The following is a 65680-nucleotide window of genomic DNA, read 5'->3' on the forward strand; positions in this document are numbered from 1 at the left end:
AAAGAGGCGCCCCGCGCTCTGAGGGGCGGTGTCGGCCCTTGGGGTTGTCAGCAAGATCCTCAGGCTCCGTCAGAAACTATTTAACGCCGGAAAAGGGGTGCGCGGGAGCCGGCGAGATGAGCTTGGAATCCTTATTCCAGCACATTCTCTGCAGCGAGAACCAGGCCGAGCAGAGCCACCGCACGCTGTGAGATGTACGCTCGGACATAACCAGGTGCCGTGAAAAAATGAAGCAAGCAGCCGAGGAGTTGAATGAAGAGCAGGTCAAGTTGGATTCTAAGGTTCAGCAGTTTTCTGAAAAATCTTTCCTCTTACAGATTTTGAAAACTCATGAAAATGCTTTAGAAAGACAACGCAGTGAAATTACAAACCAAAGGAATATGCTTCTCCAAACCTTTAGCCATCCCAAAGTACCGAATACAATGGAGGTGGCTGGAAAAAGTCCATAGGAACCTACAGGAGGACAGCTAAACACAGAACGCTTTGGTTTTGTGAGCAGCAAATCATATTTAACTGTGGATGACAAAAGACTTTAAGTTGCCATGTTTAAGTCACCTTAAATAGTAGTGTTAAGTTTAGTGATAAGTGTATAAAAGAGGATAGACCGATAAGTATATAAGTATATTGGTACTGATAAGTGTATTGACCTCAATGAGCATGCTGATGAGTAGTGTGATATAAAACCCCCTGGTGTGTCCCCAGTGTGTGAATAATAAAGTTGGAAAAAGACAAAAAAAAATAAAGATTTGTTTATTTGAAAGGGAGAGTTATGGGGGCTGGCGCTGTGGCATAGCGGGTAAAGCCGCTGCCTGCAGTGCTGGCATCCCATATGGATGTCACTTCAAGTCCTGGCTGTTCCACTTCTGATCCAGCTCCCTGCTATGGCCTGAGAAAGCAGTAGAAGATGGCCCAAGTGTTTGGGCCCTGCACCCACGTGGGTGACCCTGAAGAAGCTCCTGGCTCCTGGCTTTGGATTGGCCCAGCTCTGGCCATTGCAGCAATTTGGAGAGTGAAGCAGAGGATGGAAGATTTCTCTCTCTCTCTCTCTCTCTCTCTCTCTCTCTCTGCCTCTCTGTAACTCTGCCTTTCAAATAAATAAATACATCTTTTTAAAAAATTATTAACCTCTTACCAACATTTTGGGTGCATAGCACCCGTGGCAGGCATAGGCACAGTGTTCAGCAGGATTCTAGAACTTTCTTATGTTCTGTAACTGAAGCCTAATTCTCTCTGGAACTCTGGTTTTCAAGATATATATATATATATATATATATATATATATATATATATATATATATATATATATAAAGGAATTTTAGTTTGGTGCAAGCATTTTAAATCTATGCACAGCTTTTCCTTCATATGCATTTTCCAGGAACTTTCTGAAGACTGGTTGCATAATCAGCTGTTGTGGATCCCAGCCAGGCTGCTCGGCTGTCAAACATTAGAAGTCGCTCCCCGGTGCAGCTGTGTGTGCACATCTGCCGTCCCCTCCCCCCTCCCCCTGCTGACGGAGGTGCTGCTGTCTGCTCCCAGAGAGCGGCCACACGTGGCAGACGTGCACTGTGTGTCTGTCTGCGCCTTACGGATCTCACTAACGTGAGCGGCGTCCTGCAGGTCCCCCACGTTGCTGCAGAGGCGGGGTTTCATCCTTCTTGAGGGTCGAACGCTGCCGCGCTGCGTTCTAGCTACGTTTTCTTTATGCGTTCATTCTCCAGTGAGTGCTCTGGTTCGCCCCCTGCCTTGGCTGTTGTGACTAACACTGCCTTAAACGTGGCCATGCAGCTGACTCTGACGTACGGACTCCGTCTCCCGGGGAAGTACACCCAGTACTGGCATAGCTGGATCAGAAGGTAGTTCTGTTTTTAGCTTTTTAAAATTTTATTTATTTATTTGAGAAAAGGAGAGAGAAAGAGAGGGAGCTCCCATCACTGGTTCACTCCCCCAGATGCCTCTGGCAGCTGGTACTGGGCTGGGTAAACCCGGGATCTGGGAACTCCATCCGGGTCTCCCACGTGGAGGCAGGAACCCTATTGGCTGAGCCGTCACCGCTGCCTCCCAGGGTCTGTGCTAGCAGGAAGCCGGAGTCAGGAGCCAGGGCTGGGCACTGAATCCAGGCGCTCTGATCCGGGACACGGGCCTCCTAACTGACACCTTAGCCACTAGGCCACGCACCTGCCACTCGCGGCTGCCTTCAGAGAAGCTCCCTGCTGTCTTCCGGAGCGGCTGTGCTAACTCCCACTCCCACCGGCCGGGTGGGCGGCCCCTTCCCTCTGCACCGTTGCAGCAGGCTTTCTGTTTCTAGCAGCTCTCAGATGAGGCCGCTGTGTTTCTACATGCGCTTCCCTGGTTATGATGTCGGGCATTCTTCGTGTGTATCTGGGCCACTTGTGTCTTCAGAGACTGTCTGCTCAGATCTTGCCCGTTTTGTGATTGACTTTTTTTCCTGTTGAGCTTTCTGAGCTCCTTGTATATTCGGGATACTAATTCCTTGTCACATAAATACTTTGCAAATTTTGTTCCTTCTCTCTGTCTCTCTCTCTCTCTCTCACTGTCCACTCTACCTGTCAAAAAAAAAGCAAATATTTTGTTCCATTCTCAAAGCCATTGGGTTCTGAGGGCTTTGATACTCTTTAGTGTCTGAGACAAGAACAAGGGTCCCCAAACATCACTTTAGTGGAGACAACACTTTTACAGTAGGTTGTAGCCCAAGTCCTTGGGCCTCTGTGCCCACACAGGAGACCCAGACGAAGCTCCTGGCTCCTGGCTTCAGAATGGCCCAGTTCCGGCCTTGTGGCCAGTTGGGGAGTGAACCAGCGAATGGAAGATCTCTCTCTCTCTCTCTCTCTCTCTCTCTCTCTCTTTCTCTCTCTCTCTGTCGCTCCCTCTCACTGTAACTTTACCTCTCAAATAAATAAATAAATAAATAATATCTTGATTATTGAGACGCAGAACCACTGAAGTCCAGATACCAAGCAGAAGGACTTAGCGGGGCTCCAGCGGCCGACCACCCGACTGCAGAAGCTGCACACTTCAGGTTTGCCCCCTTCCCTCGCCCTGTCCACGGTCTACAGACAGACGGCAGATGCCAAGGGGGAAGAAATCCAAACTCCAGGGTACTGTGTGTTTCATAACAAGCCACAAATCTCAGGTTACAAACATTGTCCGATATGTGTTGACAGCCCGTTTCTCACATGTTGGCTGTTTTCTACCGAGCAGTGTGGGGGAGGTATTGGGAAACCGCAGCTATGCCTGGTTTTGTAACAGGCACATGAGCCAACAATGCCTGTGTCGGATGTGGCTGTCCACGTGCGTGTTCTCTTGGGAAGAAGCTGAGAACGCTGACCCAGGGTTAAGTGGAACCGTGGGACTGTTTCTGATCGGGGGTGGGGAGAACTAAGGTGTGTGTGACCTGTGACCAGAGAGGTGTTTTTTAAGGAATGAATTGTTTTTTAATTTTATTGACTTTTCATTTGTTTCAAAGGTAGAGCAGCAGAGAGAGGCAGAGAGACAAAGAGAGAGAGATTGCCCGTCTACTAGTTCACTCCCCCAACTGCCTACAACAGCTAAAGTTGGGCCAGACCAAAGCTGTGGGCCCAGAACTCCATCCTGGTCTCCCACGTGGCTGGCAGGGACCCAAGAACTTGCGGCGTCACCTGCAGCCTCCCAGGTGCACTATCAGGGAGCTGTGCCTGAGGCTGAGGCAGGACTCGAACCCGGGACTGGGGTGTGGGACGCCTGTGTCTCAACCAGCTGGCCACTGGGCCACAGAGCTTACTCGCTGACATGAGACCTTTTGCCCCAGCTGAGGGGAGATTCAGGCCAAGATGGAACCTAAGTGAGCTCACCTATCAGAGTCCCCTGCCAACACGCTTTGGATCTGATGAATTCAGTTCCTGTGTTATACAAACTCCAGCCCACCCTGACCAGTACACCAGATACAGGAATGTATTGCTTTGTGTCGAATGTGCTGGACACTGGTAACGTTAGTATCCTCCGGGTAAGGAAACAGTGGGAGAATTTTCAGTTTACAATGCATTGTACCTTCTGGATCTTGGATCGTGCAAATGTACAAGCCTGTTCATGGAGAAAAAAATTTAAATCAGGTGGAAAAAGTGTCCAAGTCTGGTTCAGATTTTTTTAAGATTGTTTGAAAGCCAGAGCAGAGAGAGAGGGAGCGCTAGAAATAGAAAGAGAGAAGTCTTCCACCCGATGGTTTACTCCCCACATGGCCGCAACAGCCAGGGCTGGGCCAAGCTGGAGCCAGGAGCTTCTTCCAGGTCTCCCACATGGGTAGCAGGGGCCCAAGCACTTGAGCCACCTTTCACTGCTTTCCCAGGCACGTTAGCAGGGAGCTGGATCAGAAACAGAGAAGCCAGGACTCGAACCAGTTCCCATATGGGATGCTGACACTGCAGGCATCGGCTTTACTGGCTAAGCCACAGCACCGACCCTGCAGACTGAAGCCGAGTATGACCAGCACAATTCTGACACTGCACCTGAGACGGCTGAGCTGGGGACTCCCCACAGGTTGAGGGTTGCTTGGCCACAACCATGGTCTTTGTTGGTTGAGATAAAAATACCCAACATTGGGGCTGGCGCTGTGGTGTAGCAGGTTAAGAAGCCTCCACCTATGGCGCCGACATTCCATATGGGCCCAGTTCGAGTCCTGGCTGCTCCACTTCCAATCCAGTTCCCCGCTAATGGCCTGGAAGAGCAGTGGAAGATGGTCCAAGTGCTTGGGCCCCTGCCACCCATGTAGGAGATCCAGATGAAACTCTGACTTCAGATTGGCCCGGCCCTGGCCAGTGCAGCCATTTGGGGAGTGAACCAGCGGATGGAAGACCTTTCTCTCTCTCTATCTCTCCCTCCCACTGTCTGTAACTCTGTCTTTCAAATAAATAAATAAATCTTAAAAGAAAAAAAAAGGTGCTTGCATCCTGTCAGTGCCTGGGTTCCACACCAGGCTCCGCTTCTACTCGAGCTTCCTGCTAATGCCGGCGCTGAAGCAGCAGCGATGGCCCAAGCATTCAGCTCCCTCCACCCAGGAGACCTCGGCTGCCTTCCAGGCTCCCTGGCTCCCAGCTTGGCCCAGCCTGGGGCCATGTGGGCACTCGGGTGAACAGGCGGATGGGAGTGTTTCTCTCTCTCCCTCTCTCTCTCTCAAATAAATAAATAAAAGCTTAACAATTTTTTTAAATAAAGCAAATGTAGCTAATCGAGTTTGGGCTTGAGCAAGGAGCCACTTCAGGGGAGGATGCTCAAAGTTTCGGCTGACTGCTAGGAGCCGCGTGAGAGAAGAGCAAGAAGCAGACAACCTCAGACAGGAAGTCGAACTTCGCAGGAAGAGACCCGCCCTGGCTCGCTTGGAAAATGTACGTTTTCTTCAGCTCCAGGCTTCCAAACCTGTCAAATGGTCTCATATCAAGCAGTGGCTTCGAAGACCAATCAGGTGTGGATTTTAGCCTCATTTTTAGTGTCCCTGAACATCTAACGTGGCGTCTAGAGGGATCCTCTGATGATTCTTAAATGAATTTTCCCACAGCAGCCTCGCGCACCTGCAGTAGAACGATGAACTTTAGAGAGGAAAACTCAGCTGGAAAACAATACTGGGGGGGTTGTTTGGGCTCAAATACATAGAAAACCAACCGGATTTAAGAGAATTGTATCGGCAAAAGCTTTCCATCAGAGTGGACTAAAACTGAAGCTATTCAAGCATTTTGCTGTTGCTTAAAACATCTCTAGACACCCCCTCAGCTTTATTAAAAAAAAAAAAAGATTTAGTTATTTACTTGAAGTGTGGGGGCGGGGAGAGAGAGTTCTGGTTCACCCCCCAAAAGGCCACGATGGCTGGGACTGTGCCAAGCCGAAGCCAGGAGCCCAGAACTCCAGCCAGGGCTCCCCCCCTCATCCCAGGAGCTGGATCAGAAGTGGAGCAGCTGTGACTCCCACGAGTGTTCAGCTGTGGTTGGTGGATTGCAGGCGGCAGCTTAGCTCGCTACGCGGCACACACACGCACCTCCTCGTCCCCAGCTCTCTACAGATAAAACGCAGCTGAGAAAGGGGTTGAAGGTGTCTGTTTTCCAAAGCTTTCTCAGAAGTGGCTGAGCAGGGAACAGAAACTGGGCATCGTGAGAGTCCAGCCAAAGCAATGGAAAATAATAGATTGGAAGCCACACCCAGGGACCGGGGAAAAGACATAACTCGGGAACTTCCCCAGCCCCCAGAGTGACAGGCCTGGCAAGGTGTGCCCAGCTGGACTCCAGAATCACCCGGACCAGTGCCCTCTGGGTATTCCCCACCCTCCGCTCTCTGAATGGGACTGGCTCCTGGCTTTGGCCCAGCCCAGCCCTGGCCATTCTGAGCATCTGGGGAGAGAACCAGTAGATGGGGGAGCTCTCTCGCTCTCTCTCTCTCTCCCTCCCCCCTTCCTCTCCCTCCCTCCTTCCCTGAGACTTAATGAGAGAGGCCGGAAAAGATGGAGGAGCCACAGCCAGAGTGAGGACCGTCGGGGGTAGAGGCGTGCCGTGTGTCATTGTTCCCATTTCTCAGACGAGGAGAGCAAGTCCCAGAGGCGTTGGCTGCCAGCCCTGCAGTTGCACAGCTCCGAAAAGTAGCGCGGGTGGCGTGCGCCGGCTGGAGCCACGCCTGTCCCGCTCTCCCCTTCCTTCTCGCACCCCACAAGTACGGAGAGGTGTGACCTTCACGGCCCTGCTGTTTCGTAACTCGCCGCAGTTATCAAGTCCCAAGCACGTTCAGATTTGTGTTGACAGCTCAGGTTCTGCTGGGAGGGGCAGCAGGGAACCCCGCATCTCACAACAAACACACCAGCCTTGAACACTCATGTCTCCTGGAAGGAGGCACAAAGCCCTCAACGGCCACCACCTCCAGCGCACACCCTGAGATGCATAAATCTGGAAACCTTGGTCTCAGCACGGGAAGACCTGAAACGTCGCCATCTTATGCTCAGAATTTTCACATATGATCCTTGAAAAACTGCTCCAACTCATAACCAGAGATCGCAAGATGGGAAGCAAGTATAATAGGACCTTTCACTTATTTGATTCGATTATCCAAGCCACCCTCCCAGAGTTCCCGGATTTTCCTACCCCGAACAGCCACTCAAGCCCACCTCTGCCCCCAGGGAACAGGTGGGCCTCGGCTCCTCCCCCTCCTCCCCTCAGAGTTGGCCTTAGCAGGTGCACCCCGGATTTGACAGCATCGGAACTGGGCTTGGTGATTCCGCGTCTAGTCATTCTCCCATAGATGATGTGAATGTGTCCACGATGAGCGGGGGACCAGCTTCTCCGTGGCAGCTTTGTCTAAGAGTGACAGATCGGTAGCAACCCCCACGTCCATCCTCAGGTGACCGTCTAAGTAACTTGTGGCTCAGCCACAGGACGGGACGCTGGCTCGGGTAGGGATGACAGAAAGGTTAAGGGAAGGACTGGTTACAAACCGAGGGAGGCACTGGGGGAAGCTGCTGCGGGCTGGCAGAACGCCAGGAAGCTACCGCCTGTGCGGCTCTACTGCCTGCCCGCCCTGAGTGTGTTGGGGGTGGGGGGGCTCAGCTAGGAAGGTCAGGTGCACAGGGGAGCCTGGGGTGGGGGAGGGGCAAGTGTGCTCTCCCCTGGTGGTAGAAAGGAAGTGACTTTCTTTTTAAAATTAATTCATTCTTTTTTTTTTTTTTTTTGACAGGCAGAGTGGACAGTGAGAGAGAGAGACAGAGAGAAAGGTCTTCCTTTGCCGTTGGTTCACCCTCCAATGGCCGCCGCTGCTAGGGCGCTGCGGCCGGCGCACCGCGCTGATCTGATGGCAGGAGCCAGGTGCTTATCCTGGTCTCCCATGGGGTGCAGGGCCCAAGGACTTGGGCCATCCTCCACTGCACTCCCTGGCCACAGCAGAGAGCTGGCCTGGAAGAGGGGCAACCGGGACAGGATCAGTGCCCCGACCGGGACTAGAACCTGGTGTGCCGGCGCCGCAAGGCGGAGGATTAGCCTAGTGAGCCGCGGCACCGGCCAATTAATTCATTCTTAATTTGCTTTGTTTTTATGTATTTGAAAGGCAAAGAGAGAGTTTTTCCATCTGCTAGTTCACTTCCCCAAAGCCCACAACAGCCAGCATTGGGCCAGGCGGAAGCCGGGAGCCAGGAACTCCATGGGGTCTCCTCCATGGACGCCAGGGACCCAACTACTTAAGTCATCACCTGCTGATTCCCGCTCGGAAGTGGAGCTGACTCCCGCTCTCCAGCACGGGAGAGTGGTGCCTTGTTGCTGCTGCCCCAATGCCTGTCCTGGATGTACGTTTATGTCTTTATTTTCATTTTATTTGAAAGAGAGACAGAGGCAGGTGGAGACATAAAGTTATTTGCTATTTTTTAAATAATACAATCTACTACACACCAGGTAGGCCTCAGGCCATCAGCAACCCCTCCCACTGCTACGTGGATAAGGCCTGTTAGGGAGTGAACGAGGTATCATGAGAGCCTGAATCCAGCTGTCACAATCTCTCTCTCCCTTTAAGATTTATTTGCTTATTGATTTGAAAAGCAGAGTGCAGAAGGGTTGATTCATTCCCCAAATGACCACAACAGCTGGGGCTGGGCAGGCTGAAGCCAGGCTCCTGGAGCTCCATCTGGGTCCCCTCCCTGGGTTCAGGGGCCCAAGCTCTGAGGCCATCTTCTGCTGCTTCCGCAGGCACGTTAGCAGGGGGCTGGATGGGAAACAGAGCAGCCAGGACTCCAACCGGCTCTCTGATACGGGCTCTGGCATCACAAGCAGTGGTTTAACCCACTGCTGCCAACACCAGCCTGAGCTACCCCTGCTGCTTGGACTAAGATCCCCACCACTTGCAAGGGCAGAAGTCCCTGGATCCTTGGGGAGAAAGCCTTTTGCTGCGCTGTGACACCCTCCTCCGAGCCTGGGGCACTGACCCGGCCACAGCTGAAAACCTCCACTGATGACCTCGAAGGAATCAGCTGGCTCCGGTCAGAGTCACAGAAGCCTCAATATTTTGCCTGACAATTGGGAAACACACAGAGAAGTTGGGAGAACTGCACGAGGGGCTTTACGGTGCTTGCTTTACCGCGTGTGTGTCTGTCCATCCATTCTCTGCACCCGTCCGTCCACCTGCTTTTGGGGGCATTTCACAACTGGAAAACCTCAGTGCTCCCCATCCTGTCACAACCCAGCAAGCTGTGTTGCCCCTTGACACTTGCACCCCAAATTTGATTGTTATAATGACAACCTGAGAGCTTCATACTCAGGCATTCGGCACGCTCCCCCATCAGAGTGCCTGTGTTCGAGTCCCCGCGCTCGCTCCTGCTAATGCAGCGATGGCTCAAGTGGTTGGGTCCCTGCCACCCATGTGGGAGACCTGGATCGAGCTCCCGGCTCCTGGCTTCAGCCTGGCCCAGTCCCAGCTGTTGCAGGTATTTGGGGAGTGAACCAGCAGATAGGAGTGTTCTCTCTTGTTCACTCTCTCTCAAATCAATTACAAAAACAAGTAAGTATTTTTTTTAAAAAAAAAAGAAGGTGATATTTCTTCTCTCGGTAACCACAAATCCTTCTGAGACACAGCCAGGAGCAAGAAAGCTGGGACCAGCCGGTGCTGGGATTGTTTGGTTTGGAGTCTCTGCCGAAGGGCTTGATGTTGGCCACATTCACACAGGGGGAGACGACACGGGGGAGAAGGTGGAGGTTAATCCCCATAATCCCAAAGCTAACAGAGGACACGGGTGTGACAGCAAACAGCTCAAGAAGCCGGGGGAGGAGCCACCTCCCCTGTCCCTCTACCTCCCGGCTCTCACTGGTCCACACCAGCACTGCTCAGCAAATGAGCCAGGCTCCGCCCTCAAGCTAACCCAAATGCCATGTATCTCTGGGGTTCAGGGGTGGCAGAGGTGTTGCATTCTTATCCAGGCTTTGTTCCAGCTCCCTGTGTGACCCTGAGAATGGGCCCCGCTGCTGGTCCCTCCCTCACTGCCAAGGGGTGACCAGATGGCCAGGAGCTTGGAAACCGTCCCTGGCTGCAGAGTTGGTAGCAGTGACCCGTGCCGATGCTCCCTGTGCACCAAACACTGTCCTTCACATCTCGTATTTTTCAATTGATTGAATCCTTATGACACCTCCTCCCCAATGGGTTAGATGCTACTCTTATCCTTATTGGACAGAAGGGCAAACCAAGGCACGGAGAAGCCAAGTGACACCTGCTGTCCCCTGGCTCCACGTTCTCACCCGTCTCACCACCCTGGGGTAACGCTGAGCAAACGCAGCCAGACCTGGGGGACCTTCCGCATGACGCTCTCTGCAAGAACAAATGGGTTAAATGAATGAATGATGCTTGAAGTCAGGGCAGGGGCTCCCTTCTGGGCTGGGGTGGGAGAAACAGGCCAGGAGGCGGCACCAGCAGTGCCGGCAAGAGCGTGCTCCCGCTCTGGGTGGCGGCTCCAGGATCGGAGCAGCTAGCAAAAGTCTACTGAGCTGTGCTGCTAATAACGCTCACGAGACAGAGGGTGTGAACAGCACCCCGATTTGTCAGTGATGTCACAAAGGAGCAGTCACCTACCCAGGACACAGGAAGGAAGAGGCAGGGCCGGGACCCGCGCCCCCGTCTGCCTGGCCCCGGAGCGCCTGCCGATCCACTGACGGACATTCCTCAATCACCTGCCACGGGTCGAGCTTCGTGACATCGCGTGAACAAGTCACTGCCCTCCTCTTTCAAAAAACGTGTTTTATGTATTTAAAAAGGCAGAATTCCAGAGAGAGAATCCTCCATCTGTTGGTTCACCCCCAAATGGTCCCAACAGCTCGGGCTGGGCCAGGCTGAAACCAGGACCCTGGAACTCCATCCAGGTCTCCCACGTGGGTGGAGGAGTCCAAGCACTTGGGCCATCTTCCACTGCTTTCCCAGGAGCATTAGCAGGGAGCTGGATCGGATGGAAGTGGAGCAGCCCGCACTGGAACCAGCGTTCATACAGCATCATAGGTGGCAGCTCTACCTGCTGCGCCAAAGCGCCGGCCCCCAAGTCCTGACGCAACTCCTTTGAAGGAACAGAGCTGTGCCCTTTGGGTCTCCCCCTCCCTCCTCCGACACCTAGAGCCGGGTTCCCAGCGTGGGGCGGCGCTGTCCAGGTTCCAGGTTCTGAAAAAGGCGCTTGCTGAGTGTTCAGAGAAGCCTGGGGCCCTGAGGAGTCCCCTTCCATGGGGGGAGGGAGGCGAGGTGAGGCCGGAGCCGGGAGCCATCTTCCCAAAGTGTGGCTGCTGCTGCTTGGCCGCCAGCCTTGTGTGCTCAGAGAGCGCAGCCAGGAAAATCGGTTCGTCTATGCGGCGAGCACACGTGAAGCAAACCGCCGGCAGGCCCAGCACTGCACCTGTTGTCAGGGGCTGCAGCCTTCTCGCGGGCGGGTGCTCGCCAAACAGAGGCAGAAGTGTTTCCTGTGCAAACCACCGTTTAGTCCCGCTCTCCAGCCGGTGCTTCTGCCCCGCTCGGCCCTCGCTCCCTCCCACACTGCACCCTATGATTCGTCCCCCCCACCCCATGCCTCTCCGGCAGCAGGAAATCCTGCAGGCAGACCAAGGAAGGACAAGCCCTCTGGAAAGTTCTGTGCTTACTGGACAGGCTACCGTCTGCCATTTCTTGGGTCAGCAAACACGTTCCTGGGAACGGGAACGGGGTGGGGTGCCTGTGAGTCCACGCGCTTCAGCCCCCAGCGCAGCGCTGGCAGGGCTGCTGGCAGGCTCTGTCCAAATCCACAGAACGGGGGGCAGCGGTTCTGACGGTGAGTACCTGGGTCCAGGTTCCAGCTCCTGACTCCAGCTTCCCACGGATGCAGACCCTGGGAGGCGGCAGGGGACGGCTCAAATGGTTGAATCCCTGCCCCTCACACAAAAGGCCCAGACTGAGTTCCTGGCTTCCAGCTTCGCCCTGGCCCAGTTTTGGCATTTGGGGGGAGTGAACCAGTAGGAGGGAGTGCTCGCTCGCTCTCTCTCTCTCTCTCTCTCTCCTCCTCCTCCTCCTCCTCCTTCTCCCTTCCTCCTCTTGTCTCTGTTTCTGTCTCTGCCTCTCAAATAAATTTTTTTTCATAAAGCACAAAGAAGGGTTAGTGTTTGGCACAGCACTTAAGACACCACTTGGGATGCCCACACTCTACATCAGAGGCCTGGGTTCAAGACCCTGCTCTGCTTCCAGTCCAGCCTCCTGCTAAGGCTCATCCTGGGGGGCAGCAGGTGATGCCTCAAGTGCTTTGGTCCTTGACACCCGTGTGGGAGACCCCGAATGAGTGCCAGGCTCCCAGTCCCAGCCTGGCCCAGCCCCAGCCCCAGCTGTTGCATGCATTTGGGAGGTGAACCAGCAGAGGGAAGAGAGCTTGCTCTCTCTCTACCTCACTTTTTTTAAAAAATATTTTTATTTATTTATTTGAAAGAGTTACAGAGAGAGAGAGAGAGAGAGAGAGAGAGAAGTCTTCCATCCGTTGGCTCACTCCCTAATTGGCCCCAATGGCTGGAGCTGGGCCAATTCTAAGTCAGGAGCCAGGAGCTTCTTCCAGGTCTTCCCACGCGGGTGTAGGGGCCCAAGGACTTAGACTATCTTCCACTGCTTTCCCAGGCCATAGCAGAGAGCTAGATTGGAGGCAGAGCAGCTGGGACTTGAACCAGCGCCCATATGGGATGCCGGCACTGCAGGCGGTGACTTTACCCACTACACCACAGCACTGGCCCCTCTCACTTTCAAATGAGGAAATAAAACCTTTTAAAGAAACAAGTCCCCAAATTGAATTTTACTGCATGTAATTTTTAAAAATGCACCTGATATGGGGGAACCCAAAAGTGAACATGAATTGTGACAACTGAACCTGTGCCACCAATGTAAGTCACACTGAAAAGCATGGAATGACAGGAGCTAACTGAAGTGACTTTGGAAACAATTTGACGTGTTTGTATATCTAAAGACAAAATAGGGAGTCGGTGCTGTGGTACAGTAGACTAAGTCTCCACTTGCAGTGCCAGCATCTCATATGGGTGCCTGTTCAAGTCCTGGCTGTTCCGCTTCTAATTCAGCTCTCTGCCTATGGTGTGGGAAAGCAGAAGATGGCCTAAGTGTTTTGGGCTCCTGCCACAATGTGGAAGACCTAGAAAAAGATCCTGGCTCCTGGCTTTGGATCAGCCCAGCTCCAGCCATTGCAGCCAAAAGACTAAAGGAGCCAGCACTGTGGCATAGCAGGTAAAGCCAGTGCCTGCAGTGCCGGCATCCCATATGAGCGCCAGTTCAAGTACCAGCTGCTCCATTTCCGATCCAGCTCTCGGGATGGGGAAGCAGTAGAAGATGGCCCAAGTCCTTAGGCCCCTGTACCTGCATAGGAGACCTGGAAGAAGCTCCTGGCTTCGGATTGGCACAGCTCTGGTCCTTTCAGCCATTTGGGGAATGAACCAGCAGATGGAAGACTTCTCTCTCTCTTCCTCTGCCTAAGAGAGAGAGAGAGAGACTAAAATAATGACCAAAAACACGGCACTCTTGTTAACAAGATTTATTTCTCAGAAGGATGTGGTTACCAATGCTGAAACTATCCTATATATCCTATATCCTATGTATATATACTAGACTTGAACAAATCAATAAATATGCTGTGCGTAATGAGAGCCAAGTTCTTACTACCAGGGAAAGAATTTACAAGTAAGGAAAGAGGGGAGGTTAGAAGAGCCCCAGTGTGGTTACTGAAGTCAGAGACGTTAGCATGAGCTCATGGTTTGTGACAGACAGACTTGTGATAAAGACAGTTCTACACCACCTCACATCGGGGAGATGGCCCCAGAAATACGCTGTTGGGTACTTGCCTTGTCGTGTATCTACACAAACTGATACGGCTACAGCATCACCAGGTGACAGATCTCAGCAGCTCGCTGGTATATGGGAGGTATGTTGTTACACTGCACAAGACTGAGGATAGATGATAGACATACGTGGTGATGCTGACAGAGACAGAGGATGATTGATAGGTGGATGTTAGAATGGGTGGACGATGGGTGGGTGGGTGGATAGGTAGATAGTGGATAGACAGATAAAATAGATGATAATTTGTCGATAGTTTAGTATATATTCCCAAGCCCTCTCAGCTGAGAGGAGAAAGAAACAAAAATATCCCAGTACCAATCAGCACATCTAACACCCAGATGTTGGTTCCTAAAAACCATTCTCCCAAAAACAGGAATCAAGACTCCTTAAAGAAGTGATTGGTTCTAGGGTAGGGGGGGAAAAAAATCAAGATGACCCAGGAACACCTGTGGTTCAAGAAAGAAACAAAGTGATTAAAAATTGGGAGTGGCAGGCCGGTGCTGTGGTGTAGTAGGTAAAACCACCACCTGCAGTGGTGGCCAGCATTAGGTGCCGGTTCTGTCCTGGCTGATCTACTTGTGATCCAGCTCTCTGCTAATGCGCCTGGGAAAGCAGTGGGAGGTGGCCCAAGTGCTTGGGCCCCTGCATCCACATGGGAGACCTGGAAGAAACTCCTGGCTCCTGGCTTGGGCTCAACCCAGCTCCAGCCATTATGGTCATTTAGGGAGTGAACCAGCAGATGGAAGACCTCTCTCTGTCTCTCCCTCTCTATCTGTAACTCTGACTTTCAAATAAATAAATAAATATTTTAAAATGGGGGTGGAGGTGGCACAGTGGTTGTCACTGGGAGGGGGAGGGGCGCTGGCGCTGTGGCATGGTAGGCTGAGCCTCTGCCTGTGTCCCCAGTTGGTGTCCAGTAGCTCCAGGGTGCTAAGCTCTGGCCTGGGCTTTCCACAGAGTGGGATGGACCTCAGCTTCTGCGGGTGAACTGCAAAGTCCTTGGGCACCGCCCCTGGCTCCATCTAGCAAGCCCAGCGGGGGGGGGGGGGGGCCGGAGGAGGAGCAGGGCTGCTCTTGGTGGGATGGGGGGTGGGGGATGGGGTGCTGATAGCTGACTCTGCACCTCTTGGAGGCCTGCTGACACGCAGGAGGGGGAAGCCCTCCAGAGCTTGGTCTCTGCAGCTTCAGTGAACGCCCAGCATGGCTCGGAGGCCTTGAGCTTTGAAGTGGCCACAGGGAGGAACGTGGTCCCACAAAACCGAGGGGCTCTAATTTTCTTAGCTTCTCTTATTTAAAAAAAAGACAGATAAAGTTACACAGGTGGATAGAGGTAGCGATATACAGATAGGTAGAGGATAGGTAGATAGTTGACAGAGATCTTCCATACGCTGGTCCACTCCCCAAATGGCCACAACAGCTGCCAGGAGCCAAGAGCTCCATCTGGGTCTCCCACGTGGGTGCAGGTCCAGGTGTGGGGCCATCCTCCTCCGCCTTCCCAGGCGCATTCGCAGGGAGCTGGATGAGAAGCGGAGCAGCCAGGGTTCAAACTAGCTCTAGGAGATGGGATGCCGGTGTCGGCGGGTAGATGGCGGCTTAACCCGCTTGTACCATAACGCCGGCCCTGGCTCCAGACAGGCCAGCAGCTGTGCCGGGGGAAGCAGTGACTGTTGGGAAGCTAACCGATGTCCTTTGTGGACAAACAGTGGCGGCTAACTGACCACATCGGGAGTGACTCCTGGTGGTCTGTGCTGAAGCCGTGGTGTTGGGGTGAGGTTTGTGGTGGAAACTCTGCGAGAAAGCCTATCAGGATTCTGAGTTTAGGTGTTGTAACCTGCACCACACTTGCTCCTGTGTGGGTTTGTAGCACCAGGAACCTCGCCCTTTCCTGTGGTCTCAGGGACCTGGTGGGCGAGGCGGGAAATGTGAGGCCGTAGGAGCTGTTTGGGGGTGGGGCATTGCAGCTTCCCCCAGGGGCCCCAGTGTTTTCCCTATGTCCTGATAGAAAATCACAGACAGCCTTGACCGCCCTGAGGCTCAACCCACCTTGTGCTTGCCCTACGGGCCTGGCCCCAAACCAGAGCCTAGAACGTTCCCAGGCACTGATAGGGTGTCTAGGCTGTTGCCCAAAACCCCGAGAGAAACCAGAATTGGCCCTGAGCCAGATTCCTTGAGCCCTCATGGAGATTGCATTCCGGAAGCCGGTCGCTTCGGACATGGACGGGTAGAACACGGCTCTGCCTTGCTGCCCACCCAGTGGGTCCCTAATAAACATTCTGGGGAGATCAACATGAGCTTAGTGCTTCTCCCCTTGAACCCCAGCTGACCCTGTGCTGCGACTGTCTGGAGTACTCTCCTGAGGCGCTCCCCTGCCCCCACTTTTGGGGCGACTCCAGTGGCGGGTGTGGCCAACAGGAGACACAGGCCAAACAGCTCAAAATGGATGACCAATTCCCAGTCCCTGGAGAGCAGCCCAAGAACACCACGCCCTCTGTACTCGTTCACTCCCCAAATGCCTGCAACAGTCAGGGCTGGGCTGGGCTGAAGCCAGGAGCCAGGAACTCCATCCAGGTCTCCCCCGTGGATGGAAGGGACCCAAGTACCCGAACCATCACCTGCTGCCTCCCAAGCTGGGACAGAGAGCAGCCTGTGTCCACAGGGGTGACAGTGGCTGGCGCTGGGCAGCTGGAAGGCACCCCGGCCACCTGGTGTTGTTTACTTACCCGGATTTGCACAGAGATCTCGGCTTCAGCCAGGAATGGCTTGGCTCTCCCTCCTCCCCAGGGAGCCCCCCCCCCCCCATGGCTGCTCAGGGCAGAAGACCACATGCTCAGCTGTGGGATGGGCCAGGCCAAGAAGTTGCTCCCCGTGGATGTCTGAGCACTGGTGGGGGATGACGCAACAGCTCAAACCAACAGAGAGATGTTTTATTAGGAACACGTGGGGGGGTGTTCCTGTCACTTTTGCAGAATAAAACGTCCCTTAACCCTCCCCACACCTCCACAGTCCTCTCGGTGGCCATGGGGATGGTCCCAGAACATAGACCTCTGTCCCCGGGAGTGGGAGGAGCTATAGACGCCACGGGGCTGGGGGCTGAGGGCTGGGAGGAATCTGCTGTATTGTATGCTGCACTGCCCACCATTGCCGTCTGCCTCCCATGTCCCATGTGCCTCTGCGGGCCTTCACCAATGAGGAAGGTGGGAGTGGTGCCTCAGGGGCAGGGGGGTAGCACTCCTCACCTCCAGACCCTCTCTCAGGGCTCCTGGCCCAGGCGGTACCGGGCAGAAGGACCACAGACCAGGGCATCCCATGTAAAACTGAGGCCCAGGCTTGAGGCAGTGTCTTTTCCACACCCGCACGGATGGCACCTGGCTCTTGATGTCCACCAGACCCTTGTAAGCTGACTCTCCTCCACCGTGGGGATCTCCATCAAGGCACAGACAGCTTGCATTAGAACCCCAGCCCCCTGCGACGCTGGCATCCAAGGTGGGCACCAGTCCGAGTCCCGGCTGCTCCACTTCCAATACAGCTCCCTGCTAATGACCTGGGAAAGCAGTGGAAGATGGCCCAAGTCCTCAAGCCCCTGTACCCACGCGGGAGACCCAGAGGAAACTCCTGGCTCCTGGCTTTGGTTGACCTGGCCCAGCCCTGATTGTTGTGGCTATTTGGGGAGTAAACCAGCAGATGGAAGATCTCTCTCTCTCTCTCTCTCTCTCTCTCTCTGTACCTCTGCCTTACAAAAAAAAATTTTTTTAAAGAAAAAAAAAAAAGACACAATCAGGTGGGCATTGTGATGCAGCCAGTAAAGCCATGCTCCTAACCCTGGCAAACACCAGTACCTTTTGAATCCCAGCCATTCCACTCCCAATCCAGTTTCCTACTAATGCACCTGGGAGGCAATAGATGATGACCCAAGTGCTTGGGTTCCTGCCACTCGTGTGGGAAGCCTGGACCGAGTTCCTGGCTGCTGGCTTCAGCCTGGCTGAGCCCTGGCTGTTGTGGGCATTTGATGAGTGAACCAGCAGATGGAAGATGTGCGTGTGTGTGTGTGTCTGACACTCTGCCTTTCCAAATAAATGAACAAACACACACACCCACACCCCAGCTTTTCAGTGAGGGGAATCCTTTCAGGAGCTCAGTTTCTCCCGGTAAGATGCTATTGTTCCTCCGGGTAAATCCTGCTCCCCGCTGCAGAGCAGGTGCAATTGCCCTACGATGCCTTCCTTTCTTGCCCAGCATGGGATTAGGGAGGCTGTGAAATGTGTTCCTCGATCATTGCAAGGTTCTTCAGGCACCACATGAAGGTATTCCAATAAGTCTGTGGGAAAACATTGAATTGAAAGATAAGTTTAAAATGTTGCAAAAGATTCTGAAATCTGGGGCCAGTGCTGTGGCGTAGTAGGCTAAGCCTCCCCCTGCGGCGCCAGTATCCCATATGGGATAGCTAGTTCACATTCTGGCTGCTCCCCTTCCGATCCAGCTTATGGCCTGGGAAAGCAGTGGAAGATGGCCCGAGGGCTTGGGCCCTGCATCTATGTGAGAGACCCAGAAGAAGCTCCTGGCTCCTGGCTTGAGATCAGCCCAGCTCCGGCCATTGTGTGGCCATTTGGGGAGTGAGCCAGTGTATGAAAGGACTTTCCATCTCTCCCTCTCTCTGCCTATAAATCTCTTTGCCTCTCAAATAAATAAATATTTTTTAAAAAGATTGTGAAATCCATGCATTTGGAAGGGGTCTTCAAAAAGTGCATGGAAGGGCCAGCGCTGTAGTATAGCGGGTAAAGCTGCTGTCTGCAGTGCCAGCATCCCATATGGGCACCGGTTCAAGTCCCGGCTGCTCCACTTCCGATCCAGCCCTTGGTTATGGCCTGGGAAAACAGTGGAATATGATCTAAGTGCTTGGGTCCCTGCACCTGTGTGGGAGGCCCGGAAGAAGTTCCTGGCTCCTGGCTTCAGATCGGCCCAGCTGTGGCCGCTGTGGCCAGCTGGAGTGTGAACCAGCAAATGAAAGACCTCTCTCTCTCTCTCTCTCTCTCTCTCTCTCTCTCTCTCTGCCTCCCCTTCTCGTCTGTGTAACTCTGACTTTCAAATAAATAAATAAATATTTTTTAAATAAATAAATAAATATTTTTTAAAAGTGCATGGAAAATACATGTGATGAAAAAACTATGCATGGATTTCAAATAACTTTGCACCAAAATAGGCTCATCTTTTAGTTCCATTTGTCAGGGCCAGTGTTGTGGCATGGTATGTTAAGCTGCCATCTGCAACACAGGCATTACATGTAGGCACTGGTTCAAGTCCTGGCTGCTCCACTTATGATCCAGCTGTCTGCTAATGTCCCTGGGAAAGCAGAAGAAGATGACCCAAGTGCTTGGGCCCCTGCACCTACGTGGGAAACCTGGATGGAGTTCCAGGCTCCTGGCGTCAGCTTGGCCCAGTCCCAGCCATTGCAGCCATTTGGGGAGTGAACCAGCAGATGGGAGATCTCCCTATAACTGCCTTTCAAATAAATAAGTAATATGTTTTAAAAAATAATAATTCCATTTGCCCATAAACCCTTTTCTTATGGGTTCATATTTATTTCACAAAAGACAGGCATACTGAGGAATCAAATCTGCCTCTTCTATAAGGTTTATTTTCAAGTATGAGGATTTTTTTGATGCAATGAGAAATCAAAATCCTTGATAGACAATGTGTTAGTAAGTACACAACAGAAATCCATGAAAGGTTCATTATCCTTTTATTTTTATTTTTTTTAAAAAGTCTTAGGTCTGACATTGTGGCATAGCATCCCTATGCATGCCAGTTTGTGTCCCAGCTGCTCCATTTCTGACCCAGCCCCTGCTATGGCCTGGGAAAGCAGTAGAAGATGGCCCAAGTGCTTGAGCCCCTGCACCCATGTGGGAGACCTGGATGGAGCTCCTGGCTCCTGGCTTTGGCCTGGCCCAGCCCTGGCCATTGCAGACACCTGGGGAGTGAACCAGTGGATAGAAGATTTGTCTCTGTCTCTCTGTAACTCTGACTTGCAGCATCAATCAATCTTTTAAAATCTCAGTGCTGGACAGCCAGAGAGAGAGGTCCTACGTGGCCGCGTCCCCAGTGACCGGGCCGGGGTCTGGAGTTTATCTGAACAAGGCTCTAGCAATGCGGCTCACTGTCTGGGCAAGTTTCTTTCGGTGTAGTTGCCCGAAGCTTATCAGTTCCTGGGAATGGTCAAGGCCCCAGCTCGGGTTCAAACCTGTGGGAGACGCAGCTGGCTGAGTCGCGGAGCTGTCCCGCTCTGTGATTTTCCATCAGGACACAGAAACAGGGAGGCGTGACTGGGGGACGCGGCACAGCAGCGGCCGGGCTGAGACACACGCCATACTCTCACCCAATCTTTCCACGGCTGTGCCCAAAACGACAGAGTGGACAGATCACAAAAAGACGTGCTCAGGAGCACCCAGAGCGGGGCTGGCGCTGCGGCACAGTGGGTTAAAGCACCGGCCTGCAGTGCCAGCATCCCATAGGGGTGCCGGTTCTAGTCCCGGCTGCTCCACTTCCGATCCAGCTCTCTGCTACGGCCTGGGAAAGCAGTGGAAGATGGCCAAATGCTTGGGCCCCTGCACCCACGTGGGAGACCTGGATGGAGTTCCTGGCCCAGCCGTGGATGTTGTGACTGATCAGGAAGTGAACCAGCAGATGGAAAATTCTCTCTCTCTCTTTCTGTCATTTTGCCTTTCAAATAAATAAATAAATCTTTTTGAAAAAGTGCAGTGATCCTGGATTCCATTCTCCGTGAACTTTCTGAAGACCTCGACAGGAAGAAGAGGGTGTACACCACACCCACGAGCCGACGCTGGAAGCCATCCCGCGGCCGCCTAAGCAAGGTACAGCGCTCTCAGACACAATGAAACGCCACACTCAGCACCAAACACAACGAGCTGCTGCTTCGTGCAACACATGGCCGCGTCTCCAAAGCATGAAATGCACCTGCTGCGAGCAGAAGACAAGCTATGCTGTAGGATTTCGGTTCTGTGAAATATTGATCGATGGTGGGAAGAAAAGCCCAGGACAATGCTCGCCTAGGAGTGCTGCAGCACGGTCGACTGGGAAGGGATTGCAAGAACTTTCTGGGGTGGGGATTTGGACTACATGGGTGCGTGCATTCAAAAGTCAATGCTTACTTAAGATTTGTATGTTTCATCAGATGGATATTTTGCCTAGAAAAACATCTGCATGTGGAAAACTCCACCTACACATGCCCACACCAACCATGACTCAGCAAAAAGAAGGGAGTCCTCCGGCTGGTCACAGAAATGGCATTGGACGACCCCCCCCCCCCACTGCCTCCGCCGTCCTGGTCCAATCCTGTTCAGGGCCAGGGAAAAGTTGCTCACAGGGCTGGGGTGGATCCAGGGCTTCACCTGCCCCCAGAAGCAGAGTGGACGCGGAGGGAAACTGGAGGTGCCTACTCCCACGGGCAAGCCCCTCCCCTGTTCTCAGGGCCTGCTCTAACTTGGCCTGTTCAGGACCTGGGCAACAGCCTGGGCCCCACCCCCACCCCACTGCCCTCCTGGCCTGGGGCCGGGGTGTCAAGTTCCCCAAGACCTCCAGCACTTCCTACTCCCCCCCCACCGTGGGAACAGCAAACACAGCACACACCTCTGACCCTGGGGACACCGCCACCCCCACTCCAGACCCTGGCCTCAACACCTCCCTCTGCCACCTGCCCAGGCCAGGGGTTGGGTCCCCAGCTTCTGAGGCAGGAGCGCTTGTGGGGGAGCAGGCATCACTCATATCTGGGGTCCTCTAGTCCTCCGTCCCCGTGGCTGGCAGCTACCCTGACCCCCTCCCAAGTCAGCCTTCACTCAGCCTGGCTCAGCCCTGCCTGCTGGGTCTGACTCAGGGGACGCGAGAGACAGCAAGGGCAGCCCCAGAGAGGGAGAGGGAGAAGGCGAGAGCAGGAGGCGGTGAGCAAGCAGGACCTGAAGGATGAGAGGGGAGCAGAGACAAAGGCCCCGAGACGCGGAGGCTGAGAGCATCGGCGTGGAGCAAAGACAGCCACAGACACCACAGAGGCAGGAGCTGGGCAAGACGCAGCCCGGGCAGCCCGGAGAGAAACGGGGCCCGCCTGGGTAGTGAGGCCGCTCAGCGCCAGCCGGGGACTTGAACACAGAGCAGCAGGACACAGTGCCCAAGGCTCATCTCTGGCTCATCGCTCTGCCTTGCCCCCCAGTCCCGCAGCCAGACCCCCAGAAGAAGCCTCTGCCCCATCCCCAGGGCCAGCCACGACTGCTGGACAGGGACCAGGACTGAGCTCCGCCCACAGAGCCCAGCTTCCCCCAAGAGGAGGCGGACAGCAGGTTCCCCAGGTGCAGCCCCCACCCAGGGGGCCTTTCCAGGCAGCTATGAAGATGGGAGGGGGTTAAAGATCGCCTGGAGGAGGGGAGGGGCGGAGTAAAGGCAGGGTGTGGAGGCAGGATTTAAGAGCGGGCGCTGTTGCCCGCAAGCACATCACAGCGGCCAGGCACAGCCCACAGTTCTGGAGCACACCTAGCTGCCCCCACAGCGAGGCAGGTAAAGGATCTGGGATGGGGACACGGAGGAGCCGGGGGGCTCCCCCGAGAGGGGGGCCTCTGCTCCATCTCTGTCTTAAGACTGAATGGGAATCTCTTCTGCCAGTTCCTCTGGTGGCTCTTGGGGTCTCGGGATCCCCGGTGCACTGGCTGGGCCCAGGTGCCTGCACAGGTGCCTCACCCAGCAGGTGCAACGCCCTCTGGAACGGGACCCTGCGTTTTGAACACGTGCTTCTTCTCTCATTTCCTCTGCTTCTACCATCCCTGTCCACCTCAGCCTCTCTCGCTCGCTCCCACCTTGTTTCTCCCCATCTCTGTCTTTAAGAGGGCACTTCAAAAGCTCTGTGCAAATGGAACTGGAAAAAGTGGCTTTGGGGTAAAATAAAGTTTTTTTGAGAGCCATGGGGTCTTCAAAAAGTTCATGGAAATGCATATTATGAAAAAACTACACAACGATGTTGAAGTGTTTTGCACCAAAACAAGTGTCTCCTGTAATTCCGTGAGCTTTGTGACGCTCCCGCTTGCTCTGCCTCCCTCGCTCCCCCTCTCTCATTGTCCATCTCCGTCTCTCGTCTCCAGCTTTCCCTGTGTTGCCCAAGCTCCGTCCCTCTCCAGTCTGTCAGCCTCTCTCTGGGATAGCCTACCTGGCTCGCTCTCTCTTCTGTGTATGATCTGTCTGGCTCCCACCCTGAGTGTCACGGTGTCTCTGTCATTGCGTATGGGAGTCAGGCTCCTGACAGACAGACCGACAGACAGACATCTGTTAGCTCTCATGAGCTCTGTGTGGGTCTCTGTCTCTCTCTCTCTGCCTCTCTGATTCCATCTCCATGCCCTTCTTGCCCTCCTCCCTCTCTCATCCCCTGGACTCTCTCTGTTTTTCTACCCCATTTCTTCTTCCACCTGCACCCATTTCTGGGGCCTGGGAAAAGCAAGGTCTAGAAGGAGGTGAGGGGTGGAGGGACCCAGCTCTGCTCTCCCGGTGCCTGCAGCTGCGTCACCATGGACAGCACAAACACGGCCATCCTGCTGCTGCTCCTGGCTCTTGTCTACCTGCTCCTGACCCTCGGCTCGTGGGGCAAGGGCCGGCTGCCCCCAGGACCCAGGCCCCTCCCGTTGCTGGGGAACCTGCTGCAGCTTCGCTCCCAGGACATGCTGACCTCTCTCACCAAGGTGCAGGGGCCTGGGCTCGGGAGACGGGGCAGTGGGGAGGGAGAGGGCTCCCACGGCCCACGCCCACCTGTGGCCTCTGTCCGCCCCCCAGCTGAGTAAGGAATATGGCTCAGTCTACACGGTGCACCTGGGGCCCAGGCCTGTGGTGGTGCTCAGCGGGTACCAAACCGTGAAGGAGGCCCTCGTGGATCAGGGGGACGAGTTCAGCGGCCGTGGCAGCTACCCTGTCTTCTTCAACTTCACCAAGGGCAACGGTAAGCCCGCTCCCTATCCCCACCCCCCACCCACAACCTCCCCACACTGGAAGAGGGCTGAGGATGGGAGACCGTCCTCCCTCTCTTGACAACACTCAGGCCTCTGATGTTGACACCAAATGGGAGGAGCCAGGCAGCCGTGTCCCACCTTCGGCCCCCAAACCCCACCACCGCCTTTCCTTAAGTTTTAATTTTTTTTTTATTTGAAAGAGACACAGGGAGAGAGAGGGAGGGACAGAGACAGAGACGGAACTCTTCCACCTGCTGGCTCAATCCCCAAATATTTGCAGCAGCCAAGGCTGTGCTATGCCAAAGCCAGGAGGCAAAACCCCATCCAGCCCTCCCCCGTGGGTGGCAGGGATCCTAGTACTTGAGGGATCACCTGCACCCCCCTAAGGTGTGCAGCAGCAGGCAGACAGGATTGGAAGCAGAGCTGGGACTTGAACCAGGGCACTGTGGTACGGGAGGCAGGCATCCCCAGCACGTTAACCACGGCAGTAAGCACCTACTCCCTCCACCGTCCGGAGCTGCACCTCCATCCCAACCCCTATCTCTGTCCAGCTCCAACCCCATTCTCATCTGGTCTCTTGCTCCATCCCCACCATATCATCAAAGTCCCAACCAAGTCATCTAGCCTCGGTCCTCATTGTCCCCCCTAAACCCAATCCCAATCCCCACCAACCCTGCCAGGCTCCCCCTTTGCCCCTTCTCCACCCCCACCTATGATGCCACCTCCCCCAACCTGCAGTCCTGTATCAACCCCATCCTGATCCCTACAGTGGAAAACTGCACTCTGCTGTCCTTCCCCTCCCTAGTCCCAGTCCCGCGTTGCCCCCCCCCCCCGGTCGTCTATGGAAGGTGCCAGTCCCCAGGCCACATCTGCAGCATTGACCTCGCCACCACCAAAACCAACTGCGTCACACACCTACCCAACCCCAAGTTCTCACTCAACCCCGCCGACCAACCCTTCTCCTGCCACCCTACTCCGTCCCCATCTCCAGCCTCAAACCCAACTCACCCAAAAGTCACATCGCCTCTCCGGCCCCAATGGCATCCCCAGCCACTCCCACCACTCACCTATGCCATCTCGAGATCCTGTCCCCTTGGCTTGGAAAAAACCTGGTCTTGTCACTTTCAAGCTTGTTTTTTGTTTTTGTTTTTTTGACAGGCAGAGTTAGACAGAGAAAGAGAGAGAGAGAGAGAGAGAGAGAGAGAGAGAAATGTCTTCCTTCTGTTGGTTCACTCCCCAAATGGCCGCTACGGCTGGCGCTGCACCAATCCGAAGCCAGGAGCCAGGTGCTTCCTCCTGGTCTCCCATGCGGGTACAGGTCCCAAGCACTTGGGCCATCCTCCACTGCCCTCCCGAGCCACAGCAGAGAGCTGGACTGGAAGAGGAGCAGCCGGGACAGAATCCGGCGCCCCAACCGGGACTAGAACCCGGGGTGCCGGCGCGGCAGGCGGAGGATTAGCCAAGTGAGCCTTGGCACCGGCCCAAGCTTGTTTTAAATACAGATTTCTTATTCGAGGAAGTCAAGTGGCCAGGCCCAACAAATAACAGGAAAGGAAGAAGACAGCGGGGGCGGTGGAGGACGGGGTGGTGGGGGATGCTCTGACTGAAAATGTGTCTGGAAGATCCGCACCCTGCACCGTTCTCCCCTCAAGGAGTGCCCAGGGCTCCCCTGGCCCTCATTAGGCAGGTCCCGGCTACCCTGGATTGGGAATCAGTGAAACACCTCCCACTGTACACCTGCCACCCTTCATGGCTCCTGCCCCCCAAGCCCGCATGACCCCGTCCATCCTGGTACACAGGATGCAGAGGTGGCGCCAGGGCTCTTGGGAAAAATCCCCTTGCTACTTTTGCATAGAAGCATCTGCACGCACACATCATTCATTACTCAGTTTGCAACACAGGGGAACAGCAAGGTCCCCCCGCTCACTGGCCATGTGCCCGCTCTGACGCCCCATCTGCCACCACGAGGCGTCGCTGAGACGATGCCTGCAAAGCCCGGCAAGCCGATACCCCACGGTCTGTTTTTCCCTTCTCTGGCATCTCATGGTCTGCGAGGGAGACCGAGGAACCACAAACGCACCCTTGGGGCAAGCATCTGTGCGCATTCCTTATGGGAGTGGCTGGGTCCAAGTCTGGCTCTGCTTCCGGTCCCGGCTTCTGCTAACGCACACCCTGGGAGGCAGCGGGAGATGGTTTGGTCCCCACCACCCTCGGGTTGCAAAGCAGGCTCCTGGCTTTGGGCTGGCCCGGCCCCAGCTCTTACGGATGCATTTGGGGAGTAAACCAAAAGATGGGAGCTGTCGCTCTCTCTCCTCCCTTCAAATAACTGGAAGTTAAATTAAAAAAAGAGAAAAGGCAGCACACCCAGGATCCTATCCTGTTGATGTCCAGCAGGAAGCATAGGCCCTTCCCAGACTGTGACAGCCCTGAGTGGTCCAGGCGGGGATGGGAGAAGCCTGGGAGGGCGGAGCCAGGGCAGCTCCCCCACCCCACCCCTGCAGGGGAGACTGCTGAGCTGAGACTGGGAGATGGAGACGACGACAAGTCCAGAGAAGACAAGGGGTAGAGAGTGTCTCGGAGAGGACGGAGCGGGGTCTGGCGGAGTCCCCGGTGTCCTGTGCTTGCTCCTCTTGACTACCTGCATTTGTGCCCTCCGCCATCAATCAGCCATCCCAGGAGCGGCACCTCCTGTGTGACAAGCCCCACCAAATGCTGAGGACACTGGGGACAGGCCCGGCGGTGCCGGTCTTGGGGGAGGGGACGCAGGCGGGGCGACGGGGACCGCGGTGAGGGAAGCCCAGGGACCCCAGGGGCCGCGGGCTGGGGGTGAGCGGAGCATCCGCTGTCCGCAGGCATCGCCTTCTCCAACGGGGACCGCTGGCGGGCGCTGCGGAGGTTTTCCATGCAGATCCTGCGCAACTTCGGCATGGGCAAGAGGAGCATCGAGGAGCGCATCCTGGAGGAAGGCGGCTTCCTGCTGGCGGAGCTGCGCAGAACGGAAGGTCAGGGCCAGGTCAGGCGCGGCTCCTCCAGGGCTGGGCTCCCAGGGCGGGGTAGGTGCTGGCGGCCGTGCCCGCTCTCCCAGCCCAGCTCTGTCCTGGTGGAGGACGAGGAGGACGGCGGCATTCCTGGGGCCCTGTGCTGAGCACGCGGCCGTGCGGAAGTCCTTGCCGCCTGACACCAATCCGTCTCGCAGGTGAGAATTAGAGGCACAGAGAGGTTGGGCAACCGACTTGGCGTAACAGAGCTGGTAAGCTGGAGGAACCAGGATTCAAACCCGCGTCTGCCACCCCAGGCCTCGCGCAGGGCACTGCTGCCATTTGCTGAGTGCTCGCGGGCACTGGCTAAACTGTGGTTGCTCTTCCCACTCCGGCAACCCTCGAGAGTGGGTGTGGCCACAGGTGAGCAAGCCGACGCCCAGGAAGGGAGAGCGGGGTGCCCAGGGTGTGGCAGAGCTGGGATTCGAACCCAGGTCAGAGCTACTGAGCTCCGAAAAACTGAAAATGACCAGCAGGGACACGATGCCTTGCACTCGCCCGTGCCTGTCTTAGAGTGTCTTGTGTCACCTCCCTGGAACGCTCTCACCTCCTGGGAAGCAGGTCACGGTGTGAGCCCCGTGTTACCTCCAAATCTCGCTGGCTTTGGGCATGAACAAACTGTGCCAGGCGAGCCGCTGGAGCGATGCGATGTCAGTGAGACCGCCCCGGCTGCCCGTGCTGGCTTCTCACGGCCGAGGTGACACACTGTCACAAACACGGTGGCCTCAGACCTCACGTTCCTACAGCTCAAACATGAGAGCTGTGGGTGAGACCCTGCCCCGGCCTCTCTAGCCCAGAGGCCACCTGTGTTCCTCAGCTCACGCCACGTCCTCCATCTTCCCAGCCAGGAACAGCCTCCCCCAGTCTGCTTCGCTCGCTCGCTCTTCTCCCATCAGCACGGTGTCTTTGTACTCAGACCCACGCACCCCCCTCCCATGAGGACCTGGGTGCTCCTAGGCTGGGCCCACTGAGAGATCGCCCCGTCGGGGTCCGTCACGTAATCGCGTCCTCAAAGGTCCTTTCGCCACGTGAGGTCCCAGGATCCAGACTTGGGCTCGCTGGCGGGCGCAGGAGGGGCGGCCACGGCGGGAGCCAGCCTCAGCACAGGTTAGCTAAAGGCTCCACTGAGCCCTTCCCCACCGTGCATTCTCTGAATGCTACGGACAGCCCCGTAGGAGAGGAAACAGGCTCCCAGACCGGAGGTCAGCTGGGCCAGGCTAAGAGGCCGAGCCAGGATTCAAACTACGACCATCTCACCCCAGGCTACGCTACTGTGCCTCCCGTGTGGTCTGGACACTGTGGGCCGAGGTCTCCTGGGCGGCTGCCTCACCGGGTGTTAGGGGTCGTGCCGCTGCGGGTTTCCATCTGGGTGAGGCTGGACGCGGTCATGCGTCTCACTGGACGCCGTCGTGCACCCGTGCCGCCTGCTGTTCGCCGTGGGCTGATACGGTGTCAGCGTGCTGCGGTCACGGCCGGTGGGCATGCGGTGGCCCCGTGATGCCACAGGTTCTGCGGCACCCGGCAGCCCCCACGCACCATCACCGCACAGTGCACCGCTGAGATCAGCGGGTTCTGTCGCTGCCCGGACGTCCCCCGAGCTGCACCCTCTGACCCACTGCACCCCTCGCCCACAGGCGAGCCCTTCGACCCCACGTTTGTGCTAAGCCGCTCGGTGTCCAACATCATCTGCTCCGTGATCTTCGGCAGCCGCTTCGACTACGGCGACGAGCGCCTGCACACCATCATCAGCCTCATCAACGACAACTTCCAGATCATGAGTGGCCCCTGGGGCGAGGTCAGGGGCCTGGGTCCAACCTGGGCATCTGCCACTCCTGGCCCCGCCCCTCCCTGCAGGCCCCGCCCCCGAGCTGGGGCAGGAGCCCGGGTCCAGCCTGGGGATTGGCCGCTCCTGGCCCCGCCCCTCACTGCAGGCCCCGCCCCCGAGCCAGGGCAGTAGCCTGGGTCCAGCCTGGGGATTGGCCACTCCTGGCCCCGCCCCTCCCTGCAAGCCCCGCCCCCGAGCCAGAGCAGGAGCCAGGGTCCAGCCTGGGGATTGGCCGCTCCTGGCCCCGCCCCTCCCACCCCAGCCCCGCCTCCGCGGCCTCACGCGCCCGCCCGTCCACAGTGGTACAACATCTTCCCCAGCCTGCTGGACTGGGTGCCCGGGCCGCACCGACGCCTCTTCCGCAACTTCGGCTGCATGAAAGCCCTCATCGCCCGCAGCGTCCGCGACCACCAGGCCTCCCTGGACCCCGACTCTCCGCGGGACTTCATCGATTGCTTCCTCACCAAGATGGCCCAGGCAAAGCCCTAGCTGGAGCCCCACCCTGGTCCGGCCTGGACACAGATCCCCACAGGGGACTCCGAATTGGGCGGGGGGCGGGGACCGGGCGTCACAGCCCCGCCCAGGAAAGGCAGCCCCAGGCCCCGCTCACGTCCCCATCCCGCGCGCCCGGCAGGAGCAGCAGGACCCGCTGAGCCACTTCCACATGGACACGCTGCTGATGACCACACACAACCTGCTCTTCGGCGGCACCGAGACCGTGGGCACCACGCTGCGCCACGCCTTCCTCGCGCTCATGAAGTTCCCTAAAGTGCAAGGTGCGGGGCGCTCTGGGCCCTGCGGACGAGCGCACGGGCCCACGCGCGGGGCCTGCCTCGCGGGCCCTGGGGACTCTGAGCCCGCACGCGGCACTGCCCACGGCCTCACCGCGTCTGCTCCCGCCCGCAGCCCGCGTGCAGGAGGAGATCGACCGCGTGGTGGGGCGCGCGCGGCTGCCGTCGCTGGAGGACCGCGCGGCCATGCCCTACACGGACGCGGTGATCCACGAGGTGCAGCGCTTCGCGGACATCATCCCCATGAACCTGCCGCACCGCGTCACGCGCGACACGGACTTCCACGGCTTCCTGATACCCAAGGTGCGCGGGGCGCCCAGCCCTGGCTTCGGGAGAACCAGTGTGGGCCGGACGCTGCCCTCAACCCCAGACCCCTCCCCAACCCTGGATCAAGTCCCAAGACCCTGAGCCCCGCAGAGGGGGAAGCCCTGGTGGGGGACCCCCACCCCCTCCTCCACCGCTCACCCCGCCTCCAACCGCACAGGGCACCGACGTCATCACCCTCCTGAACACGGTCCACCACGACCCCAGCCAGTTCCCCGCGCCCCAGGAGTTCAACCCCGGGCACTTCCTGGATGACAAAGAGGCCTTCAAGAAGAGCCCCGCCTTCATGCCCTTCTCAGCCGGTGAGAGCGCGGTCCCGGCTCCCAGAGCCCGCCTCTCCTCCCCACTCTCGCCCCTGCGGCCCACCCCATGCTTGGCTGTGGGTGTGCAGAAACAGCCATTGCCCCCCAGGCGGTGGCGCTGTGGAAGCAGATCCAGCCTCCCTGCCTTTTGTGTTTGGGAGAGGCCACTGCAGGCCTCTCCACCAGGTGGCGCTGTGGAAGCTTCCCTGACTTTTGTGCTTGGGAGAGGCCACTGCCGGCCTCCACCAGGTGGCGCTGTGGAAGCGAATCCAGCTTCCCTGCCTTTTGTGTTTGGGAGCGGCCACTGCCGGCCTCTCCACCAGGTGGCGCTGTGGAAGCTTCCCTGACTTTTGTGCTTGGGGGCGGCCACTGCCGGCCTCTCCACCAGGTGGCGCTGTGGAAGCGGAGACAGCTTCCCCGGCTTTTGTCTGCACCCTGCTGGGAGCTCTCTTCCCTGGTTACCAAGCAGCAGGTGGAGGAGGGAGGAGCGGAATACTAGAGAACTCACTGCGTGCCGAGGGCCGCCTCTGGGAAGAGCCGGAGCTGCAGCCGAGAGGGGCAGCGGCTGAGGACTGGGCTCTGCGGCAGGCTTGGGGGAGAGAGGTCGCACCCCGCACCCCAGCTGTGCGCCCCTCACCACGCCTCGGCACCTCCATTCTCGCACCTACAAAGCGCAGATCATCTCAGGGTGGCTGGGGAATGAATGATAGCAGCTGTGGCGCTTTGCACGAAGCCAGAGCGCCTGAAGGGCCTACCTGGATGGCATACCCAGCAACACAGGAGGCACGGCTGGCCTCTCCACTTTAAACACCTGGGCACTGGGCCCGGCCCAAGGTCACAGAGCCGGTGGCGGGTGGCGGGCCTCTAGGTGGGCGGTCTGTGCGTCCTCCTCTGGGAACCAGGAGGCGCGCCCCCACCCCACCCTCCCTCCCCTCCGCAGGGCGCCGGCTGTGCCTGGGCGAGTCGCTGGCGCGCATGGAGCTCTTCCTCTTCCTCACCGCCATCCTGCAGAATTTCTCGCTGCAGCCGCTGGTGGCCCCCGAGGACATCGACCTGACCCCGCTCAGCTCGGGTCTCGGACACGTGCCGCGGCCCTTCCAGCTGTGCATGCGCGCGCGCTGAGCGCGGCCGCCGCCTCTCCTGCTGTGATGTCTCACCTGCACCTGTCACCTGCATGGCCCCCTTCCTCCAACCTCTGCCTGGCCTGACACGCCTTCTTGTACCCACAGAATGAGGCCCCTGCCCTGATGCCGCCTTTTAGGGGCCTTTTGTATCGTTTCCTAGTAAAGTATCTTTATACTAACAGATTCAAATCTGTCTTGGCTGAATGAGCCGGAGGGGAGGGGCCAGCATCCCGTGTGACTGCCGGTTCCCGTCCCAGCCACTGCACTCCGAGCCGACCCAGCTCCCTGCTGGTGGCCTGGGAAAGCAGCTGAGGCCCCAGTGCTTGGGCCCCTGCACCCACGTGAGGACCTGGGTGGAGTTCTGGGCTCCTGGCTTCCACCTAGACCAGCCCTGGCCACTGTGGCCTGTTGGGGAGCAAACCAGCTTATGGAAGATCTGCCTCTCTCTCCCTCTAACTCTTTCAAATAAATAAAGAAATCTTTTTTGAAAACGTAAGTACAGGGAGAGGGGAGCGCTGAGAGAGACAGGAGAGATGGGAGGTGCGGGGCGCTGGGCAGGGAGAAAGCAGAGCGAGAGACATCAGATACTGACCCCGGCGCCTCGTGCTCTCTGCTCTACATGCCCCATCCAGCATCCCTCACCCAGAGCCAAAACGCCTGGGCCTGGAAGCATTGTGGATTCCAGGTTTGTCCAGATTCTGGAGTATTTGCATGCATATAATGAAGCATCTTGGGAGCTGAACCCAAGTCTAAACATGAAATTGGTTTGTTTCATGCACACCTTGTGCACAGCCTGAAGGGAACGTTACACAATATGGTTAGTGCACCTGCCTTCTGACTGCAATCCATCATGTGAGGTTAGGGTGTGGGATTTTCCACTGTGGCATCACGCCCATCCTCAGGAAGTTCCAGATTTCGGAACATCTCGGATTCTGAATTAGAGATGTCGAGCCTGTATAAGCCCACTTCACACATGAGCAGCCTGAGGCTCAGGGAGGCGAGGTGACACACAAAGGGGCAGAGCTGGGATCTGGCTCCGGGCTCTGAGCTGGGTACCACCGGCTTTCAGTCTCACAAGTCAGAGACCACAGGAGCCCAAAGATAGGAAAAGCAAGAGCTGCTGGGCTGAGATGTGGGGTGCGGGGCGGGGATAGAAACCACCAGAGAAAGGGCAAGCCAGGGGGGGGGGGCAGAGGGGCAGGTGCCCTCCCCACTCCCATCCTCCCGGTGCACTATTCCTTTGTGCTGCAGCCCCCGCCTTTGGGGTGGGGACAGCAGACCCTGGCATGGGTCTCCAGCCTGCGACTGCCCCCAGCATCCTGACAACCTGCCAACAGGGCAGGTGCCCACGCCCATCCAGGCTGCGCCTCCCTCGTGCAGCCCAGCTGCCGGGGCTCTCCCAGGACCACCCCCTGGCTGGGCTTACAGGCCGTCCAGGCCGAGTCTGCCCCAGGGCCCAGCCAAGGATGCAGAGGGGAAGGAGAGAGGGGGAGGGAAAGACAGAGACACTGAGAAGGAGACAAAGACGACAGCAGAGGGACCTGAAGAACAAAGACTGCGAGAGGAGGAGGAAGGGGCGCTGAGAAACAGATGCGAGGCAGGGGACAGGGAGCTTCCCCGGGAGCCAGGAATCCGACCTGGTGGCTAAGCGCCCCGTGCTCCACAGCGGGGCTCCCAGGGTTCCTCCTTGGCTCTGGCTCCTGAGTCCAGCTTCCTGCCAGCCCTGGGGGGGTCCTGGCGGGGGAGGGGAATCCAGATTAAGTTCCCAGCTCCCAGCTTCAGCGCCCCCGCCACTGAGCCACTGGGGAATGAACCAGCAGATTAGAGTGTTCTCGCTCTCGCTCGCTCTCTTTCTCTGCCTCTCAAATTTTTCAGAAAATAAGAAATGAAGAGAGGAAGAGAGATGAGAAAGAAACAGGGAGGTAGAGGGACTGGGAGTAACCAAATCAGAGTCAGAGACAGAAATCCGAGCAAGAACTGGCGGTCACTCCACAGACACGCCCTTGTGCACCTGCTGTGTGCCATGCACTATCCTAGGCACTGGAGATAGACATACACAAGACAAAATCTGTTCGTAAAGAGCTGGCATTCCAGAAGGGCACCCCGCTGCACCCCTGCCGCCCCGAGTCAGCTCCTCTGACCTCAGGCCCTGAGCCCCAGCCCAGCCAGTCACTGGGATCCTGGACACAGAAAGGCAAGGATGGAAGACCTGCCACACAGAAGGAGGCAGGGAGAACTAGAGACAAAAAACAGAGGGGTGGGCATTTGGCGGAGCCATTAAGATGCCACTTGGAGGGGCCAGCACTGTGGTGTAGTGGGTAAAGCTGCTGTCTGCAGTGCTGGCATCCCATATGGGTGCCAGTTCAAGTCCCAGCTGCTCCACTTCCAATCCAGCTCCCTGCTAGTGTGCCTGGGAAAGCAGCAGAAGATGGCCCAAGTCCTTGGGTCCCTGTACCCATGTGGGAGACCGGGAAGAAGCTCCTGGCTTGTGGCTTCAGCCTGGCCCAGCCCTGGTCATTGCAGCCATTTGGGGAGTGAACCAGTGGATGGAAGACCTCTGTCTTCTATGTCTATCTTTCTCTGTCTCTCTGCCTTTCAAATAAAATGAAAATTCATTAACAAAGAAATCAGTGCTTGAAAAAAAGAGACATGAACAGAGGCAAAGACAGAAAAGTGGAGTCAGGAGAGCAGCAGCTGGGACGCAGTGTGGGGGCGGAGGAGCAGGTTCAGGAGGGAAGCCCGAGAGAGGAGAGAGGAGACACAGATGCTACCTGACCAAGTTCCTCCTCAGGCCCCACGTGGCCCCCACTTCTCCCCAGGCCTGGGCCCAGAGCCAGGCACCTGGAGGAACACTGGAGCTGGCAAGGCAGGGAGGGCGGGCTGCATTCTAGAACAATCTACGTCCCGCTCAGCCCCACCTCCACCCCGGGGTCCAGCCTGGGCCTCTAGGGTCCAGGGTCCACGAGGCCTGAGTCTACCTGCCCTCGGCTAGGGGTGCCCGCTGTGGGGCTTTGAGACCAGGGGTGCAGAGGCATGGACACGGGACATCTGGGGCTCAACTGGGAGCAGAGATGGCAGGAGTCAAGGCCAGGTCTGAAGGCACAGGGGGCCAACCTAGGGGAAGGCATCCAGCAGTCCTAAGGCCAGAACCAATGTCCCAGGCTGACAGCACCAAGAGGCTGGTGGGTTTGTGCAGGCCCCTGCAGGGCAGGTGCAGCACACAGGGTTCCAAGGGCAACATGCGGCACAGGCTCAGGTGTGAGGCCCCAGGAATCCCAGGCCTGGGGTGGGGTGGGGGTTTCTACAGGGTGCCGAGGCGTCAGGAGGCAGAGGTGCGCAGGCTATTGTGCGCACTGGCCCACGGGCCAGCCAGATGGGCTAGGGCTCAGGAGGGCACCCCTACCAGCCAGCCATCTGCACTTGAAAAGGCTGGCATGTGCTCCAATTGCCAGGCACGGGCAAGCTGAGCCAGGCCCAACAGCAGCACGGCTTGAGGGGTGGGGTGGATACCTAGGGCTGGGAACCCACCATCCCTGCGCTGGGTCTCCGCCCCTGCTCCGCCCAAGACCCTATGGAAATCAAATAGGCATGAAGGGACACACACAGGGTCACAGGCAGCATGCTCACCGGTGTCACAGCACTGCTGCTCCTGGCGCTGGCGCGGTGGGGCTGTGGTGCGCGCCGCGCTCGGACGCCGGGGCCCCCACCGCTCCCACTGCTGGGGAACTTGCTGCAGCTGGAGTCTGGGCGCCTGGACTGAGCACTCATGGAGGTAGGTAGCCCGGACAGATTCCTGGGGTGCTGGAAGTGGCCGGGGGCTGGAACTGCTGGTGCCCTGAACTAAGCTGAGGGCTCCAACCCCGTTCCTCCTGCATTCCCGGGAATGAGATTGGGTGGGGGAAGCTGGTGGGCCTGAACACCTGGGCTGTGATGGACAAGGAGCCTGGGGTGGTTAATTCAGGTGGAGAAAGGAGGCGGGGGGGGGGGGGGTGAGGCTGAGGGCCTGGTTCTGCAGGTGCAGGGTGTTGGGGGCCTGACTTCAAGGTTCAGAAGAGGGGTCGGGGAGTGGGGATCAGGAGCCGCTGAGCCCTGGTTCCCTGTAGCTCTCCGGCCGCTGGGGCCCGGTGTTCACAGTGTGGCTGGGCCCGCACCCTGCAGTAGTGCTGTGCAGCTACGCGGCACTGCGGGAAGCGCTGGTGCTGCAGGCGGACACCTTCTCCGGCCGCGGGGCCATGGCCGTCTTCGAACGCTGCACACGCGGACACAGTGAGGCCCCGGCGGTGCAAGGTGCAAGGGCGGGCCCATAAAAGGTGGGGTCAGGCAGACGCGGAGGGGCCTAAGAGAGCGCCAGCGGAGATCAGGCTAGGACGGAACCCAGCCTAAGAGTCGAAGCCAGAGAGAGCCAGCACCAGGCAGGGATCAAAGTAGCAAAGGCGTGGTCAAGGCGGAGAAAGCCGCCAACCAAGCCGGCGAGGGAGCAGAGCCAAGGATCCCAGAGTCGGCTCCGGGAGGTGGGGCCAAGGGGCGTGGTCAACGAAGGTCCGCCCCCTCCTGTCGCCCCGCCCCTCCCACAGGTATCCTGTTCTCCAATGGGCAGGGTTGGCGGACCCTGTGCAATTTTGCCCTAGAGGCCCTGAAGGAGTTCAGGGTGGGGACACCGACCATCCATCGAGGAATGCGTCCTGGAGGAAGCAGTTTGTCTGCTTCACGAATTTCAAGCCACCGCAGGTGCAGCCGGGAGAACAAAACAAAGGACCTGGGGTGGGCGTGGCAGGAGGACGCCCAAGAGGGCCCTAGGGTGGAACAAAGCCAGAAAGCACAGGGAGGCTGGGTTCCGACCCACTCCCACCCCCACCCCACCCCCACCCCGGGCCCTATTCCCACCTCCCAGGGGCCCCGCTCAACCCCCGGTAGCTACTGGACAATGCTGTAGCCAACGTTATCTGTTCCGTGGTCTTCGGGCACCGCTATGGCTACGCGGACCCGGAGTTCCGGCGGCTCCTGGACCTCTTCCTTGACAACTTCCGCATCATGAGTTCCCGATGGGGCGAGGTGAGGGGGCTGGCCCCAAGCTCTCCCGCCAGTACCCACCGGAATGGGGCCTAGATTCTTTGATGAGCTCTAGAACCTGCAAAATCAAAGTCAAGGTCCAGCCTCCAAGGTCGTTTTGGGATCCGCATCTGCCCAGATATACAACATCTTCCCCTCCCTGCTGGACTGGATCCCGGGCCCGCACCACCGAATCTTCGGAAACTTCACGGAGCTGCGGGTCTTCATCTCCGAGCAAATCCAGCGGCACCGGCAGACGCGGCAGCCAGGGGTGGCCCGCGATTTTATCGATTGCTTTCTCGCCCAGATGGATAAGGTTCAGGTCCCTGCTACCCTAAACTCTATTCACGCCGCCCGCCAGCAGGTGTCTGGCCCAAGGCAGCGCCAGTTTCTTCTGCCCGAAGGAACAGCAGGACCCGGAGAGCCATTTCCAGGGAGAGACGCTGGTGATGACGACACACAACCTTTTCTTCGGCGGCACCGAGACCACCAGCACCACCCTACGCTATGGCCTTCTCATTCTCGTCAAGTATCCAGAGGTGGCAGGTCTGCCAGCTAAGGCACTGGGGAAGATGGGGTAGAGGCGGGGGTCCGGGGCGAGCACGGTTCACTGCCTCAGCGGGCCCCAGCCAAGGTACAGGAGCTGGACGCCGTGGTCGGTCGGACGCACGCCCCGCGCCTGGAAGACCGCGCGCGCCTTCCCTACACTAACGCCGTGCTGCACGAGATCCAGCGCTTCATCGGCGTGCTTCTGGGGCTGCCTCACGCCCTCACCCGCGACACCCACCTGCGCGGCCACTTCCTGCCCAAGGTACCCAGAGCCCTGGGATCTGCGGGGTCGCCGAAGTCAGGGAACAGGCGCACAGGGCACTGTCGCACAATCAGTGCTCTGGGAGCAGGAAGAGAGCCTTTGCAGAGGGTCCCAGCACCAGGAGGAGCGCCCGATCACCAACTCTGCGAGTAACCCCATCGTGCACATCCCCCAGGGCACGTCCGTGATTCCCCTGCTTGCGTCAGCGCACCGAGACCCCACCCAATTCAAGCACCAGGACCGCTTCAACCCCACCAACTTCCTGAATGACAAGGGCGAGTTCCAAAGCAAGGATGCCTTCGCGCCCTTTGCCCTGGGCACGCTGTGCGCCTGCAGGGAGAGGACCGGCCTGGCCTGTCCCCAGTGCATGGGGGGGGGGGGGGGGGCGGCTCACTGCATCCCCAGGATGCTCCTGCATCCCCAGCAAAGCGGATGTGCCTGGGCGCAGGCCTGGCGTGCTCCAAGATCTTCCTCTTCCTTACCGCCATCCTGCAAAGGTTCTGTCTGCTCCCTGTGGGGAGCCCGGCCAACATCGACCTCACCCTGCAGTGTACTGGCCTGGGCAACGTGCCCCCCACATTCCAGCTCCGCCTGGTGGCCCCCGGAGGCCTGTCCCTCGCCACACACACTCAATAAAAGCCCTAATTGCATCCGGAGGTCTCCTGACCCAGGGCGAGGCAGACGGGTGCAGCTCTGAGGTAAACTTTATTTCTTGGCTGACAGGACTTCCACACCCATGCACCCCCAGGCACCTTCCCCTGCCCCAGCAGCCCAGTCCGAGGTGCCATGGCCAAAGGTATTGGGGAGTCACTTCACATTCCAGGCTGGAGGAGTGGGGGGAGGGGGCTAGGGGATAACCCCCCCCCCCCCCAAAGCTCTGCCAGCAAGAGGCCATGACTCACTCCAACCCCAAATCCCGCGTCCTGGTGCAAGGTGGCAATGTCTCATCCTATCTCTCACACCTAATGGGGACACAACCAGCCCCCAGCTTTCAACAGCGGCAGTCCCAATGTGGCCTCTGCCCAGGTCGCAACCCCAGCCCCCAGGACGGGCCAGCAGAGGCCTCTCCTCCTTGGTCCACGACATCGGACAGAGCCAAGTCAGAAGCAGCAGTGGCGGGGAAGGAGCAGGCACCAAGGCTGGTGGGCTGCAGCAGGGCCCAGGGCTCTCCAGAGGTCAGGGCAAGCTGCCCATGCAGCTTCGGGGCTGGTCCTAGGTGGGTGTGGGCGGCTGTGACACAGGAACCTGGACGCCTTTCTGTCCTGCCGCTGAGGGTGAGAGGGAACGAGACAGTGAATCGTCAGGAAAGGGACAGAGGGCAAGGATGGGGAGCCACGGAGCTCAGGGAGAGGGGAGAACGGAGTAATGGGAGGCAGTAAGACACCGACAAGACGCACACGTAACGGGAAGGGCACGAGGGAGGGGAGCAGGTACCTAGCTGATACTTGTCTTTGGCTGCTGCCCGTTCCTTGGCATCAAAATACCAGACAGTGATGGCGTACCTGGGAACCAATGCAGGTGGAGATCAGTTTTCCGCGATTCCAGCCCCATATGTGATGGCTCTCAACCTGCCCTTCTGAGCCACTGGGTTCAGCTCCCACCCAGGGCTCCCCCCAGCCCTTCACCTGTCCCAGTCACCCTGGGAGTCTGAGAAGACTTTGTTGGCAAAGGGAACACTGGGCACTGCCACAGAGTGTGACTCATACCTGGTGGCATAGGCTGGCTTCACCTCGTGGGGGTTTCGCCGGTCAGACCAGAAGATGAGCAAGCGGTCAAAGAGCGGCTCGATGTTGGCTACCACAGGGCGACCCTCAGGGAAGATCTGCAGCAGACCGCCATGCACCTGGGGGCAGGCCACAGGCTGAGGCACCAGTCCTGCCCGGAGCCCACCCGGGTGCACAGCCTCAGCACACCGCCGTCCCACCCACCACACAGGCTCTTACAGTGAATGACAGCCCAGAGTCTGCCTCACTATGGAGATGGACAGGAAGCTACTAAAGACAGGAAAAGGGGGAGCGTGCTCATTACGAGATCGGGTGGGGCTAGGCAGACAGCACCATTCCCGGAAAGGAAGGGGGGGTTCCCACCACAGTCTGCTGGAGAGTAGGAGGAGCCACATCCCAGGAAGAGCCTGCAGACAGCCCCCCCCCCTCCAGCAGATCAAGCAGAGGAACAGAACCCTCCAGTGTGAGCAGGAGTGGAGATGGAGTGGGTGTACGCACCCACACACCCTACCTTAACGTCCCAATTCTGATTCAGGTAATAGATACAGGTGATGCAGCGCCCATCGCCGTGGGGATTGTCAACGTGCCTCACGTACCCCAGCCCATTGCCTGGGTAACACGCCACCATTGCCTGGCAGAGATGGAAGGAGGTGGGTTTACTGAGGCTAGGCACGGACATCTCCAAGCAGCAGCCATTGCCCCCTGGCTCACCCCTCCCTGCCCGGCTTCTCCTGGAGTCCAAGGGTCCAGCCCCAAGAGCCCTACCCACAAGTCTGTCAGAAGCCCACCTCCTGGGCCTCAAGAGCCCACGTCCCCAGTAGATCCCCAGGGCCAGTGAATACATACACACCCAGGTTGGGCTCTGTGAACAACTAAGGGTTTAAGTTTTTCGATACCTCAACCCCACCTCAGACATTTTAGTAAAGTAAAACCAGTTTCTGAGTGTTCAGGTGTGCAGTGACGTGGCCCCACAGCCCTAGAACACCGTGGTATCCCCTGGCCGCAGACAGGAATCCCCTGGGGATCTGAGACCCTGATGCCCAGGCCTGCTCACCCTCAGAGGTGCTACTAGCCTTGTCTAAAGGAGAGCCTGGATGTTTTTAAAGGTTCCCCAGCTAATTCCAATGGGCAGCAATGCTAAGAACCACTTCCTCTGACTACAAAGAATCCCACGAAATCATTTATCTGTCCCATCACCTTTGAAAAGGAACTGAAACCTAGAGTATGACTATGAAGTGAGATCTAACCCCAGCTCCAAGGACAACCTGCTGGGTAACTCTGGATAGTCCCATCACCTCATGGGCCTCAACTGCCTCACCTGTAAAATGGAGCTTAGAAAACACCTGCTTACAGCAGTAGCATTATCGCCGGAGAACAGCCAAGCACCCAGCCAACTGCTAGGACGCACTCCGGCCTGGCTTCTGTGTGCACAGGTCTGCAACCATAATCCCTGCCCATGCTGCAGCCAGGGCCCTGGGGAAGTTTGCTAACATTGGGAAGCTGACAGGTGGCAGTGGCGTGAACAAGGGGCACAGCCACTTCCCAGGTTCGCGGCTCTGCTGTCGTGACCTCAGGCAGATGACTTAACATCCTGTCTCGGGTTCTCATCCATGAAGCAGAGCTCATAGCTCCTTCCCAAGTGGACACCAAACGTATGGGAAGGAACTCAGCAAAGCGCTGCCACGTGCAGAGCCGCAGCACAGGCTGAAATGCTATGGAGAGGGAGAGTGTGCGAGCCCCACCCATCTCAGCCCTGGCCCACCCAAGGCCTCTAGGATGGCTGGATGAGGCAGAATGCCAGTAAGGGGACTGGCAGGAAGACCCTGAGTGTCTTGCTGGCCAGAGACCACCTGCCTTGACCCCTCCCCACCAAGCTACACCTATGGACCAGGCCCAGCAAGACAGTCCCGACATAAACATTCACCAGGGGACAGACCAGCGTCGGCCAGCAGACACGAGGCCTGCGAAGCACTTCAGGGCTGACAGGTTGACTCAGGACGGCTGACCCAGCGTGTTTTAAACTGTTCTGCACTAACCATGTGCACTTGAGGGGCTGGTGCCGTGGCATGCAGGTAAAGCCGCCACCTGCAGTGCCGGCATCCCATATGGACGCCAGTTCGAGTCCCAGCTGCTCCACTTCCGAGCAGGCTCTCTGTTATGGCCTGGGAAAGCAGAAGAATATGGCCCAGGTCCTTGGGCCCCTACACCTGTATGGGAGACCCGGAAGAAGCTCCAGGCTCCTGGCTTTGGATCGGCACAGCTCTAGCTGTTGTGGCCATCTGGGGAGTGAACCAGAGGATGGAAGAGCTCTCTCTGCTTCTCTGTAACTCTGCCTTTCAAATAAATAAATCTTTAAAAATACATAAATACTACCTTTTAAAAAAAAAATGTGCACTTGGTTCACCACAGAACCAACGCTGGGTTCTCCAGGCAGACTTCAGGAAGCCTGTGGCCATCGAAGGCCAAGCTTCTCTGGCAGTACCAGGGTGCTGAGAAGGCCCCAGGACAAAACCTGCTGCCCACACCTGCAGGAGGGAGGGCCCTGCAGATGGGTGAGCGCTCTGAGCAAACACCTCCCTGGAAGGAGAGGCTGTGGCTGTGGCTGTGGCTGTGGCCACAGTGGCCTGGAATCAGTAAGTCACTGATTCGAGATGGGCAAGGTATCCCCAGTTAAGAATCCAACTGGAGACTATGCCCAGTACTGCACCCTCTTCCCCACAATCTACCCCCACACTACAGCTAAAGACCTTGTTTCCCAGCTCTCCACTGCATCCTGAGAAAATGCAAATGCCAGATCACCGTCTCCAGGGCCACCAACCTCATGCTGTCCCCAACACGGTGCCCAGAGCCTCGGCAGGCCGAGCTACGCCCACCCCAAGGCCTTTGCACCTGCCTGCCACATTTTCCCCCACGCTCCTTGCTGTTCAGGACACAGGTCAAGGCTGCCTGGAGCACTTGTTGTCTACTCCACTCCTCTCAATGTGAGATCCGCAGCGGAACCTTGTTTACCCGGTGTTGGTCTGAAAGCCAGCCCCATGAAGTCCCTGGAGTCAGGTCTGTCTCCCCAGCACCCCTCCTGTTCCCTCCTGCCCAGCAGCCCCAGGGAGCCTCTCACGAAGTTTCACACAGGCAGGGTCACGCATGAAGGCTGGGCATAGAAACAGGAACCTGCCCTTCCCCCAACACACAAACCTAGAGAGATCAGCACTCCCTGGGCCCAGGGAGTCATCTACTTCCTACCTTCAGGAGGGGAAGCTTCAGTCCCCAGGGACAACAGAAGTGACAAGAAAACCTGCTCTCCACCCCTTCCATCTCAGGGAAAAAGCAGGTGGGATCAGAGCCAGGAGACGACAACGGCCATTGGTGACAACGTGCCCAGAGCCCTATCATGCACACACACCCCCTGCAGGTGACAAGCAGATTCCAAGCCAATGTTCGGCAAGGCCCACCACCAAGCTGCCCTTAAATGGGCCAATTAAGCCCTCCCTGGGGTTCCCTGGTGGCCCTTCATGCCAGCACAATCAGCTCTCTCCCACATGTGGGTCAAGCGAGCAGGCAGAAGCAGCAGGACTCAGGGATGGCTGATCCGTGTCCCACTGCCACTGCCACTACCTCAGCAGCTCCCAGCCTTGCTTCAGGGCACAGGGAGGGAATGCAGAAGCTGCCCTCTGGGGTTGCTGTCTCAAGAGGAACTGCACAGTGACTGGGCTGAATCTACAGCCGGGCTGTTCTCAGCTCGCCAGGGCAATAAACGCCACCTAGGGCTTGAAGAAGTCCCAACAGCTCCCTCTGCACAATCCTAGCTAGGGTTCAGTCCCCAGACAGATCCAGGTCAGAGCTGGGGACGCCAAAGGGGGAGCAATCCTCGACCTCGCCCCCTCCCAATCTGCCACAGACTAGCTGGGGACTTGACTTGGTTTTCCTATTCTGTGGGTGAGCAAACTAAGGCCCAGAACAGTGCCCTGCCCTGGGCTACTCAGCTCTTCAAGCCCCCCTTCCCTGGCCCCCACTCCGGGGCCCCAACCTCCTTCCTGCAAGGGGTGAAGGTGCTGAGCCAAGGAAGCCACGCTGATCTCGCCTACACAGGAGCCAAGCCCAGGGAGGGGTGGCGCTGGCTCTGGAGTGATCAAGTAACGGGAGGTACAGGGAAGTAGGACACGTTCCAGCTGGGGCGGAGCGGAAACAAGCCGTGGCCCCGGGGGAGCCCTGGTCCCCAAGCCAGCTCCGGCCTGAGAGGAAAGGCACACAGTGGCAGAACCAAGGCGGGATCTGACGGAGAGAGGAGGGATCAGCCGTGCAGGCTCACCCTGTGGGGCAGAACCCGGCTGGCACTGCTGACGGTGGGCAGAGGACAGCCCCTGGGGCTGGGGCCTGGGCCTCAAGCCCGGGGCCCTCACCCTCTTCCATGAAGAGAGGTACAAACCCCTGCAGGGTAACTGTCTTGTGCAGGGCTCCTGCTCTCAGGCTCTGCAATGGGCAACCAGCAGCCTGGGAGGTCCTGACACCTGCCCATGAACTCCAACCAAATGAGCGCTTTTTCCGAGGAGAGCCGCTTTTGGCAGAGTCCCAAAAGATCCAGGTTCCAAAAAAAGACTAACAACAACTACTCGATATGGAATAGAGGGAAGGGGACCAAGCAGAGACACAGAGGAGCAGGAGATCAGAGAGGGCCTCGGTGAGCGAGGGCAGGACAGAGGACTCCAGCAGAGGAAGCAGGACGCGGAGCCGAGGGAAAGGCTACCGGGCCCAGACACCTCAGTAAACACACGAGGCGGCCCAGGCCCAGGGGCTCAGTCAGGCGGCAGCACTCCGACCCCCTCAGGGCTCACTCCTCACTGTCACCTTCCCCTCCTGCTTCTGCCTGGGGGACAGGATGGACCGGCCAGACCGAAGGACAGGAAAGACGACAGCCAAGTGCAGGAGGACAGAGGAAGCAGCGGGTGCCTGTCTGTGCTGCCCACTCTGACAAAACACAGTCCACCCGCGGTGTGGGGCTGTGACTGTCAGCAGCTCTCATCAGATTCTTCAACAGAACTCCTGGGAAGGTCAGGGGGAAAAAATCACTGGGGCTCCAGGCCAAAGCCCCAGCTTACAGGTGCGCAAAGCAAGGCCCACGAGATCAGAGACCCCAGCGTCCCCACAAGCGAGTGCACGCGCGCTGTCAAAGCTGCCTACACCTCTGAGCCCAGACGCCCATCTCCCGCCCCACCGTGCCCAGCGCGCCCGCTGGCCTTACCTTGGTGCGCCCATTGATGACGTAGCTGCCCAGCCGCCCGGCGCAGTGGCGGATGACGGTGTCCACGTGCGCCATGAGGGTCCCGATGCTTCGGCAGCCCGGCTCGTGGCCTTCCACCCAGGCGATCTGGTCCCCGCGGATGCTGCGCGGCGGGATAGCTCGCTGGCTCACCAACTGCCCATCCCGCAGGCGCCCGCCGCGCTTCAGGGCCTCCACCTCGGCCAGCACGAGGCCCCCCAGCGCCGCCCCCAGGAAGTTGTCTTTCACGCAGATGCCGTAGTACCGCATGCAGGGCACAATATAGTCCAGGGCCAGGCGCTCGGGCGCGGAGGGCAGAGCCTCCTCCCTCCGCCTGGCGCTCGGCTCCCCACTGCCGCCGCTGCAGCCCACGCCACCCTCCCCCTCTGCCTCCTGGTTCTCTTGCCGGGCCCACGGCCGCTTGCCGGGTGAGGGGGCATCGCCCCCATCCTCTGCCCATTTCCGTTTTGGGGCCTCAGGTCGGGCCCCCTGGGCTGCCAGCCGCTGGCACCCCTTGGTGACCAGCGCGGCAGCACCCTCACTCCGCAGCGGCCACAGCTCGCCACCATCCTGCGCGCCCAAGCCCTCCCGTAGGGGGCTGGCAGTGGTGGAGGTGGCGGTGGCTCTGGGGGTCCCACTCCCCACCGAGGCCTCCCCAGGCGCTCCTGGACAATGGTAGGAGGGTAGCAGGGGGCAGGACAGGTAACTCTCCACTCCCATCCTGGCCCGGCCAGGCTCCGATGGCTCTGACACAGACCCTGGCAACTGAGGGAGAGCCTGACTCAGGGGCTGCGGCTGGCACGGGCTGTCCATGGCAGCAGTGTCTTCATCCCCCGGGCATGGAGGGCACGGCCCGGGCCCATGGTGCCACCCTCCTCCACCTCCTCCGCCTCCTCCACTTGACGCAGCCGGAGGCCGCTGGGCCTGGCGTGGGGCAGGGCGAGGCAGCACAGGCAGCAGGGGTTCTTCTTAGGCCCTGGAGGTGCACGCTGGTCCCCGGGTCCACGGTTGTCCCTAGGGGCTTGGGAAGGGGCCCGTCAGGATGGCTGGAGAGAGACATAGAGAGAGAGGGATGAGACAGGAGCTGGAGAGGCGGCGAGACAGGTGCGGCCAAGTATAAACCGGAGGGCGGAAGATGGGGCTCCGGGACCCCACAGCCTGAGAACGAGTTGGGGGGCAGCGGGGGAGGCTGGGTAGGGACGAGTGAGTATCCAGACAGGCCAAGAGGGACGGGGCCTGAGACAGGAGTGGGAGGGGGCTCGGGAGAGATGTGGGGGTCTGCGGACAAGACAGAAGGGAGCCAGAAAGTCCGAGCGGGGAGGAGAGGGGCCACAGGCAGAGGAAGCCGGGGAGTCAGAGACAAAGAGAACTGGGGGCCCAGGGGCAGAAACCAGACCGGAGGGAAGCTGGGAGGAAGGGCCCGAGGCGGCCGGACGGGACGCGCGGTGGGGTCGGCCGGGGCCGGGCCGGAGGAAGCCTGCTGGGGGCCGGCACACACCCAGACGGAAGGGAGGTCCCGAGACAGGGAAGGCGGACGCGGGAGCGGGGTCCGCCGCGACAGGACGCAGGCCCCCTCCCAAGCCCCCTCGGTGCGGGCCCTGACCCCCGGGAGCGCCGGCGCCGAGGCCCAGGGGCCGCTCGGACCCCGCGCCGCCGGCGCCCGGCCTCTCCCCACGGCGCGCGCGCCCAGCGCCCACCCCGCCCCCCAACGGCCGGCACCCAACGTGCCCCGCGCGCTTCCTCCCCACCCCCACCGCCTCCCCTCCCCCTCCCCCGCCCGGGCGCCGCGGGCCGCGGCGCCGAGTCCCGGCTCGCGCCCCCTCACGCGCCCCGGCCTGCGCCCGCGCCCCGACCCGGGCCCCTTCTCCTCTCCACCCCCTCGCCTCCCCGCGACCTCCTCACCGAGCTTTTTCCTCCGGCCCCGGCGCCGCCGTTTGTGCCAGCCGCCCTGCGCCGCACAGCGCGCCATACCCCGCCCCCACCCCCCGCGACGCTCCGCCCCCGCCTCGCCCGGAGGGCACGTGACCATGGGCAGGCGGAGGAGACGGCGCGTGCGCAAGCGCGAGCCGCAGGGGGCGGGGCAAGGAAACAGGACGCCCCTGTCCAGAAAGGCGAAGCGGGTCCGCCGCCCTTACGAGCTCATTTGCATCCTAAGCTCCGCCCCTCCACGTAGGCGGAGACACAGAGCTGGACGGGGAGGGGCCGTTTCTGAGCCTGTTAAAACGACTATGTGGGAGGAGCATGTAAATGAGGTAATCTACATGGACCAGCCCACTTCCTCGGAGCCGCAAGCTCTGCGGGTGACGAGTAGGCGGGTGGGGAGCGGCATGCAAATGACTTATTTACGTGGGCGACTCCTCGCAGCCCCAGGATCGGGATGAGATACTGGAAAATGGCTGCGCCCTGGGAAACGTATGTAAATTTGTACGTCAGTTATTTTCACAAGTGCTTTTTATAACGGAGGGAGAAGAGTGCGTGCCGTGCCGTGCTGGAGAGACGGGCAAGCAGGCTGGAAGCGATGCGTCACGTTGGCTATGACCCCGCGGGACAATTGCAGGAGTCACAGTAAAGCAGCCTGGGAAGGCTCCGCAGAGAAGACATTAGCATGGCCAGCCTTGCCCCTCTGAATATTCAGAAGACCTTCCTGGGAGGGTTATGCAGATCAGGTCATTTGAATGCCCCGCCTCCTGGGCCATCACCCCGGCACCGCGGCACCGCGAAGGCTCAGGCCTCCGAGGGGTCCGGAGGGCAGTGTGCAGCCCAGCTGTACCCTCTGGGGGATGCACCTATGGCTATCGGGTTTCCTGGAGGTGTCAGGCGTTCACCTGGCACAAGGAGATACCACTGGTATCAAGAACGCATGAGTCAGGGTTGGACAAAGGCCCACAGTGTTCAGGAGCACACACAGGTGTATGGGGAGGAGCCAAACGTCCACCACACACGGAGCTGCAGCAGCACACGTGCACAAGTGCACACACAGTAATGACTCACTGCCTTGGACTTCCCGGCATCCATCACGCCTGGGTGAAAACAGGCACAGCCCCGGGTCCACCCATAGGCCCACATTCCCCTTCCTTGGCCTTGGTGTCCCAAACAACTCCACAAGGACACGCAGCAGTCACGCGCGACAGTGTCACACTCACCAGCAGCACTCTGCTCCACACGTTCCTCCATACAGGTACTGGGAACACCCATACACAGGCCACAACACAGGGACTTGCCGTGTTGCACACACGGTCACTCTTAGTGTCAGAAGCACCCCAGTCGTGGTGTGCCCTGGTGTACTCCTCACCCTGTCCAACCCAGAAACACGGATCCCAAACACCACGACACACCATTCTTTCACCGGCCAGCTCTTCTGTCTCCCCACCGTCCCCAAATGATGGAGGCCAAGGCACAGGTGTAAACAATGCTTTATGGGGGTCGGGAGGGGAAGGGACAGGCCTCCAGGTAATAAATAACACGTACTCGCGACAACAGGACCAGGCGGGGACTGGGGGCCGAATGGCCCTGGTCTCAGGCTTTGGGAGCTCTTGGGGTGTGGTTAGGGATCCAGGGGGGACAGAGGTTAGCCAAGACAGAGGAAGCAGCAGCAGGTACAGGTTCCCCCTTCCCCCGTGGCTCAGTCTTGCCCCAAAGCCAGGCCCTACCAGGCCAGGGAAGGGGGACAGGTGGCGGGGCAGCTTCTCTGGGGCCAGGGCAGCTGGGACACGGCTTCCTGGGGCCCGGACGTGGGCCCCAGCCAGAAGGACAGGGCTGGTCCTGGAGAACAGGTGAGCTGAAAGAGAAAGGCGTCGTGACCTGGAGGGGGCTGGGTCAGCCCAGCTGTGTTCTCTCTCTCTCTCTCTCGTTTCTGGGTATGCTTCCCCCCGATCTAGCTCCAGCTGTCCAAATTTCTACAGTTTGTCTGACTTCCAGTTTCTCCTCTGCAGGTAATGTTGCATCTCCCTGTTTGCCTGCCTCACAGAGCTGTCAAGGCACATTTCAATGTCTAAACACGTTCCCACCTTTGCATCACTGTGTCCCCCTCTATGTCCTGGCTCTGGGGCTCATTGCAGTGTGTTCCAAGCTAGAGAGACCCAGTGGTCTGCGGCTCTTGCTTTGGCTGAACAGAGCAGTACCTGGGAGCTTCTAGAAAGCCCCAGACTCCCTTGGAACCTCGGGGCTGAGTTCCCGGGCAGTCTGTGCCCTCTACAGTTCCCCATGTGATTGCAACATGCAGACTGTGTGCAGCTGGGGGTGATGGTTTGACGGGCCTCGGCCAGTTTTCATTCAAACAAAATGAAATAGAAAAGGCCTGAGTGCATCGTGTGTAATAACAGATACAGAAGGCAGGCTGATGGCTGCCAGGGGCTGGGGAGATGAGGAGGGCCTGCTTAGTGGACATGGGGTTTTTGGGAATGTTCCAGAACCAGACAGAGGCGGTGGTGATACAACCCTTGAATGTACTCAATTGTACACTTCGCAGTCACGACATTTATGTTATGTGAATTATGTTATGTGAATTTCAATTAAAAAAAAAGAATGCTGCTAAGAGAAAAACATGTTTTATATGTGGGTGCGACTATAGACACTGGCTTCCTCCTGCAGGCTGCAGTCAGTGAGGCCTGTAAAAGCACTGCCTTACCACGTGTGACCCACTGTGGGCAAACACTACCGCAGACCGTGTCGGCCCTGGTGTGGGGAACCCCCGCCCATGCATCTCTCTGTAGTCCAGAGTCAGAAGAAAAACGGCAGAGATCCCTCATTCAAATTGGGTCAGTGGGCCTGCTCTAAGCACTTCACGTGAATGAACTTCTTTAATCTCAACACTCAGTCGGCAGCTACTTCTGTGACCCCCAGGTTGCAGAGGAAAGGGAGGCGCAGGCACAGCAGGTGCAAAGGATAACGCGGCACTGTCCAAATGCCTCGTCTGTGACCCCTCCAGCTCTCTCAAGTGCCACACCTATTCCATTGGGAAACCTGGACCACTTTCCCCACAACGGCCCCAGAGCTGCCAGTGGCTTGGAGAGGGCTGGGCACGAAGTAAACAGGGGAGAAGTGACAGGAAACACACCTACACCTGGAGGGGTGAGGGCAGGGCCCAAGCCTGTGCGTTTCACACGCCTGTCAAGGAGTTTGGAGAGGGGCCGGTGTTGGGACACGGTGGGAGAAGCCGCCGCCTGCTATCTCGGTACCACATTTGAGTGCCAGTTCAACTCCCGGCTGCTCCACTTCTGATCTAGCACCCTGCTGATGTGCCTGGCAAGGCAGCAGAAGGTGGCTCAAGTGCTTGGGCTCCTGCCACCCACTTGGGAGACCCGGATGGAGTTCCAGGCATTTGAGCACCAGTGACCCAGAAGGTGGAAGGTCTCTGTGTCTCTCCCTATTAGTGTGCTTTTCAAATAAATAAATAAATCTAAGCACATAAAGTGGTAATTAAATCTAAATGAATAAATAAAAGAGGCTGCAGAACAAGGCTTGCGCAGAGGAGGTGCTGCCCCAGGAAGAGGGGCGGAATGGTGCTCTAGGCAGAGGGCTCTGCACGAGCGAGCGAGGGCCCAGGGACAGGAACTTCTATGTGGCTGCAGTGACCCACGAGGTGGGGAGAGTGCAAGGGGTTGAAGGAGCGCGAACCGAGGCTGGGACAGTCCCTTCACGGGGTCAGACACCAGGCTGAAGAGCTGCAGCTGTGACCCCAGGACCCCAGGAGCCATGGGTGGTTTTTTTGTTTGTTTGTTTGTTTGTTTTATTTTAAAGCTAGTTTTATTTTTTATTTTTTTTATTTTTTTATTTTTGACAGGCAGAGTGAACAGTGAGAGAGAGAGAGAGACAGAGAGAAAGGTCTTCCTTTGCCGTTGGTTCACCCTCTAATGGCCGTCGCGGTAGCGCGCTGCGGCCGGCGCACCGCGCTGTTCCGATGGCAGGAGCCAGGTGCTTCTCCTGGTCTCCCATGGGGTGCAGAGCCCAAACACTTGGGCCATCCTCCACTGCACTCCCTGGCCACAGCAGAGAGCTGGCCTGGAAGAGGGGCAACCGGGACAGGATCGGTGCCCCGACCGGGACTAGAACCCGGTGTGCCGGCGCCGCAAGGCGGAGGATTAGCCTGTTGAGCCACGGCGCCGGCCCATGGGTGGTTTTAAAAGGGAGGGATGGAACCGGCGCTGTGGCGTAGTAGGCTAAACCTCTGCCTGCAGCACCAGCATCCCATATGGGTGCCAAGTTCGGGTCCACTTCCAATCCAGCTCTCTGCTATGGCCTGGAAAAGCAGAAGAAGACAGCCCAAGTCCTTGGGCCCCTGCACCCATGAGGGAGACCCCGAGGAAGCTCCTGGCTCCTGGCTTCAGATCGGCCCAACTCTGGCCATTGCAGCCATCTGGGGAGCAAACCAGAGGATGGAAGACCTTTCTTTCTTTCTTTCTTTCTTTCTCTCTTTCTCTCTCTCTTTTTTTCTTTCTCTTTCTTTCTTTTTCTTTCTCTCTTTCTCTCTCTCTTTCTTTCTCTCTCTACCTGCCTCTCTATAACTCTGCTCTTCAAATAAATCAATCAATCTTTAAAAATATGTAAATAAATAAAAAGAAGGGATGGGGCCTGTGCTGTGGCGTAGTGGGCTAAGCCTCCACCTGCGGTGCCAGCATCCCACATGGGTGCCTTTTCGAGTCCAGGCTGCTCCACTTCTGATCCAGCTCTCTGCTGTGGCCCGGGAAGGCAGTGGAGGATGGTCCAAGTCCTTGGGCCCCTGAACCCGCATGAGAGACCAGGAAGAAGCTTCAGGCTCCTGGCTTTAGATCAGCCCAGATCTGGCAGTTTTGGCCATGTGGGGAGTGAACCAGCAGATGGAAGACCTCTCTCTCTCTCTCTCTCTCTCTCTCCCTCTGTAACTCTGCCTTTCAAATAATAAACAAATCTTTAAAAGAGAAAAAAAAAAAAAAAAAAACAGGAGGGACAGTGTTTTAGAAAGACCCAAGAGATGAGGCTGGAGACGGAGGTCAGGAAGGATATCCGGCCTCCTCTGCCCCTCACGTCCCCATCCTGTCCGCTGTCCCTCACTGTATGCTGGCAACCACCACAGCCCCGCATGGTCCCTTCCATGTGCCACCTCAGGGACCCGGTGGACACCGAGGGCAACCCCCGTCCCTCAGCTATACTCAGAAGCCTCCCGGGGGACCGGTTCTGTGACATAGTGAGTTAAGCCACCGCCTGCAGGACCAGCATCCCATATGGGCACAGGTTCAAGTCCCTGCTGCTCCACTTCCAATCTAGCCAGCTCCCTGCTAATGCACCTCGGAAAGCAGTGGAAAATGGCCCAAGTCCTTGGGCCCCTGCACCCACATAGGAGACCTGGATGAAGCTCCTGGCTTCTGGCTTCAGCCTGGCCCAGCCTTGGCCATTGTGACTATTTGGGGAGTGAACCAGTGGATGGAAGAGTGCTCTCTATCTCTCCCTTTCTCTCCTCTGTAACTCTGCCTTTCAAATAAATAAAATAAATCTTTAAAAAAAGCCACCCCCCATGACCTCAAGACTCCCATCCCATACAGGGTTTAGGCCAGAGCCCTCCCCAAAGCCTCAGGCCCTGACTGATCCTGCTTCTCACTACCCTCAACCTCACCTCCTGCTACACCCCTGCCCCCTAACACACCACGGCCACACTGGCCGCCTTGACCTTCCTCATTTGTGCCAGGCACATCCCACCTCAGGGCCTTTGCACTTGCTGTTCTCACTGCCGCGCACTCTTGCCCCCAGAGCCCACAGGGCTCCTGCCCTCCCTCCTTCAGGACTTTGCTCCAACGACACCTTCCCAGTGAGGCTCCCCTCCGGGTCCTGTCTGCGACCGCCCTCATCCAGCCGCCAGACCCCTCGGCCTGACGGGACAGACTGCCCTAACTGCTACCTGGCTCACTTACGCGCCTGTGTATTGTCCGTCTCCTCCCAAGACAGTGGACTCCACGGGGCAGGGAGGGTTGTTTTTGTCCCATCCACTGCTGTGTTCCAGTGCCTTGGAAATACAGAACTGCGCCTGCGCCTGGGACTGGGGGGGCCCATCCAGGGCAGAGCCGGCAGTGGCCCGGGGCCAGCAGATATTCCTCTGCCACGTGTGGTTTTGTGTCGTTCTGTTTCTCTCTGTGTTCTGGGCTCCCTCTTCCCAGGAGCTCCCCCCTCCCCGGCCCCTGCCTCCATGAGCCCCCAGCATCCCACCTGGCTCCACAGGTCTCAGCAGCCACAGGGCTGAGGGGTCACGGCCTGAGCGCTCCGCGGCTGCCGCAGCTGGCGAAGTGAGGCATCGCCATACTGGATGCCGGAGCCCATCCTCTCGGGGTCCAGCTCGCCTGCGGGAGCGGAAAGGTTGCAGTGGGTTCCCTGAGGCCGGGTCCTGGCCGCCACGCCTGCAGGAGTCCACCGCGGCCTCACCTGAGTCGATCTTGTTGAGGATGGTGCGGGCACACTTCAGGAAGGCCTCCTCCACGTTCTCGCCCGTGAGCGCACTCGTTTCCAAGAACATCAGCTCTGTGGGGTGGACGCAGGCCGGTCAGGACCTCGGCCCTCCACCCCAGCTCTGCACATGCGCGCCCCCTGCCAGGAAGGCCTCCTTCCCACCCCCGTCACTCCCTCCCCACCAGAGCTCAACTCCTACAGCCCCTCTCCTGAAAGCCTTCCTGGCATCCCAGGCTGGCTCAGGTGCACCTGCTCTGAGCCCCCACAGCCCTCTGTGTCTCCCCAAGCCCAGCCCCAAGACCCCATCCAACCCTGACCTCGTGGGCTGTTACTGTCTGGAAAGGAGTCTGTCTCCCCTGCCCCCTTCACCCACTGGACAGAGCGCCCCCTGAGGGCAGGGGCCAGGGCTGTGTTTCGCTGTGTCCCCAGCAGCACCTAGCAGGGGCCCAGGTCCACCAGAGACCACCCGTCAGCCCCATGACAAGGCCTCCTGGTGAAGGAGGTACGGCCAGGATCCAAAGCCAGGTGTCGCTGGTGGCAAAGCCGCTCCAAACCTGGAGGCTGCAAGCTGGGGCCATGGGCAGATGCTACGCCTGCAACACGCCTGGTTCGGCCACGCAGGATCTTCAAGCCACTTCCCACCAGCTCGCTCATCCCAGCACCGCGGCCTCTTCCCCTGTGCCACGCCCCGCCCCATCTCCCTTATTCGCTAAGTGGGCCTGTCCCCAGGGCCATCACCCAGGCCCACTGCTGAAACCTGGGCAGCCAACATCCATTGGGCACCCACCTGTGCCACCCGTGAACGCCCCCCTTAGCCAGCACAGCAGTCACAGTGTGACCCCACTTTCCGGAGGGGGAAGCCTAAGGACCAGAGCACTCACACAGCCCACGTGTGGCAACACCGGGATCAGAACCCAGACCTCTAACCTCTACGTTCCCAGGCTGGGCACAGCCATGCCACTGCCTGCCCTCTGCCTGGCCCTCACCGTTCTCCTGGGCAAAGCGGGAGGCCTCCAGGAAAGTGACCTCACGCTCAGGGTCCAGGTCTTTCTTGTTCCCACAGAGGATGACCACGATATTGGGGCTGGCCAGAGTGCGGGCGTCGGTCAGCCAGGCGGCCAGCGAGTTGTAAGTCTCCCGGCTGTGGAGAAGCAGCAGAGGAGGGAGTAGCGTGGGAAAGGGGCTGCCTGGGCCCCCCCGGCCCCGCCCACTCCGTGCACCCACCTGGTGATGTCATACACCAGCAGGGCTCCCGCCGCCCCTCGGTAGTAACTCCGGGTCACCGACCTGTGGGGCCAGGGGGACCCAGTCACCCCCAAGGCTGAGGTCTGCCCCGACACTGCCCCCCTCTGCGGAGAAAGACTGGTGGTTCAGAGGCCCCCCTCCTTCACTGCTGGCCCATCCCTAATGCCTGGCCTTGGGCTGGCGACCACACAGTGTCTCTTACTTAGCTGTCCGTCTGCCTGCCTCTGTCTGAGCTCTCCCTGTCTCCAAGTCCTGTCTTCCTATATCTCCCCAAAGGGTCTGTTCCTCTCTCTCTGACTTTTGGTCCTCCAATCCTCACCCCTGCCTTCCCATTCATGTGTTCATTCATTCAGCATCTTCCCGAGCCGCCCCCTCACCCGGCCCCAGCCAAGTGCAAAGCAACGCCCACTGTCCCTTTCTCCTGCTGAGTCTGGTGGAGCCCCCTTCCCAGGGTGGCCAACTCTGCCTTCTCCCGTCTCACCAGTCTGGGGCCCTCTGGGAGCCACACCGTCACCCCACAAACAGGTATGGAGCCTTCCGCATCACCCACCCGTCTCCTCCACCGCACCCCCAAGTGTTGACCTAGCAGCTGCTGAGTGCTGCCCGGAGGCCACACTGCTCCGGGGAGCGGCTGGCCCTGCTCTCCGTCTCTGCGTCTATCAACACGCAGGCTCTGCCTGAGGACCGACCGTGTGCTGAGCGCTCTGTGCCCCTCTCTCTCATTACCCAGCCATCTCCATCTCTCCCTCCACACCCGTCCAGCTCTCACCTGTCTCCCTTTTCCTCTCCTCCCCTCCTTTCTCATTCCCTGCGGCTGTCTCTCTCAAGTTTCCCCATCTCTTCCCGCCCTGGACTCTCTCTGGGTCTCCACCCTCACTCCCACCCTCAGGGCTCCCTCTCCCTTGGGCTATGGGTAGCTGCTAACCCCAGCCTGTCCACTGCTCTCTCCCTGCCTGCTCAGGACTCTGCTTCCCCAGTCTCTACCCCCTCACACACTCCTGAGAGCCCCGCCCACCTACCGAGAGCCCTGCCCACCTACCGAAACCGCTCCTGGCCAGCCGTGTCCCAGATCTGTAGCTTCACTGTCTTCCCACCCACATTGACCACCCGGGATCCAAACTCCACGCCGATCGTGTGGTTGGAGTCCTGTTTGACTGGAGGCAGGGGGGAGAGAGGAGGCAGTGCAGAAGCTCAGAGGACCCCCATCCTCCAAGCCCCCCCCCCCCCCGACTCCACCAAGCCATTCTCATTGCTGGGGTGACACAGTCTAGCAAAGCACGTCCACCGTGGTAGGGACCAGGAAGCCAGCATTTGGGAGCGTCCTTGTGGCCAGCCCTGCCCACCCGCCCACGCCAGGCCCATTCCCACAGTTCAGCGCTCCCAGGACCACTGTCAGAGACTCACACTTATTCTCAATGAACTGATGAAGGAGACATGATTTGCCAGTTCCCGCACTGCCGATCACCAGGAATTTGAAGAGGAAGTCTGAGCAGATGGAGAGAAAACCGAGGATGTCCACCGCGAAGAGGACGGAAACCAAAAGACCATCGCAGTTAGGGGCAGAGGCAGAGGCACAGACGCCAACAGTAACAGGTCCCTCTTATGCTTCCCTGGGCCCGGCACAAGTCTAAAGGCCTTTACTTGTATGAACGGCGCGCTGAATCCCTCAGGAAAACTCGAAGAGGGAGGGATACTTCTCATTATACCCATTTCCCAGATGAGGAAGCTAAGGCCAGAGTGGATAACTGGTATGCCAGCATCCATTGGCAGAGCTGGGCTCAAACCCGGGCCAAAGGGCTCTGGAGTCCAGGATCTTAGCTCTCCCATCGCAGAAGCCTCGGGCTCAGTCCCTGTCTCTCTTGACTTCCCTTCCGGCCACTTCTGACCCATGTACTGCTCCACAGCCCCAGGCCTTCATTCTACTCCCGGAGAACTGCAAGGGCTCCCGCCTCCGGATCTCTGCCCTTGTTCCCCTGCTTTCCTGCACCTGTGGAATGAACAGGGCTTCCTCGGAGTCCCGGACCTGTTCCCCCCACCCACACACACGCTGCTTCGACTTCCCGGCCTGGGACCTTGCCCTACAGTCGAGCTTAAGCCCCGCTCCTACCTCGAAGATAACCCATCCCCAACCCCCCACTTCAGACCTCTCAACCCAGATCAGCCCCAGGGGACAGAGCTCCTCAGGGTGGTCTCAGCCCCTGAAGCCAGACCCCTGCCTTTCAGTCAGCCCCGCCCCATCCACTCAGGCTCCACCCCACACCTCAAGGCCCGCCTCTCCCCTCCCAGCCTTCCCCGAACCCGTCAACCCCGGCTCCCTCCAATCCCGCCCCAACCCCTGTAATCCACACACCAGACCCAGGCTCCACCCGAACAGATGAAGCTCAGCCCCAATCCACTAAACCCCTCCCAGTCTCCGCTTAGGCCCTGCCCCCACAGCCCCTGACCCCGCCCCCTGACATGTAAAGCCCCGCCCCATTCCCACAGGCCGCATCCTCTCTGGGCCCAGACCCCGACCCCTGCTTCGACCCACCGTAGGCCCTCACCGTAGGTCTCGGCCATGACTCGGTCGCGGCCGCTGAGGGCCGCAATATGGCGCCGCGGCCGCGCCTGCTCCTCGGCTGGCAGCGGCTCCGCTCCGGCTGCAGCCCCGGCTCCTTCCTACTCCCGGGGCCCGGCGCCGCCACTTCCGCCTCCCCCCTCCGGCGCGACCCGCTAGGGCTGCGGGATACCAGGCCACGCTTCCCAAAGGGGACGATTGGCGGACTCGGTGGGCAGGGGGCGGGACGAGAGGCACAGATTGGTAGCGTGAGAGGGGCTGAGTCGGGAGGGGCGGGACCAAGACGAGCGATTGGCGGAGCAAGTGGGAAGGGGCGGTGCCGAGGGGGCTTGGCCGACGGGAGGAACGGATTTGGTCAGGAGTCGAGGGGCGGAATCGAGACTTCGGATTGGGTCGGAGCGGGCTTGGGGGCGGGGTTAGGGACGCGAAGAGGGGGCCGCGGCGGCAGTGACGGAGCCTGGGAGAAGAGCGGATCTTGAGCCGGCAGGTGCGATTTCTGACAGGAAGGAGCAACATTGGGAGGACACGCTCAGGTTATCTCCCACGGCGCTTTGCAAATACTCTTCCACAAACACCTCTGCTCTGCGAGGTGTGTCCTCCCCATGGTCTGACTGGCTCATTCCCTAAAGCTGCGCTCCCCGCGTTGGTCTAGAGGGGACACCGCATTTCCCTACTCCCCTTCTTCTCCCTGGCGTGTGTCCCAGACCGAAGCTTAGGGGTCTGTCTCTGCCCAGCTGCGGGCCCAGAAAGCGTTCGTCGGTGAGATTCTGCCTAGCAACCCCTGACGTTGCCGTTCTCCGTGAGCTGATTGGCTGGACCCAGGAACCTGGGCCGATTTTGCCTTTGTACTGCCCCAGCCCAAGGACCACAGAGACGCGGCAGTTTGCGCTGGGCCGATGTATTTGCACACAAGCCAAGGAGGGAAGACAGCGGGCATCGCGGCGAGCTGCACTCACGGGCAGTAGAAATCCCATTTCTGAAAAAGAGGAAGCGGAAACGGCGGAGAGCAAACCCAGTGAGCACCGCAGCGGGTCTAGCGGTTGGCCACAAAAATGCTATGCAAATCAGCCCCAGTCCTCTAATCTCTGCTGAACCGAGAGTGAGAAATCACTGCCCATTTTAGCGGGGAGCGAACTGAGCCAGGCTACTGGGGGTCCAAGGGTAGGAGGGGTTCTGCCCATCTTCACCACCCAAAGGGCCTCCCTCGGCAAGCCAGGACACTCACATCTGTCTTTACATCAATTTTCCCGGGTTTCAGAGTCCGGTCCTCGCGAACGATGCTACTGGGGAAATAGCCTAGGCGAGCAGCCAGGTCTCCGTAGTAATCTCCCTGAACCTGGGGAAGAGGGAGCGACAGCCGGGCGCTGGGACCCTGGCGAGCTCCGTCCCGCTGGGGGGCTTGGCTCCCGCTCCTCTCCCCAGCCTTGTCACTCAAATCTCAGCCTAACCATCACCTGCACAGATGGCCAAGCAGCCACCCGGTCCCTCTGTATTAATTCTCACTTGTCTCCTTCTATCAAAAGATAAGAGCTGTTCATGAGTGTATCTCCCGTGTCTAGAAAAGATCTTGGCATCACAGGAGGTGCCGTGGAAAGCTGGGGTTCACTCCCCTCCGATCTCACCCCCACACACACTCACACTGCCTCCCCAGAAGAGGCGTCCACGGCCCTTCAGCTTGGAGAAGACATACACCACCTGGCCCCGGTATATGGTCAGGAAGCGGCAGTCAGGGGCCACGTAGTCCTGAAGAGCCACAGCCATGGAGATGGGGTCTAGGGCAGCAACAGAAGGAAGTGACAGTGACAGCACCCCTGCCCCTGACCCAGCACACACACAGGCCAGGAACCCACACTCCCCCCCTCCTTCTTCCCACTCTCACGGCTGCATTCCTCATCAGCACACAGCTTCCGCTCGGCCAGCTTGGGCATGGGGCGGCCCCCCGCGCTAGGCCCCGGGGCGGCAGACAGCATGACGACGACACCGAGGAGCACCGGGCACAGGGACCGAGTCATCACGGCCATGAGCGAGAGCAACCAGGGGGAGAAGTGGTCTCGGTGTGCTCTTGCTCTCCCTCCGGCCAGCAACACAAGGAGACCAGTGTTCTCCGTGTTGACCCCACCTTAAACCAGACCCAATTTTACCCATACCACCTAGAGGCCGCCACCCAGCCAGAACCATTTCAAAGACGGGGTGAGGGCTGCCAGCTCACGGTAAGGCCCAGATAGGCCCTCAGCTGCCCAGGTCATTCCAGGTGACAGCGTCCCCCTCAGCTCGGACTCAATCCCATCTTCCCTGGAATCTCGCTTAGGGTACCCGGGCCCCTCTGCTGCTCCCTCCAGGGACAGAACCAGAGAAGCCAGTTTGGAAAACCACTTGGAATTTCCCGTGCTGGGGGCAGAACAAGGCAGCCCTTTGAGGACCAGAAGGGCCGCAGCTCCCAGCACTGAGTGACGACTCCATGGGGCCTCAGGGCCGGCGGTGGCCCAGCCAGCTCACTATTCACCCTGCCTGGGCCAACCCCTGCCCCTCTCAGAGCCCCACCTTTCTGGTCTGCAAAATGGGGAAGATAGTGAAAGTGAGCCGTGACAGTGTTCGGCCACATACATATCTTATTAACGCAAGTGGAGGAGGGGCTACTATTCCCCTTTTTATATGGCAAAGGGACCGAGGGGGTGGGGACACCCAGCACCTTGCTCTCCGACCTCATGGAGCTCCTGAAGGGGTTAAATAAGAGCCCATTCAATGGCTCTGCAGGGGACCTGGAGGACAAAGCACTCACAGGGATGGTCTGGACACAAAATCAGACTACTGCAACTAGATAAGCAATGAGCTGCTGGAGAGAGGGAACAAGAAGTCCTCTAGACTTGAAAAGACCAGAGAGGGACTGGCGCTGCGGAGCAGGGGTTGAGCTGTTGCCCACAATGCCAGCTTCCCATGTCGACAACGGTTCAAGTCCTGGCTGCTCCGCGCTAGTAACAGCAGAAGATGGCCCAGCTCTTGGGCCCTGTGACTGTCAAAATCAATAAATGAACCTTAAAGAGAATCTGAGGAACAGGTGTTGTGGTCCAGTGAGCTGAGTCACTGCTGAGGATGCCTGCACCCCGCATGGGACTGTGGTTTGAGCCCTGGCTGCCCTGCTCACAACCTAACGCATCCTGAGAGGCACAGTACCTGGGTCCCTGCCACCCATGCTGGAGTTCCAGGGTCTGGCCTCAGTCTGACCCTGCCCTGTTACAGGCATCTGAACCAGTGGATTAAATGATCTGTTTCTCTCTCTGCTCTTTCAAGTAGGTGAAAATAAAAATTAATAATTGGAGAAAGGGAGAGTGGAAGGTTGATTGAAACTCAATCTGGCCAGAGTGAGAAGTGAGGCTGGTGGAAGGGAATAGGACGAGCATATTCTTGTCTTCTTTTACCTGTTTGAACTTCCCATTGTGTTTTTCCTTTATCCATCTGAGAGGCAGACAGAGCCCCCACCCACTGATTCACTCCCAAAACGACAGCAGAGGCCAGCCCCGGCTGAAACCAGGAGCTAGGGACCAATCCAGGTCTCGCCACGGTGCACATTAGCAGGAAGCTGGAATTGGGAGCAGAGCTGAGACGGGTTTGAACCCAGGCAATCTGCTATGGAATGAAGGCATCCCAAACACTTGTCCCAGAACCCTCCATTTTAGAAAATTTTTAGAAATTATTCCTTTAGTCAATAAATATTTAATGAGTGTGTACAAGATGCTAGATCCTGATCCAGAAACTGTAGATTCCTCAAGGAATGAGAGACCAAGGCCTCTGGTGAGGAGAAAAGAGCCAGCAAACAAAACTTTTTAATAAATTCTTATTTATTTTCATTTTATTTGAAAGACAGAGGAGAGATCTTCTTCCAGCTGCTTAAATATTAAGGGCTGGGCGAGGCTGAAGCCAGGAGCACAGCAGGTAAAGCTGCTGCCTGTGGTGCCAGCATCCAATAAGGGCTCCGGTTTGAGCCCCGGCTGCTCCACTTCCAATCCAGCTCCCTGCTAAGGCCTGGAAAAGCAGTGGAGGATGGCCCAAGTGCTTGGGCCCCTGTACCTGTGTGAGAGTCCTGGAACCCGCCCAGCTCTGGCACTTGCAGCCATTTGGCGAGTGAACCAGCAGATGCAAGAACTTACTGTCTCACCCTCTCTAAAACTGCCTTGCAAGTAAATACATAGTTAAAAAGAAAGTCAATCCAGGTCTTCCCAGTGGGTGGCAGAGACTCAAGTACTTAAGCCATCACTTGCTACCTCCCAAGTGTGCATTAGTAGGAATGCAGGATTCAAAAAGGCAAAGCTGGGCAGGCGCTGTGGCTTCTTAACAGGCTAATCCTCCTTTTGCAGTGCCAGCACACCGGGTTCTATCCCGGTTGCCCCTCTTCCAGGCCAGCTCTCTGCTACGGCCCGGGAAGGCAGTGGAGGATGGCCCAAAGTGCTTGGGCCCTGCACCCCATGGGAGACCAAAAGAAGCACCTGGCTCCTGCCATCGGATCAGCGAGATGCGCCGGCTGCAGCAGCCATTGGAGGGTGAACCAACGGCAAAGGAAGACCTTTCTCTCTGTCTCTCTATCCACTCTGCCTGTAAAAAAAAAAAAAAAAAAAAAAAAAAAAAAAAAAAAAAAAACACAAAGCTGGAAATGCAACCCAGGCATTCTGAGGTAGGTGTGGGCAACCCAAGCAGTGCCCTAACCACTGCACCAAACACCTGCCCCACAGATGTATGTATTTTTTTGAAATGCAGAGTTACAGATAGGGAGAGTCTTCTATCTGCTGGTTTACTCCCCAAATGGCCACAATGGCTGGGGCTGGGCCAATCCAAAGCCAGGAGCTTCTTCCAGGTCTCCCATGTGGGTGCAGGGCCCCAAGAACCTGGGCCATCTTCTGCTGCTATTCCAGGCACATTAGCAGGGAGCTGGATCCGAAGCTTAACAGCCAGGACTTGAACCAGTGCCCACATGGGATGCTGGCACTGCAGGTGGCAGCTTAGCCCAATAAGCCACATCACTGACTTCACCTCAGGGTATTTTTTTAGATTCACTTATTGGGGCCAGAGTTGTGGCACAGCAGATTAAGCCACCACCAGCAACACCAGCCTCCCATATGGGTGCCGGTTAATGTCCCAGTTGCTCTACTTCCAACTCAGCTCCCTGCTCACGCACTTGGGAAAGCAGCCAAAGATGGTCCAAGTGCTTGGTCCCTGTCACCCACGTAGGAGACCCAGAATGAAGCTCCTGGCTTCAGCATGGCCCAGCCCGAGCTACTGCAGCCATCAGAATGAACCAGCAGATCAAATAACTCTCTCTCTCTTCTAACTCTGCCTTCCAAATAAACATTTATCTACTTAATTTATTTAAAGAGAAGAGTGATGAGAAACAGATACAGGAGCCAGGAACTCAATCCAGGTCTCCTACATGGCTGGCAGGGGCCCAACTACTTGAGCCACCTTTCACTGCTTTCTTGGGCACATTAGCAGAGCAGCTGGGAGCCGGGGTGCCGGTGCTGCAGATGGCAGCTGCACCACAATGCATCCCACCCCTCCGCGCGTGCACCTGCCGGATATTTAGAAAGAACACATTAGCTGTGCTGGCACGCCGGGTTCTAGTCCCGGTCGGGGCTCCGGATTCTGTCCCAGTTGCCCCTCTTCCAGGCCAGCTCTCTGCTGTGGCCAGGGAGTGCAGTGGAGGATGGCCCAAGTGCTTGGGCCCTGCACCCCATGGGAGACCAGGAGAAGCACCTGGCTCCTGCCATCGGATCAGCGTGGTGGGCCGGCCGCAGTGCGCCAGCCGCGGTGGCCATTGGAGGGTGAACCAACGGCAAAAGGAAGACCTTTCTCTCTGTCTCTCTCTCTCACTGTCCACTCTGCCTGTCAAAAATAAAAATAAATAAAATAAAAAATAAAAAAGAAATCACAAAGGGGTAGAAGTGGCTTCACTTCCCAGAGTCAATGCATTTATCTACTGCTGCATGAGTTATCCCATAATGTAGTAACTTAAAACCAACATTACCCTCTTTCCTGTAGGCCAGAAATCCCAGTGTAGCTTAGCTGGATGCCTGTGCCCAGTGTCCGCACAGGGCTGCAGCCTCACTTGAAGGCTGGACCGGGGAAGGATCCGGTCCCAAAGTCATTCGGGCAAGTGCTGGAAGGGAACTGGACTGAGGACCTCTGTCCACAATGACTGTTGGTGGGAAGTTTCCTCAGCTCCTTGCCACACACGTCTTCAGACAGCACACGACACAGTGGCTGGCTTCCCACCAAGCAGGATGGAAGCATCTTTGTAATCTTTTTTGGTTTTTTTGACAGGCAGAGTTAGACAGAGAGAGAGAGACAGAGAAAGGTCTTCCGAGAAAGGTCTTCCTTCCATTGGTTCACCCCCCAAATGGCCACTACGGCTGGCGCGCTGTGCCGATCCAAAGCCAGGAGCCAGATACTTCTCCTGGTCTCCCATGTGGGTACAGCGCCCAAGCACTTGGGCCATCCTCCACTACCTTCCCGGGCCACAGCAGAGCTGGACTGGAAGAGGAGCAACCAGGACAGAATCCGGCACCCCAACCGGGACTAGAACCTGGGGTGCCAGCGCCGCAGGCGGAGGATTATTCTAGTGAGCCGCAGCACCGGCTGCATGTTTGTAATCTTATCTTAGAAAGGACATCCCACCATTTTTGCTACCCAGTAGTCCCCCCCACCACACACCTTTATCTGCAGCCTTCACTTACCTGTGGTCTGAGAATATTAGATGGAAAACTCCAGAACTAAATACTTCCTAAGTTTTAAGTTGCATGCCATTCTGAGTAGCATGAAATCTTGAGTCACCCTGTCCCACCCTGCCCAGAAAGTGAGGCATCCCCCGGTGCAGTGGACCTGAGCCATGTGTGCTATGGTGCTTGCGTTCCTCGGACTCCATAAAACCATGGCCCCAAGTACAACAGCCGCAAAGCTGGCAACTCGGATACACAGGCGAGCAGCTGTCAAGGGCTTCACTTAAGGGAAGGTCAAGTTCTCAGTAAGAGCCTTGCTCGCCGAGGTTGCTGTGATCCCTGGCCAGGACAAACCCACCTGTGAGAGGAGGGGGCAAGCCATGCTACTTCGGTGCTGCACCTGGGCACCAGTCCCAGCCAGGATTAGAAGACGCCCCACCAGAACCCGGGGCTGTCTGCTGTGTGTGTGTGGGGGGGGTCCATGGGAGGTATCCCCTTGCAGGTAAGGGGGAACCCTGCATTCACGAGGCAGGTCACTGGGTCCAGCTCACACTTGAGGACACCCCAGGTGTGGACAGTGCAGAGTGGAGACCATCAGCACCCACCCTGGAGGCCACCTGTCCATATCCAAACTTCATACGGGACCAAGGCGGCCATGGCAACCCCCGCACCCCCTTTCTGTACTCCGGCCACACAAGCAGGACACGGAACGGCACACTTCTCTTGAGCCCCATGCACTGGCACCCGGAGTTTTCATCCCGGCCCTCACAGCCTGCTCCCACCCCTCCCCGGGCAGGCTGCTCTGGAGCACCTCAGCTCCAGGCGCTTGCCCATCGCTCTCTGGGATGCTTCCCCTTCAGCGTTCAGGCTGAGGAGAAAAAGCAAGGCCACTGCCCAAGATCAGGAGGAAGCGGTGTCGCATGGTACTCACCTCTCACCTCCAAACTTCGGCAAGCCCAGTTTCCAGAGCCCCCGCCTTCCCCTCAGGCCTGGCCCCGGGCCTGGCCAGCCCAAGCTTGTTTCAAAGGCTGGACACGCAGGCCTGGGGCCAGGGAGGAGTCTGAGGAGACAGGCCCTGAGCAATGCCCAGCTAAGCACTCGGACATCAAAGCAAAACTGCTCTGCTCCAGGGAACCTTCTCAGAGGCTTTGCTTTTTTTTTTTAGTTTTTGACAGGCAGAGTGGACAGTGAGAGAGAGAGAGACAGAGAGAAAGGTCTTCCTTTTGCCGTTGGTTCACCCTCCAATGGGCGCTGCGGCTGGCGTGCTGTGGCCGGCGCACCGCACTGATCCGAAGGCAGGAGCCAGGTGCTTATCCTGGTCTCCCATGGGGTGCAGGGCCCAAGCACTTGGGCCATCCTCCACTGCACTCCCGGACCACAGCAGAGCTGGCCTGGAAGAGGAGCAACCGGGACAGAATCCGGAGCCCCGACCAGGACTAGAACCCGGTGTGCCGGCACCACAAGGCGGAGGATTAGCCCAGTGAGCCGCGGTGCCAGCTCAGATAAATTTTTTTTTTTTTGACAGGCAGAGTAGACAGTGAGAGAAAGAGAGACAGAGAGAAAGGTCTTCCTTTGCCGTTGGCTCACCCTCCAATGGCTGCCGCGCTACAGCCGGCGCACCGCGCTGATCCGAAGCCAGGAGCCAGGTGCTTCTCCTGGTCTCCCATGGGGTGCAGGGCCCAAGGACCTGGGCCATCCTCCACTGTACTCCCAGGCCACAGCAGAGAGCTGGCCTGGAAGAGGGGCAACCGGGACAGAATCCAGCACCCTGACCGGGACTAGAACCTGGTGTGCTGGCGCCGCAAGGCGGAGGATTAGCCTGTTGAGCCACGGCGCCGGCCCAGATAAATAATTTTTTTTTAAAAATCTGGAATCTAAAATCCAATACTTTTTTGAGTACAAATGTTGACAGCCACAAGTGAGAAACTCCACACGGAACCTCCTGTGACAGGTCACATTCCAAACACAGATGCACTAAAAATATTGTATATTTAAAAATCCCCTTCAGGCTCTGTGTATGAGGTGTACACCAAAAAATAATGAGTCTTGTGTTTAGATCTGGATCCCAAGACAACACAGGTCCATGCAAATATTCCAAAACCCGGAACACTGCCAGCTCCAAAAACTCTGGGTCAGTTCTACTCACCCTGCACGAACACAGAGGGGTTCCTTTTTACTCAGCAAGAAAATGATGCTTGCAGGGTGACAGGGTGACAGCTAGGAGTCCCCAGAGCAGAAGCCAGGATCGGCTGACCACAGAACCCACCAGGTCCACCCACAGGTGCTGGTGTGGTATGCAAGGTGCCTCCGCTTGCCCGTCTGCACCAAGGCTGTGCCACTCAGCAAAGATGGCAATTCTGTTCTTCCAATCCCTCAGACCACACAGGCATGAAAATCTCGATCAGCTGTTCCTCCTTCTTCATTTCTAACGATTCCTCACCAACAGAGGCGGCAAGGCTCAGAGCAGTGCCAGGGAATTACATCCAGAAAGAATCAGTGTCTCATTCTAGTTGTGCCCAATTTTTTACCTCTGCCAAATAATCTCACTTTTCTATTTAAAAATTTTTTAAATGATCTATTTATTATTGGAAAGGCAAAGTGAGGGAGAAGAGAGGTATCCTCCATCTGCTGGCTCACTCCCCAGACGGCTGCAACAGGCCAAAGCCAGGAGCGCCACCTGATCTCCCACATGGGTAGCAGA

At 58.0% G+C, this 65680-nt stretch overlaps 4 protein-coding genes and 1 pseudogene across 5 annotated transcripts; 2 read left to right on the forward strand and 3 right to left on the reverse strand.

Annotated features, from left to right (window-relative positions):
- The first annotated feature begins 23384 nt into the window (after positions 1 to 23384).
- Positions 23385 to 31348, forward strand: LOC133748104 (cytochrome P450 2F5). Its single transcript, XM_062176665.1, has 9 exons — positions 23385 to 23555; positions 23647 to 23809; positions 26672 to 26821; positions 28492 to 28652; positions 28983 to 29159; positions 29317 to 29458; positions 29589 to 29776; positions 29958 to 30099; positions 31040 to 31348. Exons 1-9 carry the CDS (start codon positions 23385 to 23387, stop codon positions 31219 to 31221), a joined length of 1476 nt encoding a protein of 491 aa, XP_062032649.1. The 3' UTR covers positions 31222 to 31348.
- A 3494-nt stretch (positions 31349 to 34842) lies between these two features.
- Positions 34843 to 37719, forward strand: LOC133747638 (cytochrome P450 2F2-like; annotated as a pseudogene).
- Positions 37720 to 37769: 50 nt separating this feature from the next.
- On the reverse strand, positions 37770 to 46050 carry EGLN2 (egl-9 family hypoxia inducible factor 2). 2 transcript variants are annotated; one of them, XM_062176441.1, is made up of 6 exons: positions 45964 to 46050; positions 44044 to 45107; positions 39319 to 39438; positions 38790 to 38926; positions 38518 to 38585; positions 37770 to 38351 (listed from the first exon to the last, which is right to left on the reverse strand). In XM_062176441.1, exons 2-6 carry the CDS (start codon positions 44872 to 44874, stop codon positions 38296 to 38298), a joined length of 1212 nt encoding a protein of 403 aa, XP_062032425.1. In that variant the 5' UTR covers positions 44875 to 45107; positions 45964 to 46050; the 3' UTR covers positions 37770 to 38295. The 2 variants fall into 2 exon arrangements, with proteins under 2 accessions (XP_062032425.1, XP_062032424.1); XM_062176440.1 differs by lacking the exon at positions 45964 to 46050 and having other exon boundaries at positions 44044 to 45533.
- A 1407-nt stretch (positions 46051 to 47457) lies between these two features.
- Positions 47458 to 56379, reverse strand: RAB4B (RAB4B, member RAS oncogene family). The gene is made up of 8 exons (XM_062176674.1): positions 56262 to 56379; positions 55123 to 55203; positions 54758 to 54872; positions 53698 to 53760; positions 53460 to 53614; positions 52450 to 52545; positions 52237 to 52367; positions 47458 to 47839 (listed from the first exon to the last, which is right to left on the reverse strand). The coding sequence occupies exons 1-7, from the start codon at positions 56275 to 56277 to the stop codon at positions 52252 to 52254; spliced, it is 642 nt and encodes a 213-aa protein (XP_062032658.1). The 5' UTR covers positions 56278 to 56379; the 3' UTR covers positions 47458 to 47839; positions 52237 to 52251.
- Positions 56380 to 57161: 782 nt separating this feature from the next.
- On the reverse strand, positions 57162 to 58732 carry MIA (MIA SH3 domain containing). The gene is made up of 4 exons (XM_062176568.1): positions 58155 to 58732; positions 57914 to 58047; positions 57501 to 57611; positions 57162 to 57251 (listed from the first exon to the last, which is right to left on the reverse strand). Exons 1-4 carry the CDS (start codon positions 58294 to 58296, stop codon positions 57228 to 57230), a joined length of 411 nt encoding a protein of 136 aa, XP_062032552.1. The 5' UTR covers positions 58297 to 58732; the 3' UTR covers positions 57162 to 57227.
- Positions 58733 to 65680: the final 6948 nt, after the last annotated feature.

This window comes from Lepus europaeus, chromosome 19 (assembly GCF_033115175.1).
Source record: "Lepus europaeus isolate LE1 chromosome 19, mLepTim1.pri, whole genome shotgun sequence".
Lineage (NCBI taxonomy): Eukaryota > Metazoa > Chordata > Mammalia > Lagomorpha > Leporidae > Lepus > Lepus europaeus.

Coding starts and splice junctions, on each gene's coding strand:
- LOC133748104 (XM_062176665.1), top strand. CDS start 23,385: ATGGACAGCACAAACACGGCCATCCTGCTGCTGCTCCTGGCTCTTGTC. Junction 23,556..23,646: donor TGCTGACCTCTCTCACCAAG/GTGCAGGGGCCT, acceptor TCCGCCCCCCAG/CTGAGTAAGGAATATGGCTC. Junction 29,459..29,588: donor GAAGTTCCCTAAAGTGCAAG/GTGCGGGGCGCT, acceptor TCCCGCCCGCAG/CCCGCGTGCAGGAGGAGATC.
- RAB4B (XM_062176674.1), bottom strand. Junction 53,761..54,757: donor GCTGGCCAGGAGCGGTTTCG/GTAGGTGGGCAG, acceptor CTGGCCCCACAG/GTCGGTGACCCGGAGTTACT. Junction 53,615..53,697: donor CTGGTGTATGACATCACCAG/GTGGGTGCACGG, acceptor GCTTCTCCACAG/CCGGGAGACTTACAACTCGC.
- EGLN2 (XM_062176441.1), bottom strand. CDS start 44,874: ATGGACAGCCCGTGCCAGCCGCAGCCCCTGAGTCAGGCTCTCCCTCAG. Junction 38,927..39,318: donor ATCAGAATTGGGACGTTAAG/GTAGGGTGTGTG, acceptor GCCTGCCCCCAG/GTGCATGGCGGTCTGCTGCA. Junction 38,352..38,517: donor CAAAGACAAGTATCAGCTAG/GTACCTGCTCCC, acceptor TCTCACCCTCAG/CGGCAGGACAGAAAGGCGTC.
- MIA (XM_062176568.1), bottom strand. CDS start 58,296: ATGGCCGTGATGACTCGGTCCCTGTGCCCGGTGCTCCTCGGTGTCGTC. Junction 57,612..57,913: donor GCCTCTTCTGGGGAGGCAGT/GTGAGTGTGTGT, acceptor CCTCTTCCCCAG/GTTCAGGGAGATTACTACGG. Junction 57,252..57,500: donor AAATTGATGTAAAGACAGAT/GTGAGTGTCCTG, acceptor CCTCTTTTTCAG/AAATGGGATTTCTACTGCCC.